This window comes from Eschrichtius robustus, chromosome 2, assembly GCF_028021215.1.
Source record: "Eschrichtius robustus isolate mEscRob2 chromosome 2, mEscRob2.pri, whole genome shotgun sequence".
Lineage (NCBI taxonomy): Eukaryota > Metazoa > Chordata > Mammalia > Artiodactyla > Eschrichtiidae > Eschrichtius > Eschrichtius robustus.
Window position 1 is genome coordinate 153,189,001 of NC_090825.1, and position 58,699 is coordinate 153,247,699.

A 58,699-nucleotide genomic window follows, 5' to 3' on the forward strand; every position below is an offset into this window, starting at 1 on the left:
ACTAGATGAGAATTTTGAACATCTTCCTTGTGGTTATGGGGAAATTTGCTATTTATAATACAATTATATTTCCTTCGGGAGGCATGTCTTAAATGCTGAACTCTTTGAAGTATTTACTTAAGGATGATTTGGTAAAAAGTTGTTGGATGGGTTTGGAGAAACAAATTCATCAGTTTACATATAAATTCCCTTTTCTGAATCATCTAACATAATTTAGAATGACAGTCCAGTTATCTACAGTTTAATTTTCTTAGTAAGTGTATGATCATTTTCTCTGCTGGAGTTGGCTTTGTGATTTTTGAGCAGAATATTATGTTGGTATTTAAATTCAAAGTTGAAAGAAGTGTTGAAAGCTGTCGTTATTGCATTTCTGCTGACTGCAGTGGGTATTCTTATAGGTGGTAAGTGTATATAGCAAATTAAAACAGACATGATGATTACATCCTGCAAGTCTACATATCCAAATATTTTAAAATATCATTATAATTGTCTTTGGATGTTTTGCTCATGCTGTTTATATTCTTGCTGATCTTGTTACCATCTGTATAAAAAGTTTTAATTTAAAGTATATTCCACCGATGTTTCACGTAGAATATATCATACTCCCTTAGGTAACATGCTTTGAAAAAGTGACCTAGTGTATTTTTCTATGCTGCTAACAGAAAATCAATAATTTATTAATAAGACTTTCAGACCCAGAGCATCATTGGGTTGGGTTCTCAACTTCCTTGCAGCATAATTATTAACTTTTCCTCCTCCCTCATTTCTCTCATCCTACTGATCACCATATCTTATCCCATCTCCTTAGAATTACGTCCTGAATCTGGTAGCTTCTTTCCATCCCCTCACGGCTCCGTTATTACTTATTGCTTGATTTGTTAGAACTGCTGCCTCTTAAGTGGTTCCCCCGCCATTAGTCTCCCCTCTCTAATTGACCCATTGCACAGTCTTTCTTTATAAACATAGTCTTTCTTTAAAAAAAAAAAAAAATTCTGAAGTTCACAATCCTTTGCTTGACATAAAAGACTCATCTCAGCATCCTCGATTGTGTACCTCAAGTTCTTTGTAAACTGAACTCACTTTGTATTGAAAATGCTATTATCTTTCAATAGCTCCATGCTTGTTCCTTGTCAGGCAAGGATTCCGTGTCAGTGTAAGGTAATCTACTGATTACTGTAAATTAGATTAAGTTAGATCTTTCTATTTATGGTGAGAATTGTAATAATTTAGCAAGACTTACTCTCAAATTTGGCTCAAACCATCTCCAAGGTAATTCAGGCAAAGGGAGTTAAGCCCTTCTATAGTAGAGACTTCTAAAGTATTCACCAAACCCTGTTTTGTCTCCCTCTTGGCCTACATCAAGACTCTTTTTCCTACCCCTCCTTACAATTAGGTAAGGCTTTGTGATATACAACATTTTCATCTGTGTTCAATAAAAAAGCACTAGTTTGATCCTTGTCATTCATTCTCTTCCCTCATCTGCCAGCTGGAAGCAGAGAATCTAGCAGAGGACTCCAACCAAGGCCCTGGGGGAATGGTGGAGCCATAAGATGAAGGAAGTCTGAATCCCTGCATGATCATATAGAAGGCCATCTGTCAGCCAGGAAGATACACATTGGGTTTTTATTGTGATAAGCTACGAATTTTAAAAACTTGTAGCTGTTAGCATTAGCAACTTTACTGCACCTCACAGTTGAAAGAAAGGTGGTCTACCAGCTGCTACTACTGGAGCCACTTTGAAAATGCACCTTGGGAGTCTCACTCTTACCTCGTGTGATCCATCACATAGGCAAGTGTGGTTCAGTGTTTTCAGTGCTCTGTCAGTATGCAAGAGATACTTCATCAAGTTCGATTGTGTGATCTTGCTGGAATGTACTTAGTTTTATATAATTTGCTATTTCATTAGCTGAAGATGCTATAACTACTCTTTGATTAATGATTTAAGAGACTATTTTCAAAAAACTTTGGAGACGTTATAAGAATTGATAGCCATGTGGAAATAAATCCATTGTCTCCCAGAGTGCGTGGCAGGACACGAAGTTTCGTGGTCTCATTAAGCGGTCTTGTTATTTTATATAAATATGTTATTTTTCTTGGCTATGCACTATATGAAGAGTTATTTATTATGTGAACCTATCTTAATGAGCTGCTTGTGAAATACCTAAGCATGGAAATCATAGCCTTTTATGTAAATGTGGAAAATGGGATGATAGAGATCTGAATTCAAGTTATTTTTGTCACTGTCTTGCACTTTATTCACAATGATTTTAGATGAGCCTCACATACAGAATATTAAAAAGAAACGTGGAGCCATTCCATTTGAGGCTCTTCCAGAAAGCCTCCTTTGCTAATGAGTTCCATAATATATGCCAGGTGATTTCTAGTTTTTGAGTATTACTTTATTTAAAAGTAAGGAAAGGATGGATAACTGATATCCACAGGTTCAACAAAACTTGAGTAGTTGTGCTAGGTGTTAGAGAAACAAACAGAAAAAGACGAGAGCTTTACTTTTAGGAAGGAGCCTACCCTCTGGTAGATAAGTTTTACATTTATCATTTAAGTATAAACAAAATAGTGAATCATAGTAGGTTTCACTTTCTTATTTCATTCTTAAATGAAAGTAAAATAACTAAAATATGGGGCGGGGGAAGAGACAGATAAATGAGTGATTTGACATATCCATGAAAAAGAAGTTAACTGTATTATTCATAATGTTTGAATATATATTGTTCGTACTTGTCCTGTCTCAAACACTACATAGAAAGGATTTAAAAAAATTCTGGTCAGAGGTGAAGAAGGAAAGAATGGAGAAAAAAGGCAGACAAAAATCCAGTTGACCCATCTCTTTTCTCGAGTGTGGTTTTGTTTTCTTCCCATGTTGAGATGAGTCTTTTTAGTACATCTGGAAGTGTTGTTCCGGTTTTTATTACAAATGCCCGAGCTGTTGTAGGTATTGTTAATGATTCAAGCTATATCCAAAAGTGTAGTCTGATATTTGTTCGCTCATTTCTTGGGCTCTTGGTTTGAACAATGTTCTTTCATCATTTAAGGGAAAAAATTAACTTAGATGCTAATAACAAACTCTGGAACTTTGTGACTTCAGTCCATTTGTAGCTCCTGGGCAGTGCCATTTTGATTGAAGTCCAGTTCAATCAGTAATATCAATAGACTGTTTTTGGCTAAGATTATAATGGCCAGTTCTATGCCTGTTCTGGAGGCATAAAATATGATGCTCTTCTAAAATATTTTATGACACTTTTCCCCTACACTTAGTCATGCCACTAGTAGTTTTATTTTATTTTTTCTGAAGTTGATCCCAGTCCTTGGCAGTGTTTCCTGGCAACCTTTTATGCACAATATTTGTAGAATTGTTGAGGTGGAAGGTGTCCTGTGTATGCAAACACGGAACTGGTTTTTACCATGTTCTGTTTTACTCCATGGCCTCTACAAAGGTATCATTTGTAGAAGACCTTTTCCTTCAGGATGTTTCCTGCAGCTTTGGGCCATATCCAGCTTTAATGAAGCATCCAATTTTGGATACAGTACTGCTTCACAGCTACATATTTGATTCTTTGATGTCAGTATTTATGAAAGTAAATGCTAGAATAAACATCTGTGTTTCCTTATTTCTGAAGCCTTCATTCTGTTGAGCCTATTGATTTGGGGTTTATTCTACAGAAGCGTAGTTATATATTTCCCAGTCAACAACATATTCACCACTGCTGGATTTGGGGACACAATGTGGGGGGAAATACAGCTAGTCGGCTAGATTTAATTAACTAGATTCTTTTGCATGAAGCAAATCCGTGGTATCCAGATGTATTTTCAGTTCAGAGTTCTGTTTATCATTTGCCTACCATGAGTAAATTAGCTTGACTAGCAGTCATATCTTATTGAGGTTAAGCAGTTACTCTTTTCCTAAGCCTTTCTCCTTAATCTTTTCGACTTAACCATGGAGTTAACTGTTGACCCTATTATTATGCTATTATGAGCTAATCTGTAGGTTTTATTACCTACAGATTAGCTTTCTCCTTAATCTTTTCGACTTAACCATGGAGTTAACTGTTGACCCTATTATTATGCTATTATGAGCTAATCTGTAGGTTTTATTACCTAAACAAAATGTTTATAACTTAGACTTAAATGCTTGAATCTTATTTTCATCATAAATTGTATGTTGTTAAAATGTATTTGGATTTAGAATTCTACAAATTTTCAGTATAGATTTAAGAAGAGATATTTACTTGTCTAGGAGACTGTTGTGCTTTCTCTGCCATATTAAGTCATTCTTTATTCAAATAAGAGATGAGAAAGCTGATCATTTTCAGATTCTTTTTCAGGATGAGAGGAACTATGGTCATCATACAGATTTCATCATAAAGATCTTGTATTACATGGTAGAATTTGGTTGTCCTTTTGTAATAGTGGTAAGACCCTGATTCCGTAATGTTAATAGTCAATCAGTTCTTTCTTGGTCTTGACAATTATTTTAGGACTTTTTGTTCTTTATTGACCCGTCCCATAGATACTGGGATGATGTGGACAGAGGCTGCTTACTTTTGTTCCTTCAAAAAGCAGATCCTTCTAGATTTAGCTCCTTGCAAGGTGAAGGTACTCTTCAAGGCTTCTTTCCATCTTGTTTTTTTCCAAATGACTCTCTGGAAGCCCCTCAGCCCGTTATTCTACCTTTTCCCGTGGTAAACTCCACCTTTCCCCGTAAGAGGAATTCCCGTTCCTTGATCCATTCCTGGTTCTTGCTGCAGGCTTCTGTAGGATTGACTTTCAAACTTTACTCTGTAATTGCCAGCTCTAGAGGAAGGGGATGGGCAAAAATTCTATTAATGGAGTGACTATGGATGCCCCATTTCAATTAGTTTCTTCACGAGGTTAGGCAGGAGCTAATTTCTCTACTAGGTTACCTAGGGAGAAAGTGTACCTCTCTAAGACTAAGATTAATTTTTCTCAGAGTAAACACTATAAAATATTGGAGGAATATTAAAATGTTTAAAAATATATGTATATATATATCTGGTTCTATAAGAAATTTAATAACTACATTTGGTTATCAGATATTCTGGAAATTCTTAGTCTTACAGATGTGCTGAGAGAATAACTGTATGAATTTCCAATCCTTCTCTGGTCATTTCTTTCATGGAATGATGGAAGACTTACCTTAGAGATATTGAGCATTCTGCTACTCTCTTCCCCTTTGAAAGTTACTACCTGAATGGCTCACACATTCCAGGAGCCCTTATGTTAATTCCTTTCCAAGCTGTTGGTTGTTTGAAGCTTATTTATTCTCTGGTAGATTCTTCAGGACAGACTTATGGGAACAATATTCCTTGAGTTCTCATGTATTATGTAGCAAGAATATACAAGACTGTAAGAAGTTTTAATCTATGGGTTTTTATACTTGAAGGTCACTTTAGCTTCATTAAAATGTGTTCGATTTGGGCTGTATCATTTTCTCAGATACACGTATAGTCTTTCAATATGTAGTTTGAAGTTATCTTTTATTCCAGGAGAGTTTTATTACAGTTTTTAGTATTTTTTGCTTTGTTGCTTTGGTCTTTATCAGGGACTCCTACTAAACATATATTGGACAGTCTTGCTTATGTTACATATTAATTATTGTCTCTTAAAATCTTTTTACCTCTTCTTTTTTTTTAATTCTAAAATTTGTCTTATGTTCCATTTTCTACTTTTGTAAGGCATTAACCCACTGTGCTTCTTGTTAACTTAGTCTTCATTCCTGAAATAAGTTTTTCTTTTCTTTCTAAATCTTTCCTGAGTTTGATCACCTCTCTTTTCATATCTTCCTTGCTCTCAAACACAACATTTTTCAGTATTTCCAGTTCTGAGGTTTGTCATTGCTTCTGTCATTTAAAGGATATTTTTAGCTTGTTTTGAACTATTAGATCACAGTTTTCCCTACTTTAAAAATCAAGGAGTTTGATCAGTAATATTGGTTGGCATACTGTGGTAAAGATATAGCCCATTCTGTAGCCTTTATTATAGTCTTTTTTGTTCGTTTTTTTTTTTTTTTTAATTGGAATATAATAGTGGATCTGTCTCATTTGGTTAAAAATTTCCTAAGCTCTACCACTGCTTTAACTGGAAGTTAAGTGCTTTGAAACAAAATTTTGTTAAACATTTTGTCTCCTGGTTAAGGAATATTTGCTTTCCTTTCACTTACTGTATTAATATCCATTTTTGGTCATCTTATTTTGGTTGTTTTATAGTTGCTAATACTTTGTGATTATTTCTTTAACATTTGAGACCATTAGTTAGGTAAGATTTTAGATGTTTGGAAGCTCTATTAATCGAATTCATTGGAAGTTGATAAAGTTTATAGAATGTTCTTGTACTAATTATGACTTTGCCAGGGTTCCTTAAAGAAATACCATTTTCCACCAGAAAAAAAATGAACTTAAAAATCTTTAGCATCTCAGCTGCCATATATGTTAATTTCTTTATAGATATATTCCAGATGTCAGAGCTCCATCTTAATTTGTTGTGTATTCCTCCAGTGCTTGTCACCAGCCTTCGTGGCCGTCTTGGTGAAGTTTTCTTTTACAACCCTGATACAAGAAGATACTCTCTTGGGTTTTCTTTGAAAACAGGCTGAAGGCCTTCCTCAAATGTCGCATCTCAATTTATGTATCATTTGACACAAATTTGAGTGAGCTATAACCTAGAGAAGAATCATTCCTAAATGGCTGCTTGACTACATTTTTTTGTTTGTTTTTCTTGACAGACCTCAGGTTCCAGGCTGTGTCAGGCCTCATTTGGTGAGAAGCATGTTTGTTTCTCTTGTCAGCTTCTTGACTGGTTCCTTTGCAGATTTCTGCAGGGCAGCCATATGGTCATTTCGGCATGTTTTCTAGATTGCTTCTATGGCAGGATTCCAGGTCTTGATTCGTGTTTCAGAATCTGCTCACACTGAGAGGGCTTTAGTTTTTGCCCTTTAGTTTTATTTCAGATAGCATATTCAGATCTGGTGTCCTCCCTGTCTCATCTGAAGTTCATTTGATTTTGATGATTTTATTTTATGTGACCCATGTGTTTGGCTAACTTTTTATCTTCTTATATTTTAAGCAAGAAAGGCCCATAAAGGCCGTTGGTGAGGTGCCTAGACTGTGCTGACTTTGGAAAACTGAATGTAACAATAATTCTATTAGATGATCAGTATTAATGTGCATTCGATTGGCTAGAGATGTATACCAGTCTCCTCCTTTCTACTTTTTTTATTCTTAGTTACATAGTTCTTTAAATTTGTTTTTTTTCCTGGTTGGGCGTGGGGAGGGATTTATTTTGAAAATTTCTCTCTGTAACCGTGAGGCAAGGAGAAAATTACTCATAACGTTGGTAGTGATGTTTAAGAAAAAATTGTTCATGACACTTATAAAGATTAGTACAGCAGACTTTATTCAGGGAGACTATCACGATAGTTGTAGGGCCCACTGCAGTGTGGTTTTGCAGTGGGGGAGAGAGATTGGGCTCAAACTTGGAATACAACTAGGAGAACTGGGGATGTATAGCCAAGTAGAAGGGTGGGGTAAAAATTACTAAGAGGAAAGAAACATCAAAATAAGAGGGATTCTGGCTAAACAGACCTAAACAGGATTGTTGATGAAGGCAGGCCAGGTGGTCAGATATTACATGGGGGATGGTAGAGATGAGGAACCTAATCAGATATCCAGCGTGATCAATATTGAGGGTGGGGGATTCTGGTTAAACTGACATAGTAGGATTCTTGCTAAAATTGGACAATGCAGAGATGAACACAGAAGCCCAAAAGTTAGGGCCTAATTGGAAAGAGTTCAGAGGAGCCTGACTAAAGTTTGGTCAAGGAGAGACTCTTCAACAGTGATAATAAATGTAAAACTATAACTTTCAAGGAAGTGACTCTCAATACAGAAATACTGAAGCAAATCTCTATGAACAAAACAGACCTTTAGGAGCTTCCCTGGTGGCACAGTGGTTAAGAATCCGCCTGCCAATGCAGGGGACACGGGTTCGAGCCCTGGCCCGGGAAGATCCCACATGCTGCGGAGCAACTAAGCCCGTGCGCCACAACTACTGAGCCTGCGCTCTAGAGCCCGCGAGCCACAACTACTGAGCCCGCGTGCCACAACTACTGAAGCCCGTGCGCCTGGAGCCCGTGCTCCTCAACAAGAGAAGACACTGCAGTAGGAAGCCCGTGCACTGCAATGAAGAGTAGCCCCCACTCACCGCGACCAGAGAAAGCCCGCACACGGCAACAAAGACCCAACGCAGCCAAAATAAAAATAAAAAATCAATAGATGTATAAAAATACAAAACAAAACAGACCTTTAGTTAAGTTCATGCTTAACCTCAGTGAACCAATAGCAAGATATTCTCTACCCGTATTTACTTTTGGTTATTTTTGATCACTAAATTAGGAACTGTATCATTTCAGGTTTTTTTGAAGTTGAAGAAAAGCAACCTAACGTCTTCTATTCAGTCTCTGCTCCATGCATTTGTTATTTTGATTTCAGTGATAAGGATTGAAATTATAAGATGAAGGAGCAAATTCAGACATCATGAAACACTTATTTTTTCTTAAAAGATAAAGGTTTTAAATAAACAGTCTATAAAATACTGTAATATTTGGAGACTCAGGCTTAAATTCTTTAATCAAATTAATTATTAAAATCTAAATTTTACTCTGCTTATATATTTTATTTAATTTTTCTTTCACACTTTGATTTTATTAAAAGGAACCTACTTAACGTATTTTTTCAGAATTTCTTGTATTTTTTAGGCAGGAAATTTTATTGTAGTTAACTTGTGTGTGCAAAATGCCCTGTTTGGGTGGGAGGGAATCTTTCCAAAGAAGCTGTATTGAACTTTTTGTCTGTTATCTCATCTTTCTAAGAAAGCATTCTGCCTAGAGTGCTTTGTATTTAGGTTTGAAGGTTCTTATTGTCATGGCTGGCACTCAGTTTAGAAAGTGACCTTTTTGAAGGAGATGACTAGAAGTTTAAACTTACTAGATTCTAGAAGGTTAGCTGCTAAGTGCAGATTTCGAAGAATTGTTTGACTTTTTTGCAGCAGGATATTTTCTTGGATTTATATTCAAACTTTCAGTGCCTCTGAATGGAGTAGATTATAATCAACAAAATGATTTTATTTTCGAGCACCTGCAACTCTAAAGGATCTAGTCCCAATCCTGTAGACGTACGTTCTGAAGCTTTTAGTACCATTAGATTCACTTGAGATACGTATTTAAAATTCACATTGTTTGGTCCCACTAGCAGAGAGTCTCACATTGTTGATGAGAAATTGGGCCCAGTATTGAGCGTATTTAACACGTCTAACACTTTGAGAAACATTGCTTTAGGACCTCAGTGGTTCCCAAGGCTGATGATGCATCTGAATCAATTTGGTCTGGTTTAAGAAATATGTTGAGGGCTTCCCTGGTGGCGCAGTGATTGGGAATCCACCTGCCAGTGCAGGGGACGCGGGTTCGAGCCCTGATCCAGGAGGATCCCACATGACGTGGAGCAACTAAGCCCGCACGCCACAACTGCTGAGCCTGTGCTCTAGAGCCCGCGAGCCACAACTCCTGAAGCCCGTGCGCCTAGAGCCCCGTGCTCCCGAACAAGAGAAGCTACCGCAATGAGAAGCCGGCGCACTGCAACAAAGAGTATCCCCCGCTCTCTGCAGCTAGAGAAAGCCCGCGTGCAACAACGAAGACCCAACGCAGCCAAACATAAATAAATTAATTTTTTTAAAAAAGAGAGAAAAGAAAAATTAAAAAAAATATGTTGATACCTGGTTCCACCCTATAGCTACTAAATTAGGATCTCTGGGAGTGTGGCCCAGTAACGTGCATTTTTAACAAGCTGCCTGGTGATGCTTATGCAGAGAGCCACATCTCAGGATCCCATCTTTGAGATCCATTGCTTAGTTCTACCTATGCCTGAGGGCCTTGAGCCTTTTTGTTCTAGGATCTCCCAAGATCTAATTTCTGGGTGATACACTGTATTCGAAAGCTTTTGCTATTACTTCTCAGACATGCCCAGATGTTGACACTGTGCTGACTAAAAAGTATTGCCTTTTTTTTTTTTTTAACCATTCTTTAACATTTTTCTAATCAATACTAGGTGGTTTAAGGCATACACACACACGTACACATTATGGGATTTAATGGCTGCTTCTTTTTGAACATAATTGTTAAAACATCAAAAGATTTTACACACTTTAGGAACTTAAAATCAGGACAAAATATCATTATCCATGTGTGTTTTGATACTACTGACTAACATTGTTAATGTGATATTTTTATGTAAAACTAGTTATTTAATGCGAGTTCTATGTAGAAAGGTCTGGAAAAATTGGTATTTGTTACTTAGTTGTCTTAAGCATTTTGCTGAATTGTATGGCTTGAGGATTCTTTAGAGTTGTAATACATGTATGGCTTGAGGATTCTTCAGAGTGGTAATCAACTTTGAATAAAGTAAGAAGCAGTTTCTTCTTGGTGGTGGTGTTACAATGGCTAAGTTTCATGCAGTTATAGTCTTTACACAGTAGTTGAAGGAATAATAGCTCTTTTTCAAAAGGTTTAAATGCTTTCTTAGGTTTAGATGTGCTTTGCTTGTATAATCAGTGTTTAATGGAAAGCTTTGGCGAATAATCTTTCTTGAGAGCTAAACACAGAGAATCAACAATTTTTATTTTTTAGTTACTTATGCACACTGAACCTATGAAAAAGGTTGGAGTGTGTTAAAGTCCAAGAAAAGAATGTGAGCGCTTTTTATTACGTGTGTTAGTTTACATTCTGTATGGCTACATTATGTCACTCAAAGATATTGCATCCTCTTTACCACCTGGTAAGGTTGGTTTAGAAGGCATAGTGGCTTGTTTCATATTTCTCTGTAGCTAAAGTTCTTAAAGTTTCTAATAATAACTTTTTTTTAATTTGCAGAAATTCCACTTAACTTTGTTAATTTTCTCCTTCAAGTGAGCTTCTTAATCCATCGGATTTCCAAACTCACTAACCAGTCAATCTTCAGTCACTGCTACTAAAGTAAAAATTGTTGGGAACAATTAGTTTAACATCATATTACAGTGCTCTGGCAGGTAGATATTAAGCAGTTTTGCCTATTTAGAGTAATGCCTTGTATGCTATTCAGATGCAGAGTTATCTAATACAGCTCCTTGTTTTTAAACCTATTATACTATTATCACTTTAAAGTTAAATTTCCAATTGGCTGTTAGAAAGCAATAATTATATTGTATAGTCCTCAGTAGGAACCCCAGAGGAACCCCAGGCCTACCACTGCTCCCTCATCAGGGAGGGGAATTGGAGGGGGAAAGTACAACCTGTAGATGGATATAATGAGCAAGGCTTTTTACAGAATGCTACATGAGGAGTCAGTTTCTGGTCCTAACAATGATGATAGTACTGGAAATAGATGTGATTTTTTTCTAACCATCATATTTTATTGCTGAATTTAGTTATTCTCTATTTTATCCTCAAATATTTAAGTAGGCGATGTTAGCAACAGGATTATAAGTGGCATGGTAAGAGTCTTATTACTTGAAAGTTTCCCTTGATGTAGTTGGAGTACATCATTCTAGCTATCTGCTGCCTCATTTATTTTTTGCATTGTTTGCTTCCTGTCCTTCATTGGTGTGCATGTGCCATAATATACCACTTTATATTATAGTTTAATTATACGTATTGTATCTCCCTCAACCAGAATGTAAATTCCTTGAGGACAGTCTGAAACTGATTTTGTAATTCCTCTTGGTACACGGAACAGTGCTTTTCATATATAGTAGTAGACATTCAGCAAGTTTTATTTAGTGGTAGTGGTTACCTGGTTTCACTACATATGAAATTACTATTTTCCTGATGCCTGTTTAGCTTAAGTAATGATGATAAGTATTTATTTAATTGATTTTCTTTCATACTTTAGAATATTTATGTTAGCAATTTTATTGCTACTATTAATTTTTTATTAAATTTTATTATTTAAGCTCTTGTAAATTCAAGGATTGTTTGAGTATACTAATGTATGTTTCTAATTGATAAGGTATCCTCTTGTTTGATCTACTTGAATTGAGGTAATTTTGTAATAATTAGTAGAGAAATACTGTGATCAGTTAAAAACTAAATACGTATTCTAATCACAACTGTAATCATGAAATAAGAAACAATTTATTGTGTTGAATATATAAATAGTATAGACCTCCCTTATCCACAGGGGATATGCTTCAAGACCTCCGGTTGAATGCCTAAACCTGCAGATAGTATTTTACCCTGTGTATCCTATGTTTTTCTTATACATACATACTTATGATAAAGTTTATTTTATAAATTAGGCACATTAAGAGATTAACAACAATTAATAACAAAATAAAAGTTATAAGTATATGCTGTAATCAAAGTTATGTGAACGTGGTCTCTTTCAAAATATCTTATGCAAATATAATGCCTTTTCCATTTTAACTTAGTACCTATAACACACCGTGGCCCTAACTTTTGCAGTTTGAGGTGCAACAGCAAAGCAAGCCAAATTTCTTTTTCCTTCTTCACAGTTTCACAGATAAAAGATTTGTTCTTACCATAGATCTTAGCAACCAGAGCATTTAATTTTTTCTCTTCCTTTATTAAGTTGAGAACTTGGACATTTTCACTTCAAGGGAACGCTTTACAGCTTCACGTTAGCATATCCAGATTGCCAGCATCACTATTCTGGTGCTTTGGGCCATTATTAAGTAAAATAGTTGTTATTTACACACAAACACTATGATACCAAGACAGTCAATTCAATAACTGAGACAGCTAGTTAAGTGACTTAACAGGTGGGATATGCTGGAGAAAGGGATGATTCACGTCCCGGGCTGGATGAAGCAGGATGGTTCTCATCACACTACTCAGAATGGTGCACAATTTTAAACTTATTATTTTTTAACATCTTTATTGGAGTATAAATGCTTTACAATGTGTGTTAGTTTATGCTGTACCACAAACTGAATCAGCTATATGTATACATATATCCCCATATCTCCTCCCTCTTGAGCCACCCTCCCTATCCCATCCCTCTAGGTGATCACAAAGCACTGAGCTGATCTCCCTGTGCTATGTAGCTGCTTCCCGGTAGCCATCCATTTTACATTTGGTAGGGTATATACGTCAATGCTGCTCTGTCACTTCATCCCAGCTTCCCCTTCCCCCCCATGCCCTCACGTCTGTTCTCTACGTCTGCGTCTTTATTCCTGCCCTGCCACTAGGTTCATCAGTACTGCTTTGATAAATTCCATACATATACGTTAGCATGCGGTATTTGTTTTTCTCTTTCTGACTTACTTCACTCTGTATGACAGATTCTGGGTCCATCCACCTCACTACAAATAACTCAATTTCGTTCCTTTTTATGGCTAATATTCCGTTGTATATATGTGCCATATCTTCTTTATCCAGTCATCTGTTGATGGACATTTAGGTTGCTTCCATGTCCGGGCTATTGTAAATAGTGCTGCAGTGAACGTTGTGGTACGTGTATCTTTTTGAATTATGGTTTTCTCAGGGCATGTGCCCAATAGTGGGATTGCTGGGTCATATGGTATTTCTATTTTTAGTTTTTTAGGGAACCTCCATACTCTTCTCCATAGTGGCTGTATCAATTTACATTCCCACCAACAGTGCAGGAGGGTTCCCTTTTCTCCACACCCTCTCCAGCATTTATTGTTTGTAGATTTTTAGGTGATACCTCACTGTGGTTTTGATTTGCATTTCTCTAATGACTAGTGATGTTGAGCATCTTTTCATGCATTTGTTGGCCATCTGTATGTCTTCTTCGGAAAAATGTCTGTTTAGGTCTTCTGCCCATTTTTGGACTGGCTTGTTTGTTTTTATGATACCGAGCTGCATGAGCTGCTTGTATGTTTTGGAGATTAATTCTTTGTCAGTTGCTTCATTTGCAAATATTTTCTCCCATTCTGAGGCTTGTCTTTTCGTCTTGTTTATGGTTTCCTTTGCTGTGCAAAAGCTTTTCAGTTTCATTAGGTCCCATTTGTTTATTTTTGTTTTTGTTTCCCTTACTCTAGGAGGTGGGTCAAACAGGATCTTGCTATGATTTATATCACAGAGTGTTCTGCCTATGTTTTTCTCTAAGAGTTTTATACTGTCTGGCTTTACATTTAGGTCTTTAATCCATTTTGAGTTTACTTTTGTGTATGGTGTTAGGGTGTGTTCTAATTTCATTCTAATACGTGTAGCTGTCCATTTTTCCCAGCACCACTTATTGAAGAGGCTGTCTTTTCTCCATGTTATATTCTTGCCTCCTTTGTCAAAGATAAGGTGACTATAGGTGCGTGGGTTTATCTCTGGGCTTTTTATCTTGTTCCACTGATCTATATTTCTGTTTTTGTGCCAGTACCATACTGTCTTGATTACTGTAGCTTTGTAGTATAGTCTGAAGTCAGGAAGCCTGATTGCTCCAGCTTCATTTTTCTTTCTCAAGATTGCTTTGGCTATTTGGGGTCTTTTGCATTTCCATACAAATTGTAAAATTTCTTGATCTAGTTCTGTGAAAAATGCCATTGGTAATTTGATAGGGATTACACTGAACCTGTAGATTGCTTTGGGTAGTATAGTCATTTTCACAATATTGATTCTTCCAATTCTGTAGAATGGTATATCTCTCCATCTGTTTATGTTATCTTTGATTTCTTTCATCAGTGTTTTATAGTTTTCTGAGTATAGGTCTTTTGCCTCCTTGGGTAGGTTTATTCCTAGGTATTTTATTCTTTTTGTTGCACAGGTCAGTGGGATTGTTTCCTTAATTTCTCTTTCTGATTTTTCGTTGTTAGTGTATAGGAATGCAAGAGATTTCTGTGCATTGATTTTGTATCCTGCAGCCTTACCAAATTCATTGATTAGTTCTAGTAGTTTCCTGGTGGCATCTTTAGGGTTTTCTATGTATAGTATCATGTCATCTGCAAACAGTGACAGTGTTACTTCTTCTTTTCCCATTTGTATTCCTTTTATTTCTTTTTCTTCTCTGATTGCCGTGGCTAGGACTTCCAAAACTATGTTGAGTAAGAGTGGCGAGAGTGAACATCCTTGTCTTTTTCCTGATCTTAGAGGAAATGCTTTCAGTTTATCACCACTGAGAATGATATTTGCTGTGGGTTTGTCATATATGGCCTTTATGATGTTGACGTAGGTTCCCTTTATGCCCACTTTCTGGAGAGTTTTTATCATAAATGGGTGTTGAATTTTGTCAAAAGATTCTTCTGCATCTATTGAGATGATCATATGGTTTTTATTCTTCCATTTGTTAATATGGTGTATCACATTGATTTGCGTTTATTGAAGAATCCTTGCATCCCTGGGATAAATCCCACTTTATCATAGTGTATGATCCTTTTAATGTGTTGTTGGGTTCTGTTGGCTAGATTGTTGGTGACCTTGATAAGAGCAATTTCAGTGGGCGGTGAGCACAGAGGTCAGACTGTCTAGCACTGGAGGTGAATGAGAGGTGGGGAGGTAGAGATGGTGTGTACAAGACAACTTCTTGCAGTGATGTGGGACTTGGATTTTTTTTTTTTTTAAAGGGAAGAGGCTTAAGCAAGTTTAATTGCTAATAGGAGCAGCAGTAAGGTATTTTAATAGATTCCAGGGGTCAGCAAACTCTGGCTACTGCCTGTTTTTATAAATAAAATTGTATTGGAACCCAGCCACTCCCATTCATTTATGTATTATCTATGACTGTGTTTATGCTGTAACAGCTTACTTACTTTAGTAGTTGTGAAAGACACCCTGTGACACAAAACCAAAAATATCTACTCTCTGACCCCCTTACAGAAAAAGTTTGTTAGCCCCTGGGTTAAACTAAAGTATTACATGCCCTTTTAATTTCCACAGAAATGCAAATAAATACATACCATATCTAAATGCATACATAATGACATACACCAACAATTTCCAAAGTCAAAAGTGCTACGGAAATTCTCCTTCATTAGTTTACCAATTTATCCATTAAAACAACAAGACAAAAAGACGTAGCTACTGCTCTTCTGCGCATACTACATACCTGTTGTTGACAATATAAAGTAAACACATTTTATTCACTACAGCCCACCTAGTACCTGGCGCTGAGCCTGACATGTGATAGGTGCACAATAAACACTGGATGAAGCAAAGAAGAGAAGGAACCAGGTGCTGTACTAGGGAATTGCCTGGGTCAAGAGGTAGGGGAGCTTTTGAGATTTGGGTAAGTAGCAGAGGGTTCCCTGTGTAAATGAACTTAGAACCATCCCAGTGAGGTTTGTGGGGGCTGGAATAGATCTCATTCCTCTAGAATTAATCTGGAAAGTGAGGGGGAAATGGCTTGGGGGGATCTGGCTAAAGCTGAAGAGTATCCTTGATGTGAAAACAAAATCACAGAGTGGCAGTTTGTAGTTTGGCAGCAGGAAAGGGCAGTCTGCACAGTTCTTTATTTGTTGTGATGAAACAGAAAGTAGAGATGAGCTGAATTTATGTACAGTTCAAGCCAAATTATTGCTCAGGAGCATGTGTTGCTGTGTTAAAAAGTAGGTTAGGGGCTTCCCTGGTGGCGCAGTGGTTGAGAGTCTGCCTGCCAATGCAGGGGACGCGGGTTCGAGCCCTGGTCTGGGAAGATCCCACATGCCGCAGAGCGGCTGGGCCCGTGAGCCACAATTACTGAGCCTGCGCGTCTGGAGCCTGTGCTCCGCAACAAGAGAGGCCGCGACAGTGAGAGGCCCGCGCACCGCGATGAAGAGTGGACCCCGCTTGCCACAACTAGAGAAAGCCCTCGCACAGAAATGAAGACCCAACACAGCCATAAATAAATAAATAAATAAATAAAAATTAAAAAAAAAAAAAATAAAAAAAAAAATAAAAGAACATCCATATCATTAACTGAGATGTAAAGTATGGGTGTCTTTAAAGGAGAATGAAAACTTATAGATAAAGGGGAAGCGATCTGAGTGCAGAATTCTTCTAGAGTTTTTCCCACAATCTTTTGCAGCTATATCGCTCACACTTTAGGAAGCTTTTGACTTGTTCACTAGAAACAACTCTATTGTCTTCATATTTCATCAATTTATGTAATATTTAATGATATCACATCATTAAAATAACAAAATGCAAGTGTCCTAAACAGACGTAGGAAACAACTGCTTCACAGGGAGGATACAATTCATATCAGAAGGTAACCTACTAACCTTGTTCTGTGGTGGGAACGCTGGGGTACAAAGGGAATAGGCGGTGATTCTGGTGACTCCAGGAAAGGGAGGCAAGTGAAGAGTGTTTCTCAGGACTTCCCTGGTGGCGCAGTCGTTAAGAATCCGCCTACCAATGCAGGGGACACGGGTTTGAGCCCTAGTCTGGGAAGATCCCACACGCCGCAGAGCAACTGAGCCCATGTGCCACAACTACTGAGCCCACGTGCCACAACTACTGAAGCCCGCATGGCTAACGCCTGGGCTCCACAACAAGAGAAGCCACCACAATGAGAAGCCCACACACCACAACAAAGAGTAGCCCCCGCTCTCCACAGCTAGAGAAAGCTCACGCGTAGCAACGAAGACCCCACGCAGCCAAAAATAAATAATAAATAAATAAATTTATTTCAAAAAAAAAAAAAACTGTTTCTCTGTGAGCGTGGTACAAGCATGTTACAGGGCCCCAGCTGGTGCTCCTTGAGTCACTGACAAGCTGCCAGCATGGCTGGGTCCCCTGAATATTGACTTGGGGCAGCTGTCCCAAGTCATCACACTCTAGGGACTGTGCAGTATTGTGCCCTGGAAAGCATGCATTAAACACTTGCTTTAGCTTCTTCTGGAATGTAGTATGTGGAATAATAGATGACTCCTCTTAACAATGCAACTACCAGAGAATTACAACTGATGAGAGACCAGCCTTATATATCCCATAGCAGATTTAGCTTTGCAAGGCACATTTAACGTTCTCAAACTGCTGAATCTAGAGAGAGACAGTAAAATCTCTGTAAGCATATTCTGGCAGCAAGTCACCGGGTAACTAGCAAAGAACACCCAAAATAGCAGGCAAAGATGACTGAACAATATAAAAGTCGAGAATCTAAGCAGTGGTTACTATATTACCATGAACTGAGACTGGGGAGCCCACGTCTTGCAGCAAAGGCCCAGCCAGCTTTCTAATTTATTTTATGCTAAAATTGGGTTGATAAAAAATGACCCTATTCTCTGCTGTCAATACTTTGGAAAAATTTTCCCATAGTTTGGAAAGGAGGGAAATAAGATTTCCCTGTGAGAGTTAACTGTAAAACCAAGAATGTCATTGATTACATATAGATATGCAGTCTCTCAAGAGATCGAGTATTTCCAATATGAAACCTTTTCATATTGTTCTCTATCAAGGCCTTAATTAATGGTAGAACTTGAAGGGGCCTAAAAGGTTCAAATGTTAGGACTCAGAAAGGTTACATGATATGTTCAAGGTCCTAAGGTCAATTATGAGTTAATCCGGCCTATGACCTAGGTCTCCCAGGTCCTAGTCTCATGGTTTTCTCATTATAACACCCACCTTCTAGTTGGAATTGTCTGATTAGCTGGGGTCACTGTATCCTTAGAGATACGGTTACTATAGCTGAGGACCAAATTACCCTACAAATCAATGAGGTAAAACAACTGTTTATAATGCTTATTGGGTCTGTGGGTCACAATTCAGACAGGGGCTGTGGAGATGACTTGGGGCTAAGATCCCCTGAAGACTCACTCACTCGCTCACTCACATGTCTGCTGACTGATGGTGGCTCTCGATGGGACCTCAGCACCTACAAGCAGCCTCTCTATGTAGCCTGAGCTTCCTCACAACATGGTGACTGGCTTCCAAGAGGGCATCACAAGACAGTCAGGCAGAGGCTCTATTGCCATTTATGGCCCAGCTGGGAAGGCATGCAACATGACATCCACCCCATCCTCTTTTTGTTGGGGCAGTCATAAAGTTCTACCCCAGTTCAAGGGGAAGGGAATAGACTTCACCTCTTGACGGGAAGTGGCAAGGTCCTGGAACAGCGTGTGGGGTCAGAAATATTGCTGTGGCCACTTATGGAAATTACAATCTGCTACAACTAGAATTAAATGCCTTCTTTACAAGAAAAAATTAGAGGGAGAAAAGAGGCAGCAGAAGAACAACTAACAAATCACACCTGAAGTCTGAGTATGCCTGCTCCCATTTCTCTCCCTCTGGGGAACTTTGCAATCTGTGCTTACTGCAAATTGAATGGGAATAAAGCATGTTAACTCAACATGATTGGAGCTTTTATTTCATTTAAATGTCTAGTTTGGTGTGTTGGAAAGTATGTCTCCAGCTTTTAGGCTAGGGATAAGATGTATCCTTCACAATGAGGAAAAGGGGAAAAACTATTTTAATTGAAGAACTTATTTTTTAATATAGATCATCTACTAGACTATAAAGAAAACATCAACAAATCTCCTAAAGCACAAAGTGCACAGACATTCTCTGACCACAGAGCAATAAAACTATAAATTAGAAACATTTAAACAAAACTTTCCCACCCACATGGAAATTCAAAAATACCCTTCTCTATATCTCTTGGGCACAAAAGGGGAAATATGATTGCAATCATAGAATATTTAGAAAATAAAAATAATGAAAACACTACAAATCAAAACTCCTGGGATACGGCTAAAGCTATATTTTAAGAGGCACATAAATAAGTAAGGAATGAATAATGACAATGCCAGCAGCAGCAGCAATGGCTAACACTTTCTATTCTAGGAGCTTTATATGTATGGACTCATTTAATCCTCACAGCAACCTACAGGTAGATGCTATTATTTTCATTCTCATTTTACAGAGGAACAAATTGCGACACCGAAGGGATGAGTGATTTGAGCGAGATCATGCAACTAGCCCCTGTCATTCCAGGCACTGGGGTTACACAGTGACCTAGAAGGCAAAGTGTACGCTCTCTTACAGCTGTGAGCTCCTCATTACTGCTGGGCAGGTGTGGGAGTGCCAGCTTCTCACGAGGCCTTCACGGATGCCTTCCTGGATGGGAGGGGCAGAAGTGCCTCGTTACCGCCGGGTGGTGGCAAAAGCCCTGAAGCTCCCCTAGGCCTTCTCTGGCAGTACCCCATCTGGGATGGGGAGAGAGGCCTTGTTACTGCCAGTGGGGGTGGAAGTCCAGGCTCCCCGTGTGGTCTCCACTGGTACTGTGGAGAGGGGAGGGAGGAGAGTGTGTATCATTCATGCCTGTTGGGGATGAAAATCCCAGCTCCCTATGTATCCTTCTCTGCCGCCACCTTGGCAGGTGTGTTGGGGTGCCTTGGTACAGCCTAGCGGAAGGCTGAAGTCTAGTCTCCCCTCTAGGACTTGGCTGGCATGGGTGGGAGTGGGGCCACAGTTTTTGTTTGTTTTTTTTTTTTTCTGTGGTTTTTGGCTGGAGTAGAGCTGCTTAGATAATTCTAAAAGTTTTCTATTTCACTAGGCTGACCTATTCCTGGTTCTCTGGCTAAGCAGACCAGGCTTTGGTTGAAGGTTGTTTTTTTTTTTTTTTGTCTGTGCCTGTTGGCGTTTGCAGGTTGCTAGCTTCTTCAGCTCCAAGTCTGGGATATATGAGGTAAACAAACAAACAAGGTAGGAACTAACCATGTGTCATTCCTCAGGTCTCAAAGTCCCTAGCTGATCTGCCTTCCTCTCTCTACCTTTCAGCCTTCTTATGTTTCTTTTATATGTAATGTCCAAGGGTTTTAGTTTCACTTAGCTGGAGGAATATGGGAAAGTACATCAACTTCATCTTCCCAGAAGAAGTTGTCTCTTATGTTAAGAAAAAAAAAAACTGACAGGATGTGTTCATTCTCAGAGCAGGAGGAGAGTCAGAATGGCAGAGAACCACTGATAGTGAGGGGTGGAGGGCAGAGAAAGGGGGTGGGATCCTGTGCACAAGTGGAAAGGATGGCCCTAGATGTGAACATGGAGAGTTCATCTGAAGTCACAAGAGGAAAAGATGAGCATCTATTAAACATGCATGGAGTTTGGTGGTGAGTGGATGAGGATGTCTCCATGGACTAAGGGAAGCCATCAACTGAGAAAGGGGGCTGGGGTCAGGGAAGGCTGGGGATTTGCAGAGAGAAGCTGCTTTGAAAGGTGGTGGAGAGAACTGACTAGAGAAATACAGAAGGATTTCTCTACAGCCTGAAGCCACATACATTTAGAAGGAAACCAGTTAGCCTAGTTGCTTCTTTTCCTCCAGAACTAGGTACAGAGTAGGCAGATAAATGCGGGTTTACTCAGTCAATAATTGTGCCAGATCAGATGAGAGAAGAACGAAGAAAAAAAAAAAAAGAAAAAAAAGACATGGAGGGTGTGTATAAAGGAGTGATTATGATGATGAAACACAAAGTCAGTACCATAGCATGGCACAACTACAGAAGGCACTATTTTTATTGTATTTTGCAACACAGAGACCCAGCGTAGACTCTAATGTGGATGAGGAAGAACCTGAGTAAATGGCCAGTGAATATTTGGGGGTGATTGAATTGGGAGTCCTAATAGGGCTGGAGAATTGTTAAGGTGGGACTGGTAAATTAGAGGCACGCAAAGATAGGAGATGATGGCCATAGAGAGAAGATATTTGAAATTGAGATTTAGGAGGTGAAATAGATATTGGAAATGAAAGATCTAGGATATGAGAAGGTGTAGCTGAAGTGAGGTGGGGGGTGCTTAGCAAACTACATGCCCTTCACAAACTTCCCATTGAGAATAACTAAAAACAATGAATAAAATATAGAAATATATATATTTTTAAATGCATCAGTGACCTGCTAATAAAGTAAGGCCAAAAGGAATTCTAAGCAAGGCCCAAGTGAGATGACCCAGGCACTGCTAATGGCCTTTGTACTGAGGACTTTTGACAAATCAGGGGATCTTGAGATCCAGTGTTCACAGCCTTGTGAAATATGGATGATAGTTGACAAAGCCTAGGTCCAGCCCAAAGAGGGCAGCATAAAAGACAATCCTACATAAAGCTCGAAAGGGTATACTAGAAATAAAATTGCCCCCATTGCAGACAACAAGGACATTTGCTTATGTTAAAATTTGGCGCTGGTAAAGGAGAAGAAAAATCTTTCCTGAAAGTTTCTAAGTACAAGCTAGCCCTCACGTGTGAGTTTTGTTGCCAGAGTTGCGCTACCTGGGTGGTCTGGAAAACCTTCAAGCTGAGAATTTAGTTTAAAGTGGCCCTCCTTCAGTAGTACCCATGAGCATCTGGCAGAAACACATGCAAATCCTTTTTAAATGAACTCCCTTCTATCTAGGCTTCAAATAATTCCCATAGAAATGTGAATTCACAATTAAAAAAGAAAAGCATCATGAGCGAGACCCAACAAAATAACAAGCAACTCACATCACCCACAAAAAGTCAATCAGGTGTTGGAAATATCAGATAGTATAAAATTTATATACAATTTATAATGATTAGAGGGCAGAAACTAGGGAGTCATCTGCAGGAGATAAGATTTTTACATACACATAAGAATACATATTAAAGATAGGGACGTTGCTGGTGTAGTCTTTTTATAGGTTTTATAAACCACTTGAGCCTATATCCGTCATTTTAGTGTCTGACATGTTTGGAACTATCAGTGCTTTGTTGGTTTATGGCTTAAATTCCTTTTCTTGTCCGTTTCCTTCTTCCCTTCCCCCCACTTTAAAAATTTTCCTATACAGAAAAATAGAATTAAGATTTTTTTTTAGTAAAATTGATACTTATAAGGTCAATATTTTAAAAATGCATTTCTATATACCAGCAACAAAAAATTAGAACGTGTAATAAAAAGACAGATGCCATTTACAGTAGTATCAAAAATATGAATTACCTAGGAAGAGATTTAACAAAATATGAGTAAGACCTGTATACAGAAAATCATAAAATGACTGAGAGAAATCAAAGGAAATTTAAATAAATGGAAAGTGATACTATGTTTATGGGTAGGAAGATTCAATATTATAAAGTTGTCATTGCTTTTCCAATTGATCCGTAGATTTCTTTTATTACATTTAAAATCCCAACAAAGTATTTATTTTGACTGGTGGGCATTGAGGAATGGATAGTGGAACTTGGCACGTTGATTCTCAAGTGTATCAGAACGGACACTGAAAATCAGTTGAGAAAGTATGAGCTTTAAATAACTGATGCTGAGACAACTGGTTATTCGTATAGAAAAAAGGGGATCTGAACCCCTACCTCACACCACATGCCAAAAATCAATTCTAGGTGTCTAAAAGACTCAAAATTAGGTAGAGTTTTTAAACTTTTTGAAAGTAATAAAAGAAAATGCCCCTTTCAATTAACGGATGAGAAGAATCTCTGAAGCGAGACAGAAAAGCATAGAGAGTAAAGTAAATTACTATTAAAGTGAACTACATTAAAATGAAGAACTTCTGTTCATCAAGATATACCATAACAGAAGTGAAAAGGTGAGTCACACACTGGGAGAGGGTATTTGCTATACCCATATGACAAAGGGTTAGTATCCAGACCAAAAACTATAAGCCATTCAGAAAACTACAACCTAATTTATTCTAAAGGGGAAAAAGATTTGACTGGGCATATCACTGAAGAGAGAACACAAATGGTAAAATAACATATGAAAATATGTTCAACTTCATTTGTAATCAGGGAAGTGCAAATTAAAACCACAGTGGCATATTATTTCAATCTCATCAGCTTGACAGAAATTTTTCAATGTGGAATACCAAGAATTAGAGATGTGGAACCACTGAATTCTTATACAGTGTTTGTGGGAGAGTCAATTTATTTCAACCATTTTGGAAGATAATTTGCATTATCTATTAGGTTGAAGGTATGCATGCCTTTTGACTCAGCAATTCTACTCTCTGATGTTTGGCCTAGAGAAACTCTTGTACACATGTAGTGGGCGGTAGGTACAAGATGTTCATAGTAGCATATCTGTAAGAGCAAAAACTAGAAACAACCAAGATATTCACCAACAGTAGAATGGAGTAAAATTCTGATATATTCATATAATTGAATACTATACAGAAATAAACATGAATAAACTGTAGTTATTTGCAACAACGTGGATGCATCTCAGGAACATGTTATTAAGTGGAAAAAGTATGTCCCAGAAAGACCCATATGGTAAATTCCAATCATATGAAGTTCAAAAGCATGCATAAATCATATATACATACATATATATGTATATATACACACACACACACACACACACACACACACACACATATATATATATATAGAATGATTAGGAAGGATGGGATTGGAGAGGGATACATAGGGGCTTAAATGTTCTATGTCTTAAATGGGACAGTAGGTGCACAAGTGATCATGTCATTGTTACTTTTTTTATCCTTAAACATTTATTTTATAAATATTCTTTTGTATATATCCGATACTTAATAAAATGTCAAGGCTCTTTGGAATTGAGGAGGTAAAAAGAGCTTTATCACAGAATGATTTCATGCTGGAAAGTTAGAAACAACAACAAAGGTCCCCAGTAAAGGTCTGGTTAAATAAATTAAGGTACATCTGTATAACAGAATAGCATCCAGCAAGGAAGTGCATACACTGACATGAGATGTTCCTTGTATAGCAGATGAAAGAAGTTACAGAACAGTATGATACCTCATTTACATAAGAAATATAAAAATACACATACATAAGAATAGAAAAAGCGTTGAGTGAGTACACCAAAAAGTTAACTGTACTGGAATCTGGGTGTTGACTATTAGAATTATACTTAGGGTTTTTTTTCTTGATTTCTTCTCATTTTTTTCTACCAGAAACATATATTACTATTATACCAAAAAAAGTCAGAGAAAGAGTAGCAAAGAATATCTAAGAAACATCAGAAAGAAGAATGTAAATATAAAATGTTTGGAAACGACCTTCACAAAATATATTAACATATTATTTGAAGAAAATGGTTACACTTTTATTAGAGTTAAAAATGAGATTTGAAGATAAATGGATTTATCTATCTATCTATCAAGTTTCTGGCTAAAAGGCAATATAATAAAGATTTAACTTCTTCCCAATTTAATTTACAGGATTAAAATAATCCCAAACAAAATCACAAAGAAGTTTTTTGTTTTTTGTTTTTCAGGGCAAATCATTCATTTATTGTTTAAAGATTGCAAGACAACATCTGAATTTCTGTAGCACAATGTAAATGTTTTACTTTTTTGATAAAGCAGAGTATAATAGAAAAAACAATTAGTTTCCAGTAATATCTATATCTCTATTCAGAATTAAGCCTTCCACAGACATGTTACCTGGAAACAAAAGCCTGTTACAATAAGCAAAGCTTCAACCAGAGCGGCTACTTTTCGGGCAGGGAAAGGTTCATCCCTCTAGGGGGATGCTGTGCTATGTAAAATGGCTGCAAGGTCACAGCCTTGAGGGCGCTGGAAGTCTATTCTCCTATTCCACATGAAGTAGTTTGGTGAACTTCAAACGTCCGTTCATCTGCAACCAAGCTGGCAACCTTTAACTGATTCTTTCAAGCAGGTAAAAAATAAATTAAAAGAAATCCCTACACTGATGTTCCTTGATTTACACTGTTAAGTCGTTCATTAACATGTAATTCTGGCTAAGAATTACATTTGAGACTCCTTGCTCAGATTTTGGTTAACAGTACAAATCTTTCCGAAATTCAAGTGCTTCTTAATCAATCATTTGTCAGCTAGGATACATTCAGGCATCAGCTGCAACTACAGAATAGATGCACTGCCTCAGCACTTTGGAAAGACAGAATCTAGAACACTACTAGCAGACAAAATATCTGTTACTAGACAGCATATGTGCAGTACAGCAAGACAAAAACATATATTCATATGTTGGCTTGTTTAAGCCTCAAGCCCTCAGTCCTTTGTTGAAATACAATAATTTCATTCCTATGGTTTTCAATACCAAAAACTCAACCCCCAGGAGGGCTAAAGTCTAATTTATACTCCAAACCAAGTAGCAGTGCAGTTCGCTACTACTGAGGCTGAATCCATAGACTTCAAGACCACGTCCAGAAGACAAGTTATTATGTGTAACACCCTAGAAGGTCTGAAGCATAATAATCATATACATAGCTGGTCCTCCAGAGCTTTTTACCTATAACATGTTTTTTGATGAAAGTTATTTAATGCACTGGAGATAACTGGGACTTACTGATCAAATATTTGAATACTTGTACTTACCTGGGATTTCATTGCTGCTGAAAGAAAAAGGAAGAACAGGACTCACTTTAAAAAAAAGAACAAACTTTAGAAGTGAAAGTAAAAATCTGATCACACACTATCACTTTTGGAAGCAGCACAGAGGGGCAGTCAACGGTAAAACACTGGTGCAATAGGTCAAAACTCTAGGCCAAAAATCCATTATTATTATCATCAGTGACAGTACCACAACTGTGCCCTTCATAATTAATAATCACTCCTAAGAATCTTCATTTGGCACCAGATGATGTGTTTAAGAGAAACACTCTGGGAGGTTTTGAATCAGACTTGGTTTTTTGTTAGCCAAGTTACAGGAAAATGTTTAAAGTGGGGGGAAGGGAAGAAGGAAACGGACCAGAAAAAGAATTTAAGCCATAAACCAACAAAGCACTGATAGTTCCAAACATGTCAGACACTAAAATGACTGATATAGGCTCAAGTGGTTTATAAAACCTATAAAAAGACTACACCAGCAAAGTCCCCATTTGTCTGTAGAGTTCAGAAACTAAAACAAGGAATATTTTAGCTTAAAACCTTATCTCAAAAGAATCATATACACGTCACATGAATAAAACCTGAAACCAAACATTTTTAATAGCTCCAATACCCCAAATATAAAGAAAAACTTAATTCAGAAGACTGGGCAATCTCTATCTCCCCTCCACACTAACCACCCATCCCATGGAAGACCAAGGGAGATCAGACCTTCCAGACTTGGGCAACACCTGGCTGCCGCAAAATTCTACGGAGACTCCTTGTGGAACAGCAGTCTCCCATCTCTTGTGTCTCTCCCTGTCATGATCATGCAGGAAGCAAGTCTGGCTGTGCTATCTGTTATCACTGTCTGTCACCCATCTGCAACATGATATTGCTACAAAGGTAAGTACAAAGTAACGTATCTAGTTCCCTTTCCCCCAGAAGGTTGAGGCTCAGGTACAGGGGTAATTCTCCTGCGCACACAGTCATTATTTAGGCCGACTCAGTGACGTCAACAGGCTTCATCATGTGATCAGGTTTGTTGCCAGCTGCATAATGCTCCCACATCTGTAGATAGAGGCGCTCTAGTTCCAGTGTGTATTGTTTGGTGTTGAACAGAGGGCTAGATATTCTCTGCTTCCAGACTTTGCCACGAATTCTCTTCAGGTATTCTAGATCAGTTCCCAGTTTCACAGCTATGTCTTCATACTCTTGTCTATTTTTAGCAATAAGCTCAAGACAGCCTAAACAGGTGAGCTGGGAAGCTGCAACTCGGGAAGCAAGAGTCTCTCCTGGCATAGTCACCATGGGTGTCCCCGACCAAAGGACATCCATCCCTGTGGTGTGTCCATTACAGAGTGGAGTGTCCAAGCAGACATCAGCCAGCTGGCCTCTCCGAACATGTTCCTCTTTAGGAGCAACAGGTGAAAAAATGATACGGTTCTGGGGAAGGCCCATATTTTGCGCGTACTGTTGAATATTAGGTTCTCCTGCTGGGAAACGCAACAGCCACAGTACGCTATTGGGAACACGCTTCAGAATATTTGCCCACATCTGCAAAGTAGATGGGTCAATTTTATATAGCTGATTAAAGTTACAGTACACAATGGCATCTTCCGGTAACCCGTACTGAGAACGTGTGGTTACAATAATGGTACGGGGAACCTCCTCTCCAGTGGCAGCCTTATTGTTGATCTGGGTAGTTGCCAGTCCATTGCTAATACTGAATCCATTAATTGTTATCTGAATTTGTCCTCTGTTAATCATTTCAATAACTGCTTCTGCAGTCGTATTCATAGGAATGACAGGCATATTAAGATCTATATTGCTGCTGTCTGCTTTGTCTCCTCCATCAGGACATTTCATCTTGACAATTTTCACGTCTGGTAGACTATCAAGAAATGCTTTGAGGTCGATGCCATTTAGCACAATTCGATTGTCATAAATGTGCCCATTGGACTTAAAATCGATGACTGCTTTTTTCTTCAGGTGAGGGAACATATTAGCATGATCACCAATAAAGAAAGTATGGGGCATATAAGCCAGTTTCTCAGAATACTGCTCAGCAACTTCAGCAGGTGAAGTTTCCCGATCAGTGATGATATAATCCATGAAAAGCGCGCCACTAGTCCCAGGGTACCCCAGCCACATTGCCTGAATAGGAGCTGGCCTGAGAGCAAAGAGTTCATTTCGAGCACCCCTGGTATAACCATTCATATTTACGAGGATGTGTATACCATCTTGATGGATGCGATCAGCTGCTTTTCCATCGCATGGAATCTGAGAAAGATCAACGAAATGATCGGCTTCTGCCATCACCTTCGCTCGGAAGTTTGTGCCATCATCTGGGCTCAGGGCATAACAGAATACCTCAAATTTATCACGATTGTGCATGCCTGGAATAGACTGCATAAGATGAGAAGTAGGATGGTTCCCAAAGTCAGAACTCACGTATCCTACACGCAGTCGACCATCACTGAGCTTCAAGTCCTTTGGATGTTCATACGGTGGTTTGTGAAGGACATTGATGTTATCCAGGCAGAGGTGCCCATGCCTCTCGGCAATAGCCTTCCTGACGCCGTGAGGAAGAGGATATAACATGCTGTGATGAGGCTGCACAGAAGGCAACCTGTTCTTCTCTAACTGGTCAGCCACAACGCTGACCAACCTCTTCATGCGCTCATCATAGTCTGTCCAGTCACAGACAATCTGCAGGCAATGAGCCAGATTACAATAAGCGTCAGGAAAGTCAGGTTGAAGCTTCAGAGCAGTGCGATAAGAAGCAATTGCTTCTGGAATATTCCCTGAATCCTTGTGAATGGAAGCCAGATTGCTGTGGGCATCCGCCAATGCAGGGTTAATCTGAATGGCACGTGTATAACACTGCAAGGCTCCCTGAACATCCTGCATCCCCGTTAGAGTGTTTCCCATATTACAGTAGGCCTCAGCAAAGGTAGGACTGATTCGAATAGCCTCCTTATAATGCATCAGAGCTTCCTGCACTCTTCCCTGCTGCTGCAATACACTTGCTAAATTTGAATGGACAGCAGCAAACTCTGGGAAGACTTCTAATGCTTTACAATACAAGCGAACTGCCTCTTCAATGTTTCCCTGTTCTCGCTTGATATTGGCTAGGTTATTCAGAGAGTCTGCATGGGTGGGACACAGCCACAGAGCTGTATTATAACAATCTTCTGCTTCGGCAACACTGCCCTTCTCTTTGAGAGCGTTGGCTAGGTTGCAGTAAGCGTCCGGGAAGTGTGGTTGCAATTCAATAGCTCGCCTGTAGGTGTCTATTGCCAGATCTATCAGGCCTTGCTCATAGTATACACAAGCCAGGCTGCCATGTACCACTGCATGATTTGGACTCAAGCTTAGGGCACGAAGGTAAGCTGCCACAGCTCGTTCAAAAATCCGTGCCTCTTTGAAGACATTTCCTAAATTGATATAAGCATCCAGAAAATTGGGGTCATGGGTGACAGCCTTTTCAAAGTGATGAATTGCAAGCCAAATCTCCCCTTGTGCATTGAAAACACAGCCAAGGTTACTCCAAGCTACTGCAAAGTTCGGTTGCGTCTCAATTGCTTTCAAATAACATGCCTTGGCTTCTTCCAAGCGACCCAGGGCTTTGAGCAGGTTCCCCAGGTCACTGCAAACACAGTACAGATCAGGATTGTACTGAAGAGCGGAGGCGTAAGCTTGTACTGCCCCTTCCATGTCGCCTGCTGCTACCAAAGCGGCTGCCAGGTTAATATAACCATCGATGAAATCTGGTTTGAGACGCAACGCATGCCGGTAATGCTCGATTGCTTCCTGCAACTGCCCGCTTTCCTTGTACACATTCCCCAAATTCGAATAGGCTTCTGCCAGAAGAGGGTTCTTTTTAATTGCCAGAGTACTAAAGTGGGCAGATCCGTCCAGCCTTCGACACCGGAAGTGTATAGATGAAAGTAATAAAAGTACACCAGTATTGTCTGGCTCTTGTCTCCAGAGCTGCATGCAGTGTCTCTCAGCTGCCTCAAAATCTCCCGCCTGATAGGCTCGATGTGTCAACTCTGCTAACCCTTGGAAGGAAAGCATACGTTTCGTTGGGTCTGTGCTGTCGGCCACGTTGCCCACGGAAGACGCCATCTGGAGCTTCTGGAGGGAGTGCGAAAAGAGGGTAATTGAGTCCCGCTGCTGCCACTACTGGCAAGAATGTTTCTAGAGGTAGCAAATACAAGGGCAGTAGCCGTACCACTGCTTTGGCAGGCTTAAGCGGCGGCAGCAGTTACATACACTGAACCTTAGGAACTCTGGTTGGCCATCTATCTCTCACGGTCTTGAAAAAATCACAATGAAGTTTAAGTTTTTTTTAATTGATAAGATGGTTCTAAAGTTTATCTGGAGATGCAAGAGGGAAGAGATGTGGGGACATATGTATATGTATAACTGATTCACTTTGTTATAAAGCAGAAACTAACACACCATAGTAAAGCAATTATACTCTAATAAAGATGTTAAAAAAATATAGAGTTTATCTGGAAGAATAAATGGGGCTATTGATAATAGAATTCTGAAAATTAAAATTAAGAGGTTAGACTTGTTCTAATGGATCAATTTTAAAATGAATGCTAAAGCGACAACCATTGAACCACTATGATACAGTCAAATAGAAAGCTCTTAAACATCTAGTAGAAAGTGCTCAAACATCTCTTTATATTTTTAGAAACAGTGAATGTTGGAGGAAATAATGGTAATAGAGAAAGTAGAACATAAATAATGTTGGAATAATGGTTAAGGAAGGGTAGTTAATTTTTACCTTAAAATACGTTCTAAAACAAATTTGACTGTATTTACCTAAGATAAATTATAGATAAGTTAATGTAAAAAAATTTAAATCATTATTCAGAGGGAGCACAGAAAATATGTAACAGATTCACGAGGGTATAAGTCACTAAATCCAATGACTTTGCAGGACCAACTGATAATCTTGACTACCAACGCTCTTTTTCTTCCCTTTGCCTCCTTTGACTTCTATGACACACACTGCCCTGATTTTTCACCTCACTTTGGTTGCTACTTCTCCAATTCCTTTGCAAGATTATCCTCCTCTGAAAGCCATTACATGTTTGAGTTCCTCAGGGCCCATTCCTTCTCTACACTGTCTCCCAAGATATTCACATTTATAGCCACGGCTCCAATGACCACCTCTACTCAGGTGACTCAAATTTAACTCTCCCCCAGGCATTTCTTACCTATCAGTATAAGTCAGAATCCCTGAAAGAGAAAGGTGGCACACTCAAATGTACCGTAATTAAGGAGACTGTAGTCAAGAGATCATTTGCAAAGGGTTTGGGGAAAACAACAGAGGACAGTAGTCCAGCATCTCAGGGAGCTTTTACTGCCTAGGCTTAAAGGAGGAGGTTAGGGACTTCCGTGGTGGCTCAGTGGTTAAGAATCCACCTGCCAGTGCAGGGGTTCAAGCCCTGGTCCGGAAAGATCCCACATGCCACGGAGCAACTGAGCCTGTGCGCCACAACTACTCAGCCTGCACTCTAGAGCCCACGAGCCACAACTACTGAGCCCGCGGGCCGCAACTACTGAAGACCGGGCACCTAGAGCCCGTGCTCTGCAACAAGAGAAGCCACCGAAATGAGAAGCCCACTCACTGCAACGAAGAGTAGCCCCCACTTGCCGCGACTAGAGAAAGCCCGGGCGCAGCAAAGATCCAATGCAGCCAAAAATTAATTAATTAGTTTTTTGAAAAAGGAGGAGGTGGAAATGATTACTGGATTCGAGAGAGAATAAAAGAGGAAGACGTGGGAGGAAGAAGAGCAGGAGGCGCAGGAGGCAGAGGAGGAGGGTTTGAAGGAGGCAGGGTGGAAAGAGGAGGAGGTGGGGAAGAGGAAGAGATGATGCAGGATGTATATCGTATCGAGTAAATACTCAGCCTTCACGCTTCTTCCCTCATGTACCTCCTATGGGCTGAACGCAACTAGAAGGCAGCGCACACGGGAGCAGGCGCTGGGGATACATGGAATCTTGACATGCCACACACGTTAATGTCTCCGGGCAGGGATCAGCGTAGAGATGGGTGGAGAGTGGCTCTAGATGGGGAGGGAGAAGATATCTACCTAACAGACACCTCCTGCTTGGCTTCTTCTCTAGGACATCCCAGGGATATTTAAAACTCAGCAGGCCCAAGATTAAACTCATGAACTGCCCACTCCACAACCTCTCAAGAACAAGACTAATGAAAAACAAACTGGTCCTCTTTCAGTGTTTTCTGTGTCATCAAATGGTATCAAGGTCAGGCGTGTCTCCCCATAACTGTGCAGGAAGGGATTGGAGTGGGGCAACAGTAGGTGCAAATAGATCATTGAGGATGCTATTCCCCTAGTCCAGACAGAAATGATGATAGAATGGGCTGAGGAAGTGTTGGTAATGACGAACAGAAGTGGATGGATTGAAGTGGATAGACTGAAGAGATATTTCGAAAGCAAAATTGTTAGGACTTGTTATGAGATTGGATGTTTGGAGGTAAAAGTAATGTGGTTGTCAAAGATGACACCTTCAGTGATTTCCCATAGATCTTAGGAAGGAGACACAACTCCTTACCATGGACTTACTGGCCCTGCGTGGTCAGCATCCCCCACTTCCCACCCTTCAACCTTCCGCCTTCACTTACACCAGGCCCCTCTGAGGATGTGGACCATGTCCTACATTCTTTCAGTCCTTCCTGTTGCCTATGCTTGCCCATGAGCAGGACCTTTGCACCGGCTCTTTCCACTGCCTGTAATGCTCTTAGCCCACTACCTAAGTCCTCTTTATCATTCTTAGCTCAGTCACCACTTCCCCAGGAAAGCTTCCCCTGACTTCCCTAACTAGACCTAACCCTTCTATGAAAGCGCTCCTAGACTGGGTCCTTCCCTCTGTAGCCTCTATCCTTTAGTAGCTTACACACACTTGTGTGGCTTTTCAGTAAACGTCTAACATATTCTCAATCCCCCACCAGGATAGGAACTCCACGAGGACAGGGGCTGTGTCTTTCTTGTCTCAAAATAAATAGTCTTATTGCCTCTCGTAGTGCTTGGCACCTTGTAGTACACACACACACATACACACACGCACACACACACTCTCTTTAATGAATGAATGAATAAAAGTAAAAGCAATGGAATATATCATGTAGAAACACACTGATGGATTTAATAGACTTAAATTATAACCTTCTCTATATTAAACAAGAGTAAGGAGTAAATGATAAGTGATAAACTTAGAGATATATTCATAATATAAAGACAAGAAGACTATATCTCAGTAGAGTTCTTGCCACATCAACAATACAAATAATACCCAGCAGGAATTGACAAAAACAAAACAAACAAAAAAACCCCCCTAGAGCAGAAAGTGTTATGACAACTTTTCACTATAAAAATTGAAACTCCAAATAAAACTGGCCTAAACAAGAAGGAAACCCACTGTATCACGTAACCAGAAGGATAGGATGGCTTCCCTCAGGATCATGAGACGGTACCCAGCGATCACCGGGGACAGCATGCTTTCTTGTGCACATTCATCAGAGGAGAAATGCAGTCTCTTTGCTAGCAATACAATACAAATCCTGGGCTTCCCTAGTGGTGCAGTGGTTAAGAATCTGCCCGCCATTGCAGGGGACACGGGTTCAAGCCCTGCTCTGGGAAGATCCCACATGCTGCGGAGCAACTAGGCCTGTGCACCACAACTACTGAGCCTGTGTTCTAGCGCCCGCGAGCCACAACTCCTGAAGCCCATGCGCCTAGAGCCCTGTGCTCCGCAACAAGAGAAGCCACCCCAATGAGAAGCCCGTGCACCACAACGAAGAGTGGCCCCCGCTCACCACAGCTAGAGAAAGCCCGTGTGCAGCAACGAAGACCCAACGCAGCCAAAAATAAAATAAATAAAAATAAATAAATTTATCAAAAGAAAAAAAATACAAGTTCTTCTCTTTAGCTTCACTGAGTCACTTTAGGACCAAGCTGGATCAATTCTGCTGTCAGAGGATGCCATGTTCTCATTTTGAACCACTCACTAGCAAGAGAGATTGGATCACCATGTTTGGTTTGTGTTAATCAAGACCCGTTCCTGGCACTAGGCTCAATTCCAGAAACCACACTGTTGTTGAGGAATCAAATACAAGGTCCACTAATATTGGCCACAATCATGGGGGGAAATGGTCAGCCTTAGGAGTGAGGCAGATGCAAGAAAACAAACATGGCAGTGAGGTATCATTGTTCAACTTGCAATTTTAAAGTTTGTTTGCATTTTAAAAAATTATTCATGGAAAATGGATTATAAATTGATTTAATCTTTCTGGCGGGCAATTTGGCAAAATACGAAAAAACCTTGGAAACATTTATGACAAATTTTGGAAAGTATACATGTGTGTAGAAATAAGGAGGAAACACAAAAATGTTCTTGTGGCTGTTACTGGCTGGCAATTTTACGGGTGACTTTTTCTTTTAAATGTTTCCCAAATATTCTTTAGCCTAATTTTGTTTATTTAAACACAAAGGACACGAAGGAACCTCTTATTTCAGAACGTGGACCACTTTCAGTCAGGAATATCCTCTGGAAGCTTAAGCAGTGGGCAAAGGAGTTGCAGGGTTTCATTGCTCCCTTAAGGTAATGAAGAGAAAATAGCAAACGATGTGAATCAAAGATTCTGAGTTATGGAATTCTCTGCTTCTAAAGTTCTAGTTTGGCCCAATTGGTCTGTAATCCAGGGGGAAAAAAGAAAGAAGGCATAAAACACTGCAGAAAGATATGTAGTTACAACAGAGCATTTAGCATAAAGCTTGTTCTTCTAAAATTCAACCTCTAACTCAACTCCATAGGCTCTTGGCTATAGGCCTTAGTGAGGAAACAGTTGAAGCTACACGACCAGACTTAGCTTGATCTACTGTCACTTTTGTTGAGGAGAATAGGTTGGACAGTTTTAAAAACTTGAGCATAGGAAAATATCTGAGCTCACGTTTAAGTTAAGAGTCTGAACGTCTGGGATAAAGGAACGTGTGTTAGCGAACTGGGGTTTCCAACAGATCTTTAACCGTGAGGATCAGTGACGCTGTTCTTTCTCCAGGTTTAATTTGATAATTTCCCCCATTCTTCTCAGACGCCTCTTTTGGTTCTCTTTCTGCCTTTATAGTCAGTCACCCTTCTGAGTAACCTTGGGCAAGTCATTTAACCTCTGCTGTAGCCTTTCTGAAAGAGCCTTCCATCGTGGATTTCCCTCTGTCTAAACATCTCTAAAGCTTCCTTGGAGTGACAGATCAGGAAAATCTATGAATTTAGGATAGCCCTTAGGCTAATGAGGGAGTACTGCATTTTTACACAGTCCTCCTTTTAAGGGCTTAAAACCAGATCTTTCACCTAGCTAAGAAGGGAATGTGCCAGCATCAGATTCTACCCCATCAGTCTCCCAGCAGTTACAGCAAGCCAACAGCTCAGCCTGTGCCTAAATTGGCCATGAACAGACAAGTGAGGACAGTAGAGAGGCAGGAAATGGGGTTAGGTTGATTTTTATCTATTAGCAGCAGCTTAAACTGGTACGCTGGGCAGCTCTGTCTCCCATTGGCTACAGCTGCTGAGAGCAGCAGGGTGAGGGCTGACCTCTATCTGTCGGGTGTAAGTCAAACCCTGAATACGTTTGTAGCAAACTTCAGTGCTCCAGAACGCCAAGTTTAACTTACGCCCAACCACATACAATATTTTTATCAGGAACCGTGATATTCTCCACCTGCGAGGAACTTACATCTGTGGCTTTCCCCCCTCCTAGATTTTTTTTGCTTTCTTTCTCACTGCCTCTCCCTCCTGTCACCCTGTGACCAATTTTGTCCCCCTGCATCTGTGCTATCTTCTGGCTGGGAGGGGCTGTGATGGTCACAGCTGTGCTCCTTCCAGCAATCATGGTCACACCGGCCCTTCTCTGCCTGCCCCAGTTTCCATCTGACCACGTTGTGCCCACCCCTGGCACTTGCAGTTGTTACCCAGGTTGGCACCGCCTCATGATCACGTGTGCCCTTCTGGGCCAGCGCGAGTTTCAGAATGTGTCTGTTGCTAATACAACTGCAGCTGTAGACAGACAGAAATATGTTCAAAACGTGAGTTCTAAACTTCCTACACAGTAACTGTTTCTTAATAGTTTTTGAAGACCAGATAGTCTTTTTTTTTTTTTTTTAAGATAGTGTTTAAGTATTTGGACGTTTATTTTCCTAGATGAGAGAATAAACTACTTGAACTTTCACGTAGGCAGCTAACCATCCAAATGTGGCAAAGCTCCTTTCCTTTGTCTTGGGTCTCAATCAGTACATGGATGTTGTTTTGTCTCAATCAGTATGTGTATGTATTTATTTACACTGACATCACAATGTGAAACTTAACCTACTCAGTTCTGCCGTCACACTAAAGCATCGGCACACTTAGGCCTCTGTTTACAATGCAGAAACTGCTGTCCATGACCTATTATCATCTCTTCACTGGGGCCCTGTAGTAGCAGAAAAGAAGCCCAGATGATGCAAAATTATTCTAGCAACTCAGATCCCCATGCACACAAGCCACATTGCAGTAATTTGAGATGGAAAAGACCTATTAAGGCATCCCACTGATTCTCTGAGGGCATGTGGTGGTTTTTTCCCTCTCCAATACGCTGATCTACGTTTCAGTGCCTTTCCCAATTGCAAATGGCACAAGTGACGGGGCCTCCATCCCTCCTGGGGGACAGGGCAGCACAGTCTATAATAGATCTCTCCATTAGGGCATGAGTCTTGCTCAGCTGCCTGAATTATCTTTGTTTTGACTCTCATTTCCGTCACTCCTCCTGCCGTCCCCTTGGACCACACAAAATAATTTCTCCCCGTCCCCGCTATTTACACCCTTCAAGTCCTTGCGGCTGATGAGCCAGTCCCTGCTAGCTAGAGCCAGTGGTCATGCTGGGAGACCTGTCTCTTTCCTCTTCCCTCTGAAGGCAGTCCCTTCAGGCTGATAAATCATATTTGTTGCTCTTCGATGAACGCTCATCAGTTTCTCACTCATTTGCCTCATTTCTTTGTCACTCAGGCTGCTCAGGAAAATCCCCTGTGTTTGTCTCCGTTGTTGCAAAAGAAGATGATGGTGGTAGAACCTCTGCTTACAGCAAACAGAGCACATCTCCTCAGCCACCAGGCACCCTCCTGCCCCCAGGACACTGGCGTCACCTAGTCCGTTGTCTTTAACTCTCTTCCTTGGGGTGTGGAGCTACTGTGTTAACAGGCCCTGAGGTGTGTTTGTAGAGACAGGAAGAGTTGATCTGTATTTCACCTGACCAGCTTTCCTTGTTGTATATTTAGTTAATGCCCATTAGCTGCTTAAATCGTAGTTTGCTGCCCATCTCAATTCCCCGTTGGAAAAGCTTCCTTGAACTCCCTCAAGAGAATGCTAACCTCCTTTCCATTAATACTCCCACGTTTCCTGATATTAAAGTGGACGACATCAGTCACCATAGCAGACATCTTTGCCAAACGGGGAATTCTGTTGCTGTGGGAGGGGCAGGATGGCCCCTTTACCTTGAATGAGCTGAATGTCACCGCAAACCAGGAAATTTGGGGAGTGGCTTTTGCAGCGCCAGCATCAACGGTGTTCAACCTGTCCCTTCTCTAACTCCCCAGGTAATGGCTCCCCTGAGTGCTAAAGCACCCCATTTCATAAGGTCTTTCCTAATGTGCTCATATTTATGCAATAACAATCACCAACATAGTGCTTTACAAACTCTTTTCATCTAATTACATCATCCTACTTAACAGTCACAGCCATCCTGTGAGAAAGGAACTCTCTTCTTTATTTTACCAGGGAGGAAACTGAGGCTTAGGGATGTTCCACTGCCCAATGGCACAAATATTCAGTTAATTATCCTTTCCATTCCCTTTTGGTTCTCCTCCTGAAATCATTGGAAACAATGCTCCACGAACACTATGTGAAGAGGCGCTCACTGTATACAGGTTCCTAAAGTCACTGGGATGCTGGCCATTGCATAATATTCTTCTGTACTCTTAGTTGGCAAAAATAGAGTGAATAGACATCATCCACAGTTCCGTATGAGTCCTATGGTTTATCAGTAGGATAACTCAGTTGTTATTCGATGACAGAAAGAGTATATTGAAATTTATAAGACATAGCCTGCTCTCTCTTTCTAAACAGTAATGTAATGTTATTAGGCATGAGCTAAAAGTGAGCTTATCTCCTCCAATACCAGATCAGACCCTGAGGGTATCTGTTTTTCCTGCAAAGCTGATAAAATTATATACACCTAAGATAAAAGAAGAAAGAACTATATATGTCAATACATGTTAATAACATGATTTGAAGAAACAAAGGACCTGAATAATCCTGACTTTTTTGAGTAATTTAAAAAGCAGAAATATAATTTGCTACCAAATACATGGTCACGGAAGCACAACGTCCTAATACTGTGCTAACAGCTAAGCAAAAGATGATGTTTATTGCATCACTTATTTTCAAGGAGTGCTTAGCAATATTTTTAATTTGGCACAGATGTGATTACAGTAGGAGAAAGACCTGTACTGAACGGTTTTTATGCTTTAAGGGATTGAGGCAACATCCAAATAAAAGCCTCATCAGAGCCAGCATTTTGAACAAAATCCAGATCAAGAAATGTATGCTGTTAAGTGAACTGCTCCTTGCTGTGTCCTGGCCAGAGAAAGCAAATTGCGCGTGTACACATAAACTATCAACGCACAGAAACACGCAGAAGTCTCCGTCTCTATCAAGACGGAAGGCAGAATTCTTTTTTCTCCATCTCTATTAAGACAGAAGGCAGAACTATTCCTTCTGCATCAGCTTGTGAGCCCTCACTGTCTCATGTGTAACTAACTTGAAACTGTACTTAGTGGCTGGACTGGATGGTGCCTGTAACTTTCTGGCAAGAAATTATTAAGCAAACGCAACCTTGAAGATGCACCCTTGAAGATTCCAGCTGTATTTCATCGTACCCAGGGTTTAACTGTAAAAAAGAAAACTCTTATTGCTTATTTTTAATTACTGCAAATTCAAACACATGTTTACCATGGTGAAGTTTAAAAATACAATGAGAAAAAAGAAACCAGTAGTTTTTATTTATTTAGAACACCTAGTGCAAAGGTGCACGTAGCCTGTCACAAGCAGTAAGGAGATTTACTGTAAGCATCTGCCAGGGACAAAAATTCAGGCAAGGCTCTTTTTGTTGCTGCTATAAAGAATCCACCTACAAGAGAGTTTAATCAGCTGAAGATGAACATCAGTGCAGATCTGTTTAGTGTTGTCTCTCAGCCGTGACCTCATTTCTGATACTGACAGCCTGGACTGCCTCTTAGATTTGGTTGGGGCTTGGATGCATCCCCTGGCAAACCTGGATGAAACTAGAAGAGGGAGGTTTTGGTAGCTCTGTAGGCCCGTTAGCTATCTCATTCTCTCTTCACATGGGGCTACATATTCATCAGAGGTAGCCAATGATTCCAAGTTTTAATGGAACCTAAAGTATAGTCCATTACCATATATGAACCAAGAAGTAAGTGTAATAGTTCTACTTCAGATTAGCTAACGGTGGAATCTTGTTCCACAAACAGCCAAGACACGGGTTACTGAGAACAAAGGTATTTCCCATGCCACCAAATTGCGCTTTCAGTGTTGTCTTCTTCTAGGTAGGTCAACATAGTAAAGAGGTCATTACCAACATTAACATATATAGAATTTCCAGGGATTTTGTTACACTTACATTCAACAAATAGAGCTAATCTGCACGGGACCTAACCATCCCATAGCTAGCACAGTCGGGTAACAATGCTCTTCTCGCCCAGCAATCCACACTTCCTTCTAAGGGGGGGGGGTCCCCAATTTACTGAGGGGTATGTTTTCCTAAAGCTTCTTTTCATACCCTTGGAGCCCACTCCCAAACTCACTAAGAATAAAATACTGTTAAGAACTCAACAAATGGACATTGGAAAGCCGATACTGGCTTTAGTTGATTTTAGCCCACCTTTGATTTGTTCGGAGACTGAATTCCTTACACATAAAGAACAGTATTTATTTCATGAGAACAAAGGTTTAAGAGGCAACCAAGATATATTTAGTAAAGAGAAGGTGATTGAACCTCCAAATAGGTCATGGTGACTTATCAGCAACTGAAAATAGTATTTTAAGATCATACTAGTTCTCTGTGTGCGTCATTTAGATTTGTTTTGGTTGTCTGATTTAAGTTGGCGTTGGCAGTTTGGAACAAACACAGAAAGACTTTAACATATGGCTAGGTAGGTTGTTTTAGATCCAAATCATTAGGACTGTGGCTTGGTATAAATTTAGAATGACTGTAATCTAAAGTGTTGGGGTCGTTACATACTTATATTTAGGAGTGGCCAGAGATAACATTTCTATTATGAAACCATGCTGTAATCGAATCGACAACTTGGAAATTTACCAGCATTTTTAAACACTTCACATATTTTAATCCATCAATTTTTGTTCTTGATACTCTGAAAAAGTCATCAGAAAGAAGCCATTTATCATTCATTTTCCCCATGAAGGAAGGCAATTTCCTAATGAATGAGGAAATCTTTCATTTTAGGTGGAAAAAATAATACAATAGGTCAATTATACTAAATTTAAAAGATAAAGTTTTTACTACATTTACATTTAATATATGTTATTCTGGAAAGCAAATACATGTGAACACAATGGGGATAATAGTAGTATCTACCTTGTGGATTATAGGAGGATTGAAGGAATTAACACATAAAACATTCTTACAACAGTGGCTGACACATGAAATGCTCAGTAAATGTTAGCTGTTATTCTACTATGTGATAAAGTGAGGAACTGTCACTAGTATTCATGGGTGCAATTCTTGCATTTTACAGAAAAAGTGGTTTCATCCATTTTTTACAGAACCTAGTATGCTTTCTGTTCTGAGGGCACAATGAAGCTGAGAGGGATGGCTCCTCTAAGTGAAACTGACCCCTGCATTTAGTGCCGGAAATCAGAGGAAGCTTGTCAGTGTGGGCAGACACCAAGAGTAGACCAATCTGATCTCCCACTTCTTTTTTCTCTCATGGAAACGAATGGAGGGTATCTGATGTGGACCCTTCAATCAATTGTTCCTGCTTAATGTTTCAAACCTTGGTTTACTGTGGGGTAAACTTCGGTTCCTGACAGTCATCCAAAATCTTAGTTTCTCTTCAGTTCCACTGCAGAATAAAAACTAAATTTACCCCAGTGGATTGTTACATCAAGTCTGGTATTATTTCTCCCAAGAGGCCATCTGCTTCTGGGAAAAGACAACAGGGCGTGCCCTCCATTACACCTCCATTTAACTGACGGTGCAATGATGGACAATTCCTTGTTGACCCCTGCAATTCAGAGTTATTGTCTTGGAACATAAGATTTGATGATCTCTTTTCACTCCATAGGATAACTGTAAAAGTATCCGCCCAGTGTTCAATCCAACCCCCAGACATTGCTTCTGATGGCCTTAAATTCTTTTGATTAGTCTACACACCACAGAAACTCAGATTACTAAAATTAGTGGGGAAGGGATGGATTCTTCTCAAACATCCTACCACCAGAATAGGTGTACTTGCAAAGTCAAGTTTGCCTGACGTATCCTCTGTCTCAAGTGGTACAAACGGCCCTGCAGGGTGGAGCCCCCACAACCTGCTTCCCTGGGCGTGCGCGTCTGTGGGTGTCGGGGTACGCGCAGGACACACACGGACCCACTCTTCCAGGGCAGCCCAATCACGGCCCCCCTCTCACCTCAAAGCCTGTCAACTCTCACGCCCCTCCTTGAACGCACAGCCCCTTTCTCCTCCTTCGCTCCTTCGTATCCCGCCTCCAAAGTAGGACGCCCACGTTCGTTGGCAGGTGCTCCTCTCACTCCTACCCGGAAACCAATCAGTCGCGTGCTGGTGGAGAATGACGGAGACAATGGGAATTCTTGTTGCGTCAGCTGCCCGCCCCGAGCGCCGGGAGGCGGTGCAGGGGGCGGGGTACGGGTTGGGGGGTTAGGTTCCTTATGGAGTGAGGAGCGGGCAGAGGAGCCGGCGGCGCGGCTCCGCGTTCAGCCAGGCACCTCGAGGCCCTTTCCCCCTACCAGGTCCCCAGAAGCAGGGATCCCGGCCCTCCCTGCAGCTGCCGGGCTCTCGTGCGCGTGCAGCCCCGCGCGTCTGCGTGATGCCGGCGGCTGCCCCTTTCCCCTGTCAGCGCGAGGCCCGGGGCGGCGGCGGCGGCTCCGGGCTCCTCGCGGCCCCGGCCGTAACCGCCACACCCAGCCCGGTCGGGTGGTTGGGGCCGTTGGACGTTTGTTTTCGCAGCCTTCCCCTCCCCCCCTCGCTGAGGCGGCGGGGGTGCGCGTTGCGAAGGGGGAGCCGAGAGACTCCTCCCCCTCCACGATCCCCCCGCCCCTCCACCTTACACACTCGCACGCACTAGCGCGCCGGCTCCCACACGCTCGCGCGCATCCCGCTCCGCGCCTCGGTGTTGGCCGGCATCGTCCAGGGCCCGCGGAGCCACCATGTGCACTGCCTCCTCCTCATCCCCCGCCGCAGAGGATGCGGCGCAGCGCCGCGGGTTCCCCGCCCGCCACCCCCGCCGCCGGGAGCGGGAACGGTGCGGGCGGCGGCGGAGGCGTGAGCTGCGCCCCGGTTGCGGGAGCCGGCCGGCTGCTGCAGCCCATCCGCGCCACGGTGCCCTACCAGCTCCTGCGGGGCAGCCGACACAGTCCCACGCGCCCGCCCGCCGCCGCCGCCTCGCTGGGCAGCCTCCCGGGGCCCGGCGCGGCTCGCGGCCCCGGCCAGCCCGGCCCGACGCCGCCGCCGACCGCGGCCCCGACCGAGCAGGCGCCGCGGGCCAAGGGCCGCCCGAGACGGTCCCCAGACAGCCACCGGAGGAGCCACTCACCTGAGCGCCGGAGCCCCGGCTCGCCCGTGGGCAGAGGTAGCGAGCCCAACCCTTGCGTCCTCCCGGGCTGCCGTCTCCCCGACGGCGCCCTCCGTGGAAACTTCAGCCTCTCCGGGCTTCTCTTTGCTAGTGCATTCTGGAAGGTGTGAAAGTGGCTTTGGGAACCTCAGCCCCCTGCGGTGGCTGCGGGGCTTGGATGAGCGAACTGCGGAGCAACTTTTATTTGACCCTCCTGGCGCCCCTCAGCTTTTATCTTCCATCACTCGCCTGGATCGAAAGGTTTTTCAGTTTAAGAGCTGATTAGCTCACTCATGTGTTTGCTGTTTGTAGTGGGGGAAGGAGGAGCTGGGCGAAACACTTAAAAACAATACGCACACAAACTCTCCGGCAGCAGGTAAGGTGGTGGTTGTAATCTGTACAGCCTCTTTGTGCTTTCCTACAAAGTTCCTATAACGTGTCTGTGCCTACCGGGATAATTTTTGTTTTCTTTTTTGGGGGTGGGGAGGTGGAGGCAGCAGTTATGATGTAAGGATATCCTGTTGGGTGTGTAGAGGGGACAGTTTTGGATGTGCAATTGAAGTGTATAGTGTTTGGTTGGGCTTTTTTTTTGGAGGGGGGGGCTCCCTCTTTTCTCTACTTTATATAGTCATATGCCTCAGGGCGGTACTGCACTGGAAACAGTTTATGCCCAACTCAAGACTTTCATGGTAAATTTCTAAGGACCTATTTGTGGAGTGTGCTCCCTTTTTCCCTTCTATTTTTAAGTACACTTAACAGTTCAGTTGAGCTGTTAAAGGATCTCAAGTTTCGTTTTTCTTAGCTGTCAAAGGTAATGGTGAGCTGGTGGATGCTGTCGGCTTCCCTTGATGTTTTGCGTTTTGGTGTGGTTTGGTTTATGTTTAGGGACACGGTGAATGATCTAGTTTAGTCCTGGGGGAGAGAAGGAAGTTTAGCCAAAACAGGGATGTAAAGCTCCTAAGGGAGGGAGGAGTAGCTCATGTTATTAGATAGCACGCTAGGGCTACAGATGCTGCTGCCGCGTTGTGGAGAGAACGGATCATACCGAGGGGGAAACTCTCTGCTTGGAAGGGAATCACTGTGGAGCCTGTGCAATGTTTATGTGGTATGTGTAATTTTATTACTGGAGTTTTCTTGATGAAGGTCTTAGACTTGGAGAACGTGACTGTGTTAAGATAGATTGCAGTTTTGGTGTTTTGCTTTAATATTTCTGACCTGTAATTAGCATGTTGCTAAGGCCCTTGTTTTCAGACCACTTGATGGTGAGGCAGGGTAGGATGTAGTGCAGTGGTATGTGTCCAGGAGCACCGAGAAATGCATCCTGTAATCATAATGCACCGGAAGGAATTTGCTCCCCCACTCCTCCCCCAGTTCAAGCCCGCTGCAGAAACTGACATCCTCCAGCAAATCCTGAATGAATGAATGAAAACAACGTGATCGCCCTAATAATGACCACAACTGAACACACATACACATTGGCTGTATTTTATAGAAAAGGCCACCATTTTCTAACAGATTAATGCCATGTGCAACTCCTTTGCACGTTTTCTAGAACTGTATGAAATGAGAGGTAACAGAATGAAAAGAAGGCAGCAGTTACATAAATTTTTGAGTGATTTAGTTTCAACAGTACATAGATTGAGTTTTGGGATTTTCTTTTAGGGACTAATGTAAGAGCCATAATATAGGCACTGCAGAAAGACTGTGTTCAGAGGGTTTGCGGGCATAGTGAGTAGTTTCAGCAACTGCTGCAGCAATATATTGGTCATCTAGTACCTCCTCCCCTTTTGTTGATAAACACATCTGACAACAGATTGTAGTACAACTTGTTTTTCTGCATCCTTCAGAAGTCTTAATTGCTTAAGAATTACAAGGTCCATCATCAAGTAGTTTTAATGAAATTTGTGACCAGGCTTAAACTGTCCTCTTTGTTGTAGTATGTCACATCTGAGTTGAATGCAATTTTAACGCGATCATGATGAAAACACTTCTCTGAATCTGGTTGTTCAGGAGACAGATTTGCATCAGAGAACTTCTATTGGGAACAGAAGAGGCCTTTCTGCTGTTTTTAACACCAGGTGGTTTTGTCAGTTTCTTACATTGAAATGATTTTGAATGTAGGCTCTTCTGCCCCCGGTTCCCTGATGATATTACCTTTCTGTTACTTCTCCACATCCCACCTTGCTCCTCTCTACCTAAGTTAAAACGATACAACTAATCTATTCTTTTTACTTATCTATTTAAAATTCATGCTATGAACAGTTGAACAATTTTTCAAACAATTATCTACTCAGTTTCTTTTGAATTCTGCAAGGTTCTGACTTCAGTGGATTGTAGCCTCCACAGGTCAAGGCTCCTGCCGCTGCTGCTGCTGCAGACACTGACATCACTATACTGCATGAATGAAAAACAACAACGTGCTCCATTTCTGGCTCTCCACCTCCTTGCTTTTCTGCACACTCCGTGTGTGTGTGTGTGTGTGTGTGTGTGTGTGTTTAAGATGGTATTACGCTGCATTTGAAACTACATTTAAAACTGTTAAATTAGGTAGGTGGTGGCTCAGGGATATGTGTTTAGTCTAGAAGCATATTGCTTACAAAAAGCTTCAAGTGCTATGAGCATTTGGACTAGAGGTGACATAACAGCATTCAGTATTTTTTTTATCTGGACTGGTGGTTATGGAAGAAAATACAGAAGATGTAAACAATTTTCTTTGTAATTGCTTTACCAAGAAGAAGTTATGAGACAGTGTAATTTCTGAACATGTTAGATCATTATTACCTCCCTCTGAAACATTCTTAATGTGCACATTTATAGGGTTAAGTCTAGAATAATAAAGAAATGATACTCAGATTGTTTCACAAGGCTGAGGAAAAGCTGAATTATGTAAATAGGCACAATTTTAATATGATATTTATAAAATCTAGCAAGAAGATGGTAATTTTCTTTATTTTTGTAGCACAGTTTTAGATAATTTCAATGGGTATCATAATAGAAGATACATAAATCTCCAAACACCTTGCTCTGTATAGAGAACATGGAGTTTTAAAAATTGAAATTATCTTGTTTATGCATATGATCATATTTTTGTTTGCATTTTTAAAATTTTCTTTTCTATTTTTAAAACTTCAGAGTTTGTTATTTATATTCATTTCTTCTGCCTTTGGCAAAATGTCCCCCTCCCCCTTGTTCAGCTCTGAAGGGTCTTGAAGTGGTGAATGACAAGCTACTGAATGCATCCTCAGGCTCCCTGTGATGTGTTTTTAATAGATGTAAAATCATGAAGTATTATGCAAATAGTTATTGTTTTGTAATGGTAATACATAAGTGTACCTTTGAGATAAATAGAACAACCCAAATGAGAATATAGCAGGATGTTGTGTTAAAATGAATGATCTTTAAGCTAAAATCATGAGTAACAATGAAAATATAATAAAGTTGCTTCTTTCTGAAAACTTCATAAAGCAAAACCTATGAATTCAAAAACAGAACAAATACAGTTTTATTGGGCAAGACAGTAAATAGCAATTGCAGGTCCTTTTGTGGTTTTTTGTAAGGATTGAGGGTGGAGATGAATTATAAATTCTGAAAGATATAAAAACCGTTGCGTTAGAGCACTCGATGTAGAATACCGCTTATTTTTAAGTGTACCAAACCTAATAACAAAAACATGGAAGAGCTTGTAATTTATATAGTTCCTGCTATGGAAAATAGCATGTGTTGATTCCTGATTTAACATGCCTAATATCATTAACTCTAGAGTGAAATTTGATAAGAATTTTTCATGAGTACCTTGAGAGCCTTATTGTTTTATACATTAAGAAGTCATGATTACATTTTAAAAGAAAATACAAAGCCAGCTAGCATATAATGCTGAATGACTGCCTGCAGTGTGTGTGCATGTATGTGTGTGTGTGTGTGTGTGTGTGTGTGTCTGTGTTTTGATCAAATAATTTGCTTTCAGTTTTTTATTTTTCATTAAATTTTCCCTCGAGTCCTTTTTACTGCTATGCTCAGTTTGTGGACTTCCAACATTTTAAAGTACTTTTTTTCTCTCTCTTTTTAAAGATACTCAGACATTCTCTTATAAAGTTACTTCTCAGGCCGATATTGTTGAAAATTAAGGTCCTCGTCTTGTCCCCCCCCTTTTAAAAATAGTTTTCCTTGAGTGCTTAGAGTTAACTTGTTTCAAAGCTTTCTTATACTAGACTGAAAACAGTTAAAGCTTTGACTGTTTTTCCTAAAGAGACAGGTTTCAGATACTGATTTTTGGGAAAGGTTTTCAGCCTTTGAGAACTACACTAAGTATCAGCAGCTTTCATTAACTAAATTTTCCCATTAATTATGGTACGTAAAATTTCTCCATCAGTGGGTCAATAGCAAAATAGGTAAGTGAATATATAGAAGTTTTTTATTCTTCAACTGTTTTATGTTCAAAGATTATATTCCTTTCAAATAACTATTATTCTAAGCATATTGAATGTTGTATACCTAGGGTGTAGAAAAGCACCTTGGTCAGTTTAACTGTATGTAAAGTCGTGTATATATATTGAGCTGAAAATTCTTTCATTATTTACAGTACTTTTTACAGAAGGACATTTCATTCACTGCAATGTATGTTGCTTCAAGGATTTAATGCAAATTAGGATTTATACATTGGGGAAGTGTTGAAGGGTAATGGTATCCTTGTGATTTTTATTTGTGATACTGTGGACTAAATGTGAATAAGAAAACAAAGGAGTAATTGGGCTCCATGGCAATGAATAGCAATGGAAATAAACGGCAGTGTTCAACAAATGGCGAGTAGGAGAGGATTTTTCTTAAATCTGAAATTTAAAACATTGCTAAAAGCCTGTTTTATCAAAGCTTCCACATACAGCTAAGAATCTGCCAAGAAGTATATACTAATGACTTTGTTATTCTTAATTTTAGTCTTTTCTCCAGAGTTTCAATCCCCAGACACCACCACAATAGGCTTTTTCACAGCACCTGTCCTGGGTGTGTGCCTGGCACTGTTGTCTTTTGTCTTCAATATATAATTTTGTTCTCTCATTAAATGTCAAAGAAACCAAATCACTGATGCTGTTTCTGTCCTATATTCTATTTATTTTAACAAGAGGTTGAGCTTCTCTGATGCTGGTCTCTAACTGGGTTTGTCCAAAGTCAGTGGAGGAAAGAGAGAACACTGCTCACCTATTGATGTGAAAAACCTGAGTGAGAAGCTGATGGAAGAGCCAGGAGCCAATCTCCTTCCCTTTCTACCTCTCATCTGAACCCTAGACCTGACCGTGACTCCATGGGTCATCCAGTTGATTCTAGAAGGATAATACTTGTGCTTGTTCTGCAAAACAAATTATAATGGAGTTATAGTAATTCTAAAGAAAACAGGATTATACTTACTTATGAACAAATTGTGGAAAAATACTTTGCTAGTATTTCATTTTTGTAGGAACAAACATGGCAGATCCCTTTGAGCAGTGTGGTTTACCTCAGGTGAATGTTATTGTGGCGGCTTGCAGGACGAGGCAAGTTCATGAGTACCTGAATAACCTCCCCAATATTATGTTGTATCTCTAATTGTTGTAGGTACAAAGGAAGAAAACATGTGAGTGCTTTACTCTATATAAGGCAATATATACTTTCGTTCATCAAGAAAGTGGATTTCAAATCCTATCTTCCGATTCCAGATACAGCGTTCATTCCACAGGATTATCCTATTTCTCCTAATTAAAAAGAGACTGATATTGGTCATCAGCTGTGATTTCTGAGCTATAAGAATTACTGAAGAATAGGTTTTCTATTGGTTCCACAGCACTATTACACTGTGCTGGGGTATGCTTTGACATTTTCCGAATGTCTAAAAATGTGTCAGAGAGAGAGAGGGAGAGAGACAGAGAGGAGGGTATGAGCAACAGTGTGTGTGAGAGAAATCCTGGTTCCTGAGGGGTCAAGGATATGGACTTGGTTGTATCTGGCCCTGTGTACTTCTAGAATCTGTGCTGTTCTTGAATCGTATTGTAGTGAGAAGTATGTTTCTCCATGATTATTCAAAGTTAGTTATACGTGGTGGTAAACTGGTAAATGCTTCAGGAATGACTAAGCAGAGATTCTGGTCTCAAGTGATTGTCCTGGCAACTGGTACTAGGTTAATTTAGCCCCACCAAGAGCTAATAGTATCACTGCAATTTGTGGGTTTGAACTCTGTATATTTGTAACTTAATGCAATGCAACTGTGGTGCACCTTAATAATGGCTCACCAAAAATAAGGATGAGTTAAAGAAACTAGTGAGATCCATTATTGTGTGGGAAGGTTGATGTCCAAAATTGTCTTCCAAGCTATTAGAATTCAGAAATCCATTAAACTTTTGGATGTTTCGTAACAAGAAGGCAAAAACTGCTAAGACTTGCTGCCTAGTGTCTAAAGATAAAATACCTATCAGCTACTGACAGTAATATCCCCTTACTTAGCCAGTATGGCCACAGGGTGAATTTCCGTTAGTAGTCCCTATAGCTAATTTTAACTTTTATATTACTAAAAGATCAATTATTTAGTGAAACATTTTCTAAAATTATTACACAGTTTTTTTCTTGAGCAGAACAAACAAGACAAGAATGAACTCTTTGTGGCTTAATTAGCTTTGTTAATACCTATGATATACCTAATAAAGTGATTGCTGTTGATACTCTTGAATATAGGATTGAATGAGCACTGACTGACAACTAGAGTTGCCCTATAACTGATTCTATACATTCGCTTTGGGGATTGTCTTATTTCTGGTAAAGGTGGAATGAAGCAGTGAGTGGCTACATTTATTCCTTAATGGAATAACCTGGCTTTTTTCTCTAGAATTAATTATCAAGTTAAAGACCGAAGAAATGATTTTCCAAATGGTTCCATAAAAGAGGCTTAGAAACAGAAAGGTATACTGAAAAATATTAGATTTGGCGTCAAGAGACTTGGGTTATATTTCCACTTCTAACATTTGACTTATAGTAAGTTCTTAACTCTTTGCATCTTATTTTCTCCATCTTTAAAATGATATAGGTGGGCTTTTATTAAGAGTTTGGTTGGGTAGGGGAAAGATTCCGCTGTGGAAAGGAAAAGTAAGTTTATTAAAGGAAAAGTAAGTTTATTATTTACTGAGGTATAACTGACAAATAAAAGTTCTATATATTTTAAGGTATACAGTGTGATGATTCGGTACACATTTACAATGTGAGATGATTACCACAATCAAGATAATTAACATCTCCATCACCTCACATAGATGCCTTTTTTTTTTTTTTTTTGATGTGTGATGAGAACACTTAAGATCTATTCTTAGCAAATTCCAAGTATACAATACAGTATTATCGACTGTAGTCACCATCTGTACATTAGATTCCCAGAACTTACTCATAACTGAAAGTTTGTACCCTTTGACCTCCCCACTTTTCCCACTTGCCAGTCCCTGGCAACCGTCATTCTACTCTCTGCTTCTATGAATTAGACATTTTTAGATTATGCACATAAGTGAGATCATATTTGTTTTTGTTTTTCCCTGTGTATTTGTTTTTCTGTCTGGCTTATTTCACTCAGTAAAATGTTCTCCAGGTTCATCTATGTTGTTATGAATGGCAGGATTTCCTTCTGTAAGAGACTGTATAATATTCCATTTTATATGTATATCACATTTTCTTTATCCATTCCTCCGTGAGTGGACACATAGGTTCTCCACATCTTAGCTATCGTGGATAATGCTGCAAAGAACATGGGAGGGCAGATACCTTTTCAAGATACTGATTTTACTGCCTGTGGGTATATACTCAGAAGTGAGATTGCTGGATCATATGATAGGTCTATTTTTAAGTGTTTGAGGAACCTCCATACTGTTTTCCATTCCCACCAATGTTATACAAGGGTTTTCTCTTTTCTCCACATCCTCACCAACACTTCTTATTTTCTTGTCTTTTTGACAATAGCCATTCTAACAAGTGTGAGGTGGTATCTCATTGTGGTTTTAACTTGCATTTCCCTGGTGATTAGTGATGTTGAGCACTTTTTCGTGTACCCTCATAGGACATTTACATGTCATCTTTGGAAAATGTCTATTCAGATCCTTTGCCTATTTCTTAATAAGGTTATTTGTGTTTTTTGCTATTGAGTTATATGAATTCGATATATATTTTGGACATAGCAAATGTACATATCCAAAAAACCATACGCTTATCAGATGTATGGTTTGCAGATATTTTCTCCCATTCCACAACTTGCCTTTTTATTTTGTTGATTGTTTCCTTTACTGTGCAGAAGCTTTTTAGTTGCTTGTTTATTTTTGCTTTTGTTGCTTATGCTTTTGGTATCATATCCAAAATATCATTGCCAAGACTGATGTCAAGGAGCTTTTTCCCCTATGTTTTCTTCTAGGTGTTTTATAGTTCCAGGTCTTAAATTTAAGTCTTTAATCCATTTCAAGTTAACTTTGTGCATGATGTAAGGTAAGGTTCCAGGTTCATTCTTTTGCATGTGGATATCCACTTTTCCCAGCACCATGTATAGAAGAGACTGTCCTTTTCCCATTGTATATTCTTGGCACCCTTGTCAAAGATTCGTTGACCATATATGCGTGGATTTATTTCTGGGTCCCCTGTTCCGTTGGTCTATGTGTCTGTTTCTATTGCCAGTACCATATTGTTTCTATAGCATTGTGTAGACTAGATGATTCTTAGTAAAATTAGTTATTTACTGAGCTTTTATGTCAGCAACTAGTCTTCACCGGAACTCAATATAGAACACTTTTATAATTTCTCTTGCTCTCTTGAGAACTTAAGTAATCTGCCCAAGATCAGGCGGCATGCACAGAAGGCCCAAAGGGCCGTGTAACTCTCTACATCCCGACCTCAGGTCAGGTGAGAGTTGCTTTTGGAACCCAATTAATTATGGGGCAGGAAAGCATGCACAATGGCTTGTCCCACTGCTTATACAGGTAAGTCACAGAAAGGCCAAAATTAGCTTTGGTGGGGTGTGAAGAGAAAGCTAAATGGAACTCAACTCTAGGGTCCATAGAACTTAAAATAGCTGCAAGTATTCCCAGTGATTCAGGCCTCAGATATGTATATAAATATGTCATAGCACTTCAAAACCTTATTATGTCATTAGTAAGCCTTCCCCTTGGTCCTGAAAGTACTTACCACTTTGTCAAGACAGAATTTAGATTTAATTTTTAAAATTGCCTTTCACATGAAATCTTAAAATCTGGGTAGAATGAGTCTTTTGCATTTTCCTATTTGATAACGTAAGCTCTACATTTACAATAAAGCATCGTAAGGCTCCATTCAACCATAACATTGTGATTCATAACTTTTACCATTCTTTGATAATTTAGCAGCATTCAAAATAGTATCTTTTTATATTTCACTCTCATGGCAAAGCAGCAAGGTGCAGTATCTTCTCAATTTATGCCTCCTTGGGCTCTTTTCCATTTTCTAGGTTTGCTGATGTGATGTATAATAGAAAAGATATTTCAATCTCCATTTTGACAATTCCTTTCAGGATGTAGTGGCGTTTTTCAGTGTCACTTGTGCTTACTCTAAGCCCTCTTTGATAGTCAGTGTGGACCATGAATCCTTTCATAAGTAACATTAGAAATGGTATTTTTATTGTGATTGTTATGATACTGAAAGTGTTTTATAGAGTCTATGTGATGAAGTTTCTCATGACTTTTCTTGTGTAATTACTTTACTAGTGAAATACATCAGTTTATAAGTTGGATTAATGAAGTAATATTTGTATCTTAGAAGATAACAAAAACTAGTAGAGCTCAGTTGCTCAGTTACCTTAAAGAACTTTGCTATACTTATGTAAACCTGTGAAATGATCTTCCCACGAATGGGGAAAAGGATCATAGTAAAATACAGGTTTGTTTATATATTAGCTGGTAGTCTATCAACAAATTATGATATTTTTGAGTGTTCTGTGACAGTGTCGTTTTCTTTCTTCCAAAGTGTTTTGGAGGTACTCTGGTGCATCTCCCTGAAAAGAATCAACTGTCCTTTTCCTGCTTAAAGTCAGGTTATTTCATTTAAGTGTCTAATACTTAACTAAACAGGGATTAGCAAACATTGCTAAATACAGTTTCATTAGCATTGTAAATTAGGGAGTTAGACTGCGCTCAGAAATCAGGTTTTGGAAAAAAGCTACAATATTCTGCAATATTTTGATCAGATAGCTTTAAAAAACTTATTTTAAAATTCTGTTCTTTCTTTGCATATTGAAGTGACCTGTTATTGAAAAACACCTGGTCAGTTGATTGCGTTTGCCCACTCTTCGTCTTTTTGGTTAACACATGGCCAAAGGTGAGTGTAGCTTTAATGTAACTTCAGTGATAACTGTTCGTTCAAGAAATTTTTGTTTTCAGGTATTGTAGTTGTTGGCAGTATGTTGATGAGTAAAACGAATGCATTTTCTCCCTGTTTTACACAATAAATATTTATTGAGTCCCCGCTATGTCTGAGGAGCTCTGTTTAACCCTCCCAGAATACGTATTCTAGGTGCAATTGGGGTGCTCACATTCATTTTTCTCAACCAGGTCAAGTCATTTAAAATCTGCCAAGAATTTGACCCACTATTTTCTCTGAGGTTTGGACTTCATATGGGAATTATTATGTTCTATGCTTATCTTTCAAGATTAGGTTGCACTTCTTGGTATTCTTTTTGGAATACCAAATACTTGTTTATATGTGTTTTTCCCTTATTAGATGAAGCTTAGGAGAGCATTACCTTGTGGCTTCTATATTACATCTAGGTCTAAGCTATATTGCTGCCTGGACATATTATAATATTCTGCTAAAGTTTGGCCTAGCATGGTGGGATTAACATGGAATCAGCTTCTGAAGCGGTTATATTTGGAGAAATTCAAAAAACCATCATGCCACAAATTTGGTGGGCATTTTCAATTAAAAATCTCAATGTTTTTAGATCTGTCAGAAAGATCATGATTATACTAAGCAAGCAATGAGAATATAAATTACATATTAATTTGTTCTATATTGCAATGTAAAAATTTTAAAGTGTAGAGCAGATTTTGGGGTGGTTGTTTGCTTTAGAGAATATCTAATTTACCTGCAAGTAAAATTATTCGATTTAGCAGAGTGTTATTTACACAAACTTTTTAGGAAGTCAGTTACACAAGATTGAGGTTCATCTGAGGTTGTAAAAATATATTACAGAATAGTGTAATTTCTCACTGCTACATAAAATGTTCTACTGACATTTAGCAGGGTTAACTAATATCCTAAGAAGTTGTTATAAATGAACATGGATAGATCTTTTCCATTTCCTTTCTAGTCTGAGTTATAAAATTCTAAGAAATTTTGTATTCAGTGAACCCCTAAAAGGGAAAGAATTCATATGGACTAATGGTTTTATTTCTCACATTTCTCTGTGGAAAGGTATGCTTTTAAATTAGATAAATATTCCAAGTTGTTTTCTGGATTATGTTGTCCTTATGAAAAAAAAGTTATTACTTGAGTTATAATTTCCTACCACACTGTTCCTAACCAGCTTAATGGAGGAAATATTTCTTCCTTCATGAAAAACTTTCACCAAACCTTCTACTGTTATCAGTGTCAGGAGGACAAGGCAATAAGGAAGCATAATCAGACTAGAAATATGATTAGTACTGTGGATTATGACTTTATTTATAACTGTATAATCCTACAGTCTGATTTTAACTTAAAGTTTCTGTATATACTTAAGGACGAAGAAATTAATTGGTCACCCATATACACACTACTGTATATAAAATAGATGACTAATAAAGACCTACTGTATAGCACAGGGAACTCTACTCAATACTCTGTAATGGCCTATATGGGAAAAGAATCTAAAAAAGAGTAGATATATGTATATGCATAACAGATTCACTTTGCTGTACACCTGAAAGTAACACAACATTGTAAATAAACTCTACCCCAATAAAAATTTAAAAGTCAATAAATAAGTATACATTCACAGGAAGTTGCAAAGACAATACAGAGAGCTCCCACGTATCCTTCACCCATTTTTCCTTTAACGGTTATATTTTACAAAATTATAGTATGACATCAAACCAGGATTTTTATATTGGTGTGTATGACTGTGTGTGTGTGTGTGTGTCATTTCATCACATGTGTAGATCTGTGTAGCCACCAGTATAATCAAGATACAGACCATGTCAGATGCCACTCAGATCTCCCTCGTGCTGCCCGTTGCAGTCACACCACTCCCTCCCCCTACCACCCTGACCATCACTGATCTGTTCTCCATCTCTATAATTTTGTCATTTTGAGAATGTTAGATAACAGGAATCATACACTATGTGACCTTTTGAGCTTGGCTCTTTTTCACTCAACATAATGCCCTTGAGATCTATCACAGTTGTTCAGAGTATCAATAGTCTGTTACCCTTTATTGCTGAGCAAAATTCCACAGTATGGATGTACCACAGTTTCCTTACCCATCACTTATTGGAGGACATTTTGATTAAGGTTGGGTCTGTTACCAATAAAAATGTTAAAAAAATTTCTGTACAGATCAAAAAAAAATTAATTGGTCACCTAATTTGATTGTACCTAAGGGCTACACAATATCTGTGTGTGTGTGTGTGTGTGTGTGTGTGTGTGTGTGTGGTGTGTATGTATGTGTATAAAAGAGAGAATGCTGTAAAGTTTGCATTCCTTTCTCAGCAATCACTGGATAATCACTGGCTCCTGATACTTTCTCCATATAGAGTAGAAATTCATGGTCATCTTTTCATAATGCTATAAGTAATTTTAATATACTAAGTGGTAGTGGCTTAGGGACTTTACTTATCTCATGTAAGATAAAACCAATGGACAACTAACTAGATGAGAATTTTGAACATCTTCCTTGTGGTTATGGGGAAATTTGCTATTTATAATACAATTATATTTCCTTCGGGAGGCATGTCTTAAATGCTGAACTCTTTGAAGTATTTACTTAAGGATGATTTGGTAAAAAGTTGTTGGATGGGTTTGGAGAAACAAATTCATCAGTTTACATATAAATTCCCTTTTCTGAATCATCTAACATAATTTAGAATGACAGTCCAGTTATCTACAGTTTAATTTTCTTAGTAAGTGTATGATCATTTTCTCTGCTGGAGTTGGCTTTGTGATTTTTGAGCAGAATATTATGTTGGTATTTAAATTCAAAGTTGAAAGAAGTGTTGAAAGCTGTCGTTATTGCATTTCTGCTGACTGCAGTGGGTATTCTTATAGGTGGTAAGTGTATATAGCAAATTAAAACAGACATGATGATTACATCCTGCAAGTCTACATATCCAAATATTTTAAAATATCATTATAATTGTCTTTGGATGTTTTGCTCATGCTGTTTATATTCTTGCTGATCTTGTTACCATCTGTATAAAAAGTTTTAATTTAAAGTATATTCCACCGATGTTTCACGTAGAATATATCATACTCCCTTAGGTAACATGCTTTGAAAAAGTGACCTAGTGTATTTTTCTATGCTGCTAACAGAAAATCAATAATTTATTAATAAGACTTTCAGACCCAGAGCATCATTGGGTTGGGTTCTCAACTTCCTTGCAGCATAATTATTAACTTTTCCTCCTCCCTCATTTCTCTCATCCTACTGATCACCATATCTTATCCCATCTCCTTAGAATTACGTCCTGAATCTGGTAGCTTCTTTCCATCCCCTCACGGCTCCGTTATTACTTATTGCTTGATTTGTTAGAACTGCTGCCTCTTAAGTGGTTCCCCCGCCATTAGTCTCCCCTCTCTAATTGACCCATTGCACAGTCTTTCTTTATAAACATAGTCTTTCTTTAAAAAAAAAAAAAAATTCTGAAGTTCACAATCCTTTGCTTGACATAAAAGACTCATCTCAGCATCCTCGATTGTGTACCTCAAGTTCTTTGTAAACTGAACTCACTTTGTATTGAAAATGCTATTATCTTTCAATAGCTCCATGCTTGTTCCTTGTCAGGCAAGGATTCCGTGTCAGTGTAAGGTAATCTACTGATTACTGTAAATTAGATTAAGTTAGATCTTTCTATTTATGGTGAGAATTGTAATAATTTAGCAAGACTTACTCTCAAATTTGGCTCAAACCATCTCCAAGGTAATTCAGGCAAAGGGAGTTAAGCCCTTCTATAGTAGAGACTTCTAAAGTATTCACCAAACCCTGTTTTGTCTCCCTCTTGGCCTACATCAAGACTCTTTTTCCTACCCCTCCTTACAATTAGGTAAGGCTTTGTGATATACAACATTTTCATCTGTGTTCAATAAAAAAGCACTAGTTTGATCCTTGTCATTCATTCTCTTCCCTCATCTGCCAGCTGGAAGCAGAGAATCTAGCAGAGGACTCCAACCAAGGCCCTGGGGGAATGGTGGAGCCATAAGATGAAGGAAGTCTGAATCCCTGCATGATCATATAGAAGGCCATCTGTCAGCCAGGAAGATACACATTGGGTTTTTATTGTGATAAGCTACGAATTTTAAAAACTTGTAGCTGTTAGCATTAGCAACTTTACTGCACCTCACAGTTGAAAGAAAGGTGGTCTACCAGCTGCTACTACTGGAGCCACTTTGAAAATGCACCTTGGGAGTCTCACTCTTACCTCGTGTGATCCATCACATAGGCAAGTGTGGTTCAGTGTTTTCAGTGCTCTGTCAGTATGCAAGAGATACTTCATCAAGTTCGATTGTGTGATCTTGCTGGAATGTACTTAGTTTTATATAATTTGCTATTTCATTAGCTGAAGATGCTATAACTACTCTTTGATTAATGATTTAAGAGACTATTTTCAAAAAACTTTGGAGACGTTATAAGAATTGATAGCCATGTGGAAATAAATCCATTGTCTCCCAGAGTGCGTGGCAGGACACGAAGTTTCGTGGTCTCATTAAGCGGTCTTGTTATTTTATATAAATATGTTATTTTTCTTGGCTATGCACTATATGAAGAGTTATTTATTATGTGAACCTATCTTAATGAGCTGCTTGTGAAATACCGAAGCATGGAAATCATAGCCTTTTATGTAAATGTGGAAAATGGGATGATAGAGATCTGAATTCAAGTTATTTTTGTCACTGTCTTGCACTTTATTCACAATGATTTTAGATGAGCCTCACATACAGAATATTAAAAAGAAACGTGGAGCCATTCCATTTGAGGCTCTTCCAGAAAGCCTCCTTTGCTAATGAGTTCCATAATATATGCCAGGTGATTTCTAGTTTTTGAGTATTACTTTATTTAAAAGTAAGGAAAGGATGGATAACTGATATCCACAGGTTCAACAAAACTTGAGTAGTTGTGCTAGGTGTTAGAGAAACAAACAGAAAAAGACGAGAGCTTTACTTTTAGGAAGGAGCCTACCCTCTGGTAGATAAGTTTTACATTTATCATTTAAGTATAAACAAAATAGTGAATCATATTAGGTTTCACTTTCTTATTTCATTCTTAAATGAAAGTAAAATAACTAAAATATG

General features: G+C 39.5%; 1 pseudogene; it reads right to left on the reverse strand.

Annotated features, from left to right (window-relative positions):
• Positions 1–27,232: 27,232 nt before the first annotated feature.
• LOC137758642 (UDP-N-acetylglucosamine--peptide N-acetylglucosaminyltransferase 110 kDa subunit pseudogene) lies at positions 27,233–30,370 on the reverse strand (annotated as a pseudogene).
• Positions 30,371–58,699: the final 28,329 nt, after the last annotated feature.